Genomic DNA, 63,606 nt, shown 5'->3' on the forward strand with positions numbered 1-63,606 from the left:
CGGCCCCTCGCCCGGCGTACGGGGGGAATGTGGGGGTCTGTGCAATCAGACGGGTCCCTTTTTTTTGGAAATCTGAAGAATATTCACGTACAGTTGCTAAAACACAATCTATGATTTAGCTTTGAAATGCACAAAAGTCTCCACCTGCTTCTAATTAATTGCCTTTTATGCACGCTGCCGTGTATGCATTGAGCTACCAACGCCAACGTTGATGTATAATAAAAGTGTAGTATTACACGGGAGTTTTTAAGGGATATTACAGGCAGAAAGTACTTTGCGTTTTAGGCCCTATTCTGCATATGGTTTGCAAAGGTGGGTCCCAGTTCAATAATTTTTGTTTTTGAGAAAGTGTGTATCTAGGATGTTTTGCAAAATAGAAATATAAAGCCCTGTATTTTCTACCCTATAACTGCTCAATAAAGAACTATCTTCTGGGCATTTATGGCAGTCCAGGATTGGCAGTTTTTCTCTATACCTCTTCTCTGTTTCACAGGTGAGACTCTACAATGGGAAAACACCACCTAGTTTAGCTACTATAAAAATACTCCTCTAAGCATTTCTGCTCAATGGGGAGCAATGGTAATATTTTTAACATCGGGGACCGAGAGAATTTTTGGAGACATTGTCAAACTCAAATTTATTTTGAAGCAAAAATGAAAATCAAAAAGCCGCTAAACTGTTTTGACCATGTTATTCCTTTTCCTGTTGCCACCACTGATGAGTTACTAACGATTTTTAAAGGCCAAATGCTGCAGGTTAGACTAGTCATAATTTTTCTTTTGCTTAATTAAATCTTCAGTTTGTACTTCAATATTAGTGTTGTGTTGAAATTCAGTTTTCACTGAATGAAAAATGGTGCTGCTATTTAGCTACTGATGTCTGTCATGGGAAAATGCAGAGCTGGACATTTAATTGTGATTATCTGATGGGTTTAAATATTAACATCATATTTTCTCCTCTTCTTTTAACATGCTAATTTTATAATTGTTTAATTATAGCAGTTATTATGGACTCCTTCGGCAAACACCAATTCACATGCTAACACCATCACCAAGACTATTTCCATTTATTTCAATGAAAGTAAACTACAGTTCAAGGATGCTGTCTCATGTGAATTATCTTAGAATTCATGTATTGCAAGTATTTACCTGGCACAGGCCATGCAGAGAACTTCGCAGTGCACAGGTGTATCTCACTGAACATTACCAGATAGTTGTTAAATGCCTCTCAGCTGTTGTCTCTGCTGCTCACGTGTGCAGCTGCCTGAAAAGCAGTCCTGAAGATAGATCATATAGAAAGGGCAAATTCCCAAACACTCCGAGATGAAAACTTTAATCTGTAACATATATATATTTACATATTCAAAATGTTTTCAGCTGTATATTTTCTGGCATTGCTGAATTTATGCAACAGCTGTATTTTCCTCTGTCAATACATGTCTAGAAGTCCTTGGTAGAATAAAACCCCATTCATATTCCTTTTGGTTAGTTATATCCTTTGAATACAGTGGTAATGAAGCAGCATTAACAGCTTATTCATTGTGTATGGGATGATTCTTATCCCTTAAGTCTGTAATAAGAACCATAAAAATACATTGACTTCAAGTGTGAGAACTGTTCCTCTTATCCGAAGCTATTCCTCCCCTCCCAAATACACATATATCATGGGGGTGTCTGGGGGGAGGCAATGTCTGTTCATAGAAATGTAAACACAGATTTTACCTGTAGCTACGTTCACAGAAAAAAGTACCAGTCTGCTACAATTTAGCTGCATTCATGAGGGTGCCATTTCATAGGTCTAATATGTAACTACTTCATACAAAATGGGATTATAATTAGCAGATTTCTATAGAAGATCATACACATGATATATTCTTGGCCAGCTTGACATATATGCCCACAGACTTCAGTGAATTGGCACTGTCTCCTAGGATCTAATGTGAAAGAAAAAAGTATCGTAATTCACTTATAGCAAATTAAAGATGTCCTACTCATACCAATGCCAAAGACCCTTGAAAACTTATTTGAAATCTATGCATGGTATCAAAGGCTAGAGAGCCCAAAAGCTTGTATGCTTTTCACAATTGTATTAGCTTATCTAATAAAATGTACTATCTCTTCCTAGAAAACCCATCTGGTTTCTACTGTTAGACTATCTTGTCTCATATATTTCTACTGTTACTAACTTATCTAAACTATTCTAGCTAAATTGACTTCAAACCTATTCTAAAATGTTTAGAAGAAAAATTTAAATAAACACTGGCCTTCCTGGGGTTTCAGACATTTTCAAATATCAGATTATGCAATTGTTTTCCCATTCATCTTCTATCCACAAGCTTCTATCTCTCTGCATGCAATCCCTTAATTATACCAGTCTCTGCAATGTTATTGATCTAAAAAATTTAAAGGAATGACATCGCATGTCTCCACAGAACAGCAACAGGACCCACTTCCTGAAACAACATGTGGGACAAGCCCTTGTACACTGAGCATTAGCAAAGTTAATTTGTAACCAAGATCTTGCTGAAATAAAGAGTTATTGCTCACCTTCAGGTTTAATCCTGGCAGGCATATTTATGGAGGTTCTTGTTTGTAGGCCCCATACAAGGGTAATGTCTCATAAATGTAACTGGGTGGAGAATAAAAGTTTTAAAGATGGACATTCATTGTTATGCAAGTTCAGTATTGCGATTATTCTGTTTGTTTCTTTTTTTAATCAAACAAACAAAACTGGAAAATAGGATGGTTTTACACTTAGATCACATGAGAATGCTGAGGAAGCTCATTAAATGCATTGTGCTGGCAATGGACAAATCTGTAGTGACAATTTCATTCCTACTATACATACTATCCAGTTTCATGAAACAAGACAAAGAAAGATTAAAAAAAACAGAAAAGAAAACATCACCCCCCTTTTCCCTTTACTACATTATTATTAAAAACCCCCATGGACTGAATGTCCTGATCACTGAAGTTCCTTTGTTATAGCCTAATAAAAGGAGTATGAAACTTGGAGACGTGAGATCTGGAGTAATATCCTGGCCACATTCAGATCTACAGCAATACTTCAATTACCTTTCAGGGAAGCTAAAAGTCAATCTTCGTTCCAAACTTGTATGATACTGAAAAGTTATTTGTCTTCCTTATGAATACTTTTCTCATCAGTTAAAATGAAGACAATGATGATGATGTTCAACCTTGTAAAACGGTTTGAAATGCCCTGAGAAAAGTGAACTAACTTTGAAGTTTGGCCATGCTGGTGGGGCAGGGAGGTTGGACCAAATGACCTCCAGAGGTCTCTTCTAGCCAAAATTATTCTGTGGTTCTGAGAAACAGAGATGCTAAATTAAATAAGTATGGAGCCTTGGTGTTTATCTGCACAATAGGGATACCAGTAAATTCTCTGGGTGCCTCAGCATCTCCAAATTGAACTGGCACAGGAAGTAAAAGATCTATAAGTGATCTGTAAGTAAATGTGAAAAGACATTTAGATTTCATACCCATTCAGTCCTTGGCTCCTGGATGGGATTATAAGCAACTGTAGCAATTTTTTCTGAAGGAGGAGCTTACTGTAACTCCTGAAACATAAACCCATGTGTAAAGAATTTTCTGGCATCCTTTCTTTAACAGCAAATGAGTGGGAAAGGGCATGGGAACAACTGCTTAACAGTGTTCTTTGATTGCTGTCCAGATGTTTGGAGAGATCTGATTTTTTGGTCTGCCAGGTAGGTCTGTCTGATTACAATGCAGTGTAGAAGCCTTGAAATCATTTCCATTGGGATATTCACAAAAACTCAGCAATACGCAAAAGTGCTTCAGAAAGGTGGTTTCCAATGGATTGTTACCCTGCAGATACTAGCCCCATCAAGCCACTCTGAAAGCATTCACTTAGAATCCTGTATCAGTTGGAATTTAATTTCTATTGACTCAAAGGTAAATTAAAACATAAATTTGGTGAGTAGGCTAGATAAATAAAAATGAAATTACTTTCCCTATTATTTTACGTAGCTTCTCTCCTTTATGGGATGACAATCAATCCAGTGTCTTAATCCTACAAAGGTTTTATACATGCTCAGCTCCTGCTGGAGTATAGGTGTATGCTGTTTAGCCGAATTTCTCCAGATTACAGGTATCAGGCTTTTGAAGATATAAGCATTTACTTTTATATCAAATTTATGGACAGATCAAACATGCATGCATAGTAGTGTCTTTCATTAATATTATTACAGACTTACATTAAAGTGAACAGTTTACAACAAGTACACAGTGAATTTAGATTTTTCTCTCATCGGAAATAATGCTTTCCTTCAAATAATTTAGCAAAGTTTTGTGGAATTAAAATCATTGAAATGTTAGCTGGCGGGGACCTCTGAAAGTGCTCTTGTCCAACATTGTGCCCACAGCTGGACTAGTGCCAACACTAGATTGAACCAGCCAACGCTTTGTCTAGCTGTGTCCTGAAAACCTCCACGGGCAGAGATTCCAAACCTCCATGGATGATCTGTTCCAATGCTGCACTACATTGCTGATGAGAAACTTTTTCCTAGTGGCCAATCTGATTTCACTGCTAAATTTTTAAATAATTCACTGCAACTAGTTGAGACAGGATCTTTAAGCTGCGGTAAGTTAGACAAGCCATGTGATATGATTTCTGTTACCTAATGAGATGAATATGCAAGTACTTCCTGAACCTTTCAATCTACCTTACCTGTGATTGAAAATTCACTTTGTGTGAAGCTTTATTGCCCCTAGAATCTGCCTAAATAAATTTTCATTGCAATTGGTCACTTTTTCACTAGTCTCAGGTACAATACGAAAATGGAAATTTAATGGAAAATATTATTTCTATGGCATGTTTTTAAGCAAATTGATGTTCAGCCTTAGATTAAAACACTTCTATTACGAACCCATCCTCTCTTTGTCCATTGAAAGGATATAGTAGTTTACAAGTCTGTCAGTGTGACTGCATACACAACAGTAAAAAACTTGCTTTTTAATGATGAGATTTAATATAATGAGTTGTTTGTTACATCAACTATAAAGGAAAAAACCCCACTACCACCATCCTTGCTACCATCACTACCACACTTTAGCAAAAAGAGTAAATACATAAATCGATAACACAATTCACTGCAATAGCTGAAAGCCAAAATGCTGGCTTTCGTTCACTACTATTTAAGTGCAATTAAATAGAATCATTTTATTAATTTATAAGCAATAAAATTTAAAATTACTTTGCATGTTTAAAGTTCAACAGGATAAACTTTATATCCTCTTGTGAAAAGATCAAGTGGTTAACTCCTCATAACAGAAAATGAGAATGATCTGATGTCTACATGAAACATTTAGTTTGGGCCATTTTACACTTTATATTTAAGAGACCAACTCAAAGACTTCCAATCATCGGAATAGCAAGACAGGAAATCCAGTAGTCCTTTAAATTTTTACGAAAGAATTTTTGTATTCACTCCTTCAATGAATTGTTGATATTCAGCCCACCATATTCCCACACATAAATGCATTCACACTGTAGATCTAGAAAGTTCTCAGAAGTTCATTGAAACACAAACATCACTGATGTTTCAAAGTGAGACAGCCAAAGCCATGTGGAACTTTGGATATCCTACTCCAGTCACCTTGGATGCAAACATAAAAAACAATTAGACAACATAAGAAATGTAAATGTCACTATCTACATCAAAAGATCTGCATGCTATACACTACTCTCACTTACTGAGAGTTGATAATCAATTCTGCAATATAGCAGTGATGAAAGAACTGATCATCAAGTGAATACAAAAGACTGTGTACTAGAAGTCCAAATTGCTCAATGAAAAACAACTGTACGAATTACACAATTAATGATGAATTTATGCAAGTTACATTTTCTCAAGCTTTACTGACAACTGGCTGATACTGGCCTCATGAGAATATCTTGGCAGAGATTACTAAGCTCTGGCTTTTTATTCAAATTGTACCACAAGCTCTCAGCTGACTTTAAAAGCCTGATAAAAAATGAGGGTGTGTTCCTATGATACTTCATTCCCATTTGATTTAGCTGCTCTGATATTTAACCTGTTTCTTCATTATAATTTAATTAAACTTACAGATATGCTAATACACATCTTTTTCTCACCACAGTATAAACAGAAGTAAAATATAAATGCAAAACTTAAGCAAAACTTAACCACCTGTCAAAGTACTTAGGCTTTAAAAACATTTCATCGAAGTATTTTGTATAATACACTGATGAATGCAATTATGTGCATCCAAAATAGACATGATAGGAGACCTATCATTCAATTCAAGGTTTCTTGTTCTTTCATCTTGATTATGTTTATTTTGCTCCACTTCACTTCCACCAACAATTACTACATTCTTAGGATCTGACAGGGGGATTTCAAACATGCTCTATGTCCTATTCTATCCAATTACAATGACGGAACAATTTCCCCAAAGAATCAGGCCTCTGATACAACTTCCGTATTTTTGTTTTTACCATCTTTGTCTTGAAAGTACATGATCTTTAAAAAGTTAAGTCTTGTCTGACTCGTTACTACCAGACTCTAGCGGAACCAATATGCCAATTTCTAGGAAGATTAGATGAGTTTATTTTATACTCTACCATTTGCAACTTGGTAAGACAACTATAGTTTTTGCAAAGATATCTCATTTTTTCTGCAGCACCTCTAGATGCAATTGCTTGCATGGAAGACTCTAGTTTACACTGAACTGTATTATATAGTTACAGTTATGTCAGTAGAGTCATCAGATTCTCACTCAAATAAATTTCATTGTTTCTATTCAACAAATCATCTCTTCACTTTAACCTCTGAGCACAGTTGAGCAAATATCCTTCTTCCTTTGGCCTGATGGTGGATTTTATATGCTGTGGAATATACAGTGGAAGTAAGATAGAAGTAGTGTCCTTACTGATACATCTGGCTGATACTAGAGAGTAATATGAATTCCTGAGAAGAAACATTCTCAAAGAAACATACTGCACAGTCAGTAAATGTATTCAAGTAAAAAACAAAAATAGCAAAAAAAAAAAAAGAGGACAGCTCTACCTAGATTCTTCCCTTTGGCATACTGCAGAAATTTTAAATTTAAGATGCCATATGATGCAATTCAGTGCATTTTATCACTTAATAGCCACAGAATTGCTTTATAAACACAGATAATAACTAAGCACAGGGCAAGCAGGTGCAATGAGTTCTGCCCTTTCCCTTCCGAGTAAGTTGGAGTTGCGATAACGTACCGTGACAGAGCTGTTTTATAAGTGCCAGTACTACCACACCTCCTTTCCACAGCCCTCTGCTAACATGACACACCCTTGTTTGACAGGAAACGTCACCTTGTGTTCAGTCATTCCTTGGTTTTCTCAACTATTTCAATCGTAGTGTGACACAGTTAACATGCATTAAGATTTTGCCTTTTCTGCACTGAAATATATGGTGGTGAGGAAAAGGAAAAGAGCCCTGGGGCACACACAAGAGAAAGTTGCCTGACACATCCTGGGAGTGGCTACACAGTTGGTAGAGTGAACGTACTGATAACGCTCTGGGTGAAGTAGATGTCCAGGACGTAACTTTAACTTACCATCTTTCAATCATTCCTTTCCATTCTCTAGTGCTTTGCTTTGTGTGAGCAGGGAGGCAGAGGAGTCTGATCTACTCCTTCATTATTTTTCAGATAGATTAAATCCTAGTATGCACTACAAAGAAACATACCCCCACTGAAGAAATCAGAATAGTTAGGAGTTGGTTGGGTCTGCCACATATGATAAACTGTGCTCTTAAGCTGTAGGTTTCATAATATAACATTTTACATAAATTTCAGGCATACCTTGTTCATCCAGCCTCAGCTATTCATTCTTATCCCACCCTTGGCTCATTGTCTTCTCTGATTCTTCACTATTTGTGGGGCTACACTGTGAATCAGCTTTGAAATATTGATCCAGTTTCAGGAAGCTGGATCCGATTCAGTTAAAACCAAACAGAACACCACATCACCTCATTTTGGTAGAGAATTCCTTAAGACAGATCCATTCCCTCATTTGGTTCAGAGCTGGGTCCCACAAACAGTTATCCTGGCAAAAACAAGACAGAGACTCATGGGAACGGGAAAACAAGAGGGATACTGCTGTTTTACAGTATCATGAATCCATGGCTTCAGGGCACATCAAGCTTTTCTATGGCCAGTTACTACTGAACACCTGCAGCTGTCACTTTAGTCAGGTTGGCTATCACTGTTACAGATGAGTCATGTTGGGTAGCATTTTACACCTACTTTGGATAGATGTAAGACTGTGAAGATCAGGTCTTCTTGTCTCTTCAGATCTCTGGATTACTTTCTATCTATGCAGGAATCCCTGTCTGAGGGTGTATCTACAGTAGGAAAAAAGCGTGCTTTTGCCATGTAGATTCCTGGAAAAGGGAACACTATCTATAAATTAAATTCTTGTTAGCCAGATGAAAGTACCAGCAATTTGCTTTGCCTTGTGTAAGAGCTGAACTTGTGCTGGTCAACTACTGGTAAGAACACATAATTACCCTTGGGGAAGACAAGGCAAAAGGACTCAATAACAAAGGGTGGAGATTTTTTTCACTATTATGGGTTCTGCTCCATATCTCTCAGTGTAAGATGAGCCATTCCGCACAGGGTGATGAAATTTTTAATAAATGATACAGGGCTTTTCCTCTTATTTAACATTATGTTTGTGATAAAATAACACGTAAATTTAATCTCTTTCTCTCACAACACATCTTGCAAAAATGACTAAAAAACATTCCTTTGCATGGTATTGAAAGCACAAGACTTAATCTATCCAACCCTTGTGAACCTGTTGGGTGTAGGGGAACAAGGTGGAGCCCACCAACTTCAATCAAAGATTAACTGCTTTAATCAAAGAGATGTGAACAGCGTGCATTCTCAACTTTTGATTTCCACAAAGCCTGTTTGTTTTACTTAAGGCTAGTTTACTACGCCCCTGTTACCATGGAATTGCTAGGGAGCTAAGCCACACCTTTATGAACATACTTAGCACTTCCTGCTCCTTAAGAGCAGTCTCCTATACTCCAGAGAGATAATTGGAGGTAAAGCATAAACAGCTAGATCTTAAGATCTTGGCTGGCTGGCAAAGCCAGTGCACGTCACCTGTCTTTGTGCTCTTGTTAAATAGTTCACACAAGGTTTTGGGGAAGCATTTACCATGAGATATATTTTTCAAAAGTATTTGATGCTTAGGATCCTGATAATATGTTTCCTACCCTTTCATCGGTTTGAATCCAGCTTTTCCATTGGTGGCTGCATTGTGACTAAAAGAAAATGAATTGGTGGGTTCCTCTCAAATCCCTCTGGGCTGATATATACGCTGTATTAGAGTAATGGTAGGCTGACTGGCAGCTCCAGCAGACAGGATAAGGGTTCATTATACGTAAACAACCCTCTCAGTACTCTGAGGCAGCATCATGGTATAATTGCTAGATCACTCGCATCCTCCTTTTTCTGGTTCATCTGTAATTTAAATTATTATATAAAAATATTTGTCAGTCCTGTCGATGCTCAGTATTTATATGAATCTCAGGAAGTTGTGTGTGCTTGTTTTATTTTGGTTTTGTTTTTTTTTTTAAACATAGTATACTTAAAGAAACAATTTTTAAACATACACATTGAGTACTATAAAAAAATCAAAGCACAGAACTCACTGCTGAAACTTAAGCTGCCTAAAAATGCCTAAAATACACCAAACATTCATATTAGAAACCTTCTTACTGATGAATCATTCCTGTAGTTTCACAGATTTCCCCCTTCACCCCCTCTGATTCCGGATATAAAACCATCTTTTGTTTTATTGCCACTGCATACTGCAAATGGGCTAGTAGTAGAGTTTGTGCAACAGCAAAGAAAATTTAATGTAATACAAAGACTGGGACTTCAGGTTACCACAAAGTATTTCTTACAGGTTTTGTGACATGTTACAAATTATAGTAGCTTCTAAGGCTTGGGTGGATAGTAATGATGATTAATAAGATACAGTTACTAGCACAGCAGTAAGGTGGAGTAGGTGTGAGTAATTGTATTCTGTGGGAACTTAATCAGAATCCTCCAGCTCAGGGGCATGAAAGCATTTTGTAATCACAACAATTAAAAGAAAAGACAGAAAATCAACAGCATTTTAATGCAAGTTTCCTTCAGGATTTCTTTAAAGAGGAAAATATTTACAGGCAGACAACTGTAGAAAATTAAAAATTGGGAGTCAGTTACTTTATTGTTATTTTTGCTCTTCTGAGAATGAAACCTGCAGTACACATTAGAATGATGTAGGCTCAAATGCGATGGGAGAGGATTCATACTTTAAGAATTACAACTTGGTTGCACAGGCCTAAAAGCAGTAGAGGAGACTAACAATGCATTTGAGGATGCATTTTCACTGCTTCAAAGGAACAGCAGTCTCCATAACAGATAGTCACAATATACTATTGGGGGGGGCAGGGGAGAAGGAGGTTGTGAGTATATACATACTGAAACAAAATTAGTGGGTGTAAAATAAGAGCCAGTTTCATTTATTTGTGCAGTTTATCTATAGTAGCAACCAAAGCCCCAGTATGCAAACAGCCTGGGCAACTGGGATGAAGGAATGTACTCCACAGCTCTGCAAAGATTTCATATGAAGCAATACACTTTTACTGGGATTAGTTGCCTTTCTCAAGACTAGGCTCAAAGGGATTTACAAAACCACTATATACGCACACTCAGAGTCAGAGTAACTTCTTCATTGTTGTATGGACAATATGCTGCATAAGATAGACTTTTTCTCTCACATAGAAAAGAAAACATCTCTTTCTTAGAAGAATCCTAAGGGACTGGTTATATGTGGGTTAAGCAGGCAGAATTATACAGTCTCATCTGAAAAAAAAAAAATCATATGATCATTGACAAAAAGTGTTAAGTCTGTTTCAGGAAAAGGGATAATTAAGCCAACAGTTCTGCAAGTCAGGCCCACAGTTCCTCGTTCTTGGGCAACAAATATTCATTGTCAAGTGCTGCTATTTAATATGAAATTTGCTCTTCAGTCTTCGTTTGTCTTTCTACAATACAATCAAGGCTAGATGACACAAAACATTTGTCACATTTCAACAGGGAACTTGGCTTGGCATTGGGCATGATGGTTTGCGCAACGGTTGAGACGGACTGAGGCAAAGGATGTGTATCGGAATGCTCTCAAACTTATAAAGCCTCAGTTGCTGCCTTCATTTTTGATGTAAAACAAAAACTTCAGCATGTATCAAGAAAGATTAGTATGAGAATGAAACATTGAGGAGTTTATTTGATCCACTGTCTCTGAGTGAGACAAAACCCAGTAATTTCAAGAGCATTGTTTATTCACGAAGGAAAATCAGAGCTCAGGGATCTATTTGATTAATTTCTTTAACCCTTTAGAGGATAAAGACATATACGAAGCTAATTCACATACTGTTTGAAACACTTCAGTGACCTCAACATTAAATTTCAAAGAATCAAAATATAACAATTCAGTTTCCTAATCTATTTCCTAGACAAAAATACATCTTATTTCAACCAAGGTAACGTTAATGTTTGGATAGCAAGCTCACCAAAATACTTGATCCCATATTATAGACAGATATGTATGTATATGTACATGTACATATATCCTTTGTCATATATTAATTTTCATTCCTCATCTTTGTGCTCCCTCAGAGTTTTCAAGTTTGAGCCAAAGGCAGACACTTGATCTGTTCCTTTTTAGCATTCCTGGCCTCCTACAATCTTCCTTTAGTTTATATTTTTCTATACTTTCTCTCAAGTATCTGAAAATGCAGAATATTAGCTGAGTATATAGCAACACAGAATGATCAAATGGCTGTAGAGATCACAAGTTTCCCACAATAGTATTACAAGTATAAATTGAATACATGTTATTTAATTCATCATTCAGGACATATAGTCATTACCTGTGTCCCCCTTTCCCCCAATGAAGGGAAGTAACACTTCAAAGAAAAACTGCCTTAACAGGGTGAAATTCACACCTACTACAATGCCATTATACACTTAATATTTTTACATTTGATTTGAAGGTGACTTTCACTTTTCCACCAGCAGTACATAGGACCCTTTTTTAAAACGACTGCCTAGGAGAGACATGCTCCTTCCACATAAATGCTTCTTTACGATACCTTTCCTCCACACCTCCCAGCAATGCCTTCATGGGTAAGCAGCTTCACTCTGAAGTTACTATACCTATGCAACAGTTGCTCCTTGTGTAGCCCTTAATAATTGCTTTGCATCTGGATTATGCTGTTGTCATGCACTCTGCATGAGGCTGCACCTTAAAACCTAATAAAATGAAGTTCATGTCAGTACAGCAAAGACTACTTCTGAACTGCTTGACTCAAAGCAATTTTTTTTTTTTCATATGTTGGTTATGAACTAGAAGTACTACACAGAATGGGTGTATAATCTCTTATCTTTTTTTCTCATTACTCCTTCCTCTGTATACATACATGCCAACACATGGCCACAGTTGCAGTCCATGTGCCTCAATTTTATATCCTTGATATAACAAAAGGTGTGACTAGCAGAATTCTCTGGGAGGGTTCAAAAACTCAGGATATCTGCCCCTACTTAGAAATAGCGTGAAATTATATTTTAGCCACAATTCAAAAGACATCTGCTTGACAAGGCCTTTGGAAGGGGATGAGGATATACTTCCATTGATTAAGAATGTAGAAAAGAACTCTATATATATCAAGTCAACTCCAATGGCAGGCTTTAGTCCAAAGCTGGATCATGACTGAATTTTTCCCAGGCCATACAAAGATCCCAAATGTGATGTAAACCACATTCCTGCAAAAGTTCTCCTATTTCTTACCATTTGCACAGTTTCTCAAGAAGTTTCATTGAGACATGACAGATGTCAGTTGTGAAGGCAGCATTCGGCACAGAGCTAACTTGTTGCATTGAAGTTTCACTATTGCTTCCTGCTAAGCAGACTCAATAGAAGATAAAAGACCCCAATGGACCTTGTAAAAATTCATTTGCTAGTCCTGAATAGTACATGGGTGAATTCCTGTTGAAAGTTAAAACAAGAAAGGAAAAGCTTTATTGCCATTATTTTTACATAAATTAGTTATATTATACTTCCTGGACTCTGGATCCATTCTGAATAAAGAATGCATTGGTAGTGTCATGCTTGATGTACCCTACTCCTTTGCACTATTTGGATGCATTTTATTCCACCATGGTAAGATACGCAGTGAATGCAGGTTTTAAGGTTAGTCGTAATACTTGGCTTCATTTTCATCTTGAAAATTCCAAAATTGTGTCCTTTGCCCATGGCTAAAGGGCAGAATTATACTAATGGAACATAACTGTCATTTAATCTCTGCAAGACCACACACCGGCTTAGGCATGCAGTGAAGTATGCTCTAAAAAGCTGGAATTAGTGTGGGAGTCTAAGTAGACATAATATCACAATGCATTTGTGTTTGGCCATGAAACTATGAACCTCTTACAAGAAATGCTCTGGAAGATGGTAGTGGCACAGTGTCCCATACCAGTGCTCTGCAGTTACTGTCTTACCTTTAAATCAAATGGTAAGTGCTATCAACTGAACCAACATCTCATAATGGATTTTCTCCTATGGACTCATTGAAATAATAATCCACACTAATTTGTATGTTGTTCAGGAAATAACAGAAGGATGTAACATTAAGCTCTACCTAGACTACTTCTACGGCTGGGCCACTGTGCTGATCAAACACCATTCAGATTTGCAACGTCAGTCTTAAATAACTAACTTCACATGAAGAGATTCTTGCTTTTGTTTGTTTTACAAAGCATTATAGAAGAAATCTCTGCTCAACAGTTACACAACATCTTTTGCCTTCTCTTTCTCTTTGCCTCCTTCAGCTTAATTCTTATAATTCTCCTTAATGTCTTGGGAAGATGACAGTCAAATTCTACCCAATGATGAGACTTTTCCCTCAAGTTTTGTGTTCTCTGGACCAATTTGAATTTTTTACCCTGAAGAGTATCAAAACAAGTAGATGTATCTAAAAAATATAGGAGGCATGTTCAAACAGTAATAAGTCTCACACTTCATATGCACTACAAAGAAAACCACAGGATAATAGACACATCCAATTTTAAATATGAAATATGTATGTTTATATACATATAATAATGACATGTGGGAATCAGCTATGAGACTTTCATAATATAGAGGTGATAGACAAAAGAGTCCATGGATATTCTCTCCCTTTCCAAACAGGCATTTTTGTTTATAGCCCACCCAGAATTAGGTCACCTTTGAAAGTGTTCTTAGGCAGTGAATGTGCAATACACCCAAGACAAGAGGACAAACATACTGCTGTTGCAGTTGCACTGCTAGTTTGTCTCAATGAGGCACAAGGAGAAAAGGAATATTTCAACTTGTTAGGAAAAAAAAAGTCTGAGTCTTTTGTCTTGAATTGTGGCTCAAAAAAACTGAGAGAAAAATTTACAGTCCATAGGAGCATTCAGCAGTAGCAGTGTTTGTTAACAGAAACACTACATCACATACGTTAAATGGTAAATGTCCATTTATTTGCTCAGTTTAGTTTTCATCATTACTACATTAACCCTTACAGCCGAATAATATGGTATCTTATGCTTGAACATTTTCTACTATGTAGATCAAGGTAGTCAAGCTATGATCCAGAAGGCAAACACAATTCACAACTTAATTCAGCTCTCATGTGGCCTACAGCCAATCATTTTTCATGTTTTGTGTGAATTGTAACTGGTTTACGCAGAAGTATGTACTAACAGTTGGCCTGCCAAAAGTATTTCAAAGATCTATTCAGCCTCAGAGTAAGCAAAATGTTTCCAGACCTGGTATAGATAAAGTTTACTTTGTGAACAGTTTTGTCAGCAGAGAACAATAATACATCCCATTTACTTGTCAAAGCTTCTACAGCAGGAAGTGCAGCCTTCTTGGGTCTACTGTCAGAAAAGGCAGGTACATGCTATCTCATTTCCTTCAGTCATCTGCTTCAGTTTAAACAGCCAACAAAGACATTTTAGGACATTTGGGATGATTTCACCCATAGAGTACTAGGGAGTATTCATATGGTCCTTTCTGCTGCCAGAACTGCTCAGTAGTTCCGCTGCTCTGAACTGCTCCAGATGACAGGAACAAAAAAAACAGGTTATGTGTGATAGCATATTCAATAGTCTCAGCAGCATTGCTAAGAATGCTAGACTAGAGAAACTGCTGAAATCATAGTAAACTGATACATTGCTCTGCCACTTCTCATCTTAGTGGGCATGGTAAGATTACTGCAAAACTGGCTGAGGATATTTAAGTCTCTGTACATTTTGTTTCATTGCATGGTATTACCAAGGGAAATTTTTTAAAACTTTAATATAGAGATGATACCTATGTCTAAAACTTTAATGGTTTGAATAGTTATCAGACAACAGGCTCACATGACCACCTGCAAGTTTTAAGTGAATTCTGAACTTAAACTCTGGTCAGAAAAATCTTTAATTTGACACTTGCCTTTTCAAGCAAAACTTCTGAACACAATTTTTGAAGTTAAATACTACAGCTAAGCTGGTTTGACAGCTTGCCACTGCCAGAAGTGGGAGGTCCTCCTTGTTTCCCCACTCTTCTCTTTCCCAGCTTCATGTATCCCATCTCTTTGTACCTGCTGTGGTTGTGGTCAGACTCTAGCTGAGCCAATGCAACTTGTTAATTCACCAGTAAAATACCTTTCAGTCACCAGGCTGAGTTTGTTCCACACTGAGTCTGTTACTGCCAGAGCCTATATAAATAGAGGGGCATACAGTCAGGAGTGAGAGTAAAGAGTCTCCCTCTTTCAGCAAACAGTAAGGCTGGCCAAAGGCATGATGCAACATCCCCCTCATTACTTACACACTGTAAAAAGCTGATTTTGTGTTTGTAACCAGGAGTTTAAAACTTGTTTTGGCAAGTAAATTTTTCAGAGAATTTTCAGAAGCCTTGACTCCCTAACTATCCTTTAGCTAAAGTAAGTTGCAGTTTCACAACCTTTTTCTTTTGGGGGGCTGGTTGGGGCTAGAAATGCTGTTTTAACTATAAGCTGCTTTAGCAAGTACTGCTGCCAAGAAGAGTGATCATGATATTATGCCCTTATAGGGTCCTTCAAACAAATAGAATGTTAGTATGAGAGGTGACATAACAACAGACTTCCTTAAGATGTCATAACTAAAATGTTACAGCATACATCCTAGTCAGTTTAGTACAGACCATACTGATCTAAAGACATAACAGTTATTTACTTCAGATGCATATATAGGAGACAAAGCAATAGAATGAGATTAAACAGTAAGCAGCCAAACTCTCCATTGGTTAATGGGTCATGCGCTCATAGCTACTTAGCAGTATTTTAAAATATCCACAGCAACTATTTCAGCTTCCAGGTCTTTCCAATTACTTTTGGAATTTTACATTTTCAAATCTTTTTAGAGTGATAGCTAAAGCACAGATGTAACAGCTGAGGAAAAAGAATAGTACAGCACTACCCTTAAACTTTTTATACCATCGATGTATGAGACAGCAACTGATCTTGGACAAGAATGTCAGTGTTTGTTTCCCAGAATATCACAAAAACCTGATGGTATGAAGGACAGACCTTTTCAGCCTATCAGATGCATGAGCATATGTATTTTCAGTGTTCCCTTTAGGTAGTTCAGAACATGCATCTATAGCAGTATGCACAGACATACTCTTTTGAACTGTTGCTTTCTTTAAGTATAATTTTAGTCTGCACAAAGTGATTCAGGTTTTCAGGAAGGGACTCCAATCTGATGGCTGGAATAGTCAGCTCAGAAACATCCTGTCCCTATTTGTTAACCAGCTTTGCTCATAAATAAATACCATGCAGCCAGCTTTTTTCCTCCCCTTCCCACCTTTTAATAAGAAAAGCAGCCTCAGGCCATTGAGCCTTCCCATCACCTGTTAATCTCCAGGAAACAGCTTCTTTCTCAACTGTTGTTGCTTAACTAATGCAACATTTAACACCTCAGGTGAATCAGCACTGGGGTACTAGTAAGCTTCTGACTCTACTGTCCCTTCAGCTCCACAATACTAAATTTACTGAAAGTGTCAGGACTCAAGATGACCTCCATTTTGGGAAGTCATTCTAGAGCCCACATTTGTCTCTGATGCTTTCTTACCTCTTCTTCCTTTGAATCTGTCTCTAGATTCTGGTAAATGCAATTCATTTCTATGATGTCTATGATGTAGTTCATTCTAGTTATCAGAACTTATAACATCTATATAGTTTTTGTTGTTCTTAGCTGTTTTTGAAGTTTAGGGATTCAGGGTTTAGTCCCTGTATGACCTTACTAAACATCAAAATAAAGTATTCTGTTGGTAGAGCCACTGAAGAGACAGCAGTTCCAGCAAACAGAAACCAGTTTCTCTTTCTCATCTGAGCTTAACAAGAAACTCCAGTGGATGATGGAAACAAGAAGACAGAAAGATCAACGAATTTATTAGGAACGCTTTCCTCAACAACACACATCTATATTTATATATACACACACATACATATATATATTTAAAATGTATATTATATAAATATATATACATGCACTCTTTTCCCCAAACAGTTATTCAGAGGGATGGCCAAGGATGAAATCCCTTGATGTTTTTGCTGGAGTTCTAACTTGTTCCTGTGCATACTTTTTTTTGTTCCCCTCCCCCTCAATTTAATCAAGCAGAATGGCCTATGTGTAATACAAATAGCATCAGTTAGCAAGATCTTGTCTTCAACTGTTAATGCTTATAAGCAGCAAATAAAATGACCCAGAAATCAGAAAAGGAAATCTCCACTTTTTTTTTTTACTTCTATTCTTGTAACTCCTCACTATCTCAACCAGGAAGAACATGTTGTCTTTTAGGCAACTGCTCTAGTAATGTTTTTCTTCAGTCATGCAGATGATCTCATCCACCCTCCTCAAGGGGTGAGGCTGTGGGCTGCGTTTATTGAGCAGCCTCTAGTGGTTCAGCATAGGAGCTACCCTAGGCTATAACTTCATGTGCTGCCGTTGCAGCAGGTACCTGCTCATACCTTGCACAGTGCTGCCCAAGATGCTCTTGACCACATGCTGGCCTATGAACAAGGATGAAGAAAGACAGTAGAAAGATAATAAGCCAGTAACATTGACCTCTGTGCCATAAAAGTTGATTTGATCCTAAAACATTTACCTTCTGGTGATGGCTTACAGGAAATGAATAAAATCAAAGCAAAGAAAGAGGAAATAGAAGAAATTTGTGATACTCTCTCAGATATAGTTAGTCAGATATAGATATAGTTAGATATAGCTAAACAGTATCTGATCCGCATAAGGTGGGCAACAGTGTTGAACAACATCCTGTAGAGAATGAAATCGCATGGGTAGTAACTGACCTCTCAGCTATCTACATTGAGAGGCTGGGTAGTAAATTAGTCCTGTCATTGTTCTTTTACATATTCATCTGCATTGGAGTGGCTGATACTTCCCTGAAGGAAGAATATTGCATATGGGAGTAGGATGAGGCAGCACATAGGAAAGAAGCCGGTACAAGAAATCTTATGTTTCAGATCAGAACATTTATTGCTGCTTCTTAGCGCAAGAACTGCAGCTCTGTGAGCTATTCACATGGTAATCCTTCTTCCTCATTTGATAGATTGCCCATAGAGAACATTGTACTAGAAAGAAGACCAAAACCAAGTACACAGATTTCACAGATAACAATCGTAATCTGATTCTTACCATATAGACTCCACATTTGTTACAACAGTTCGATTTACCTATAATTTTACCCATTCAGGAGATCAAATGTGGCAAGGTACTTCAGAAAGGCTTTTTTATTTTCTGCCTGTACTATATTCACTGTCAGCACCCCAAGAGCACTAGTAGGCCTTAGGTGACCAGACTCAGCTCAGCTGGGGCTTCCATCCACATGGAGTCCATTTCAGCTCAGCCCTGGGCTCCTGAGCCCTTTCCTTAGCCATGCTGCACATGTACCTGTGTCATAGGTAGCTTGTCTCTCTCCAGTGTGATCTCTGGCCCCATCTCCTGCTGCTGCTGATGGGAATAGACCCTGGCTTGTTAACTTGCTTCATCTGGGACTGTTGAAGCATCATGACCCCTGCGCACCTAAGTCAGTTATTGCAGGCCTACCCCTTGCCCAGCAAAGGGGCAGCCTGTGCAGTAGTCATCCATGACTCCAGGGTTGCTGCCCCCTCCCAAACACATGGAGCAGCCCCACTCTTGCTGCTCCTTGACAGGGAGCTCAGGCCAGGAACAGCTTCCCAGGCCTGAGCTGAAATAGGGCTCCTGGACCAATTGGCAAGGGGTGTGGGTAGAGGCCCCAGGTGATGCTGGTCAGAGCAATAAAGGCCTATCAGTGCAGCCAGTACTCTGACACTCTGGAGACAGGTTCTATGTATAACTTACCTTCATTCTGCACTGTTGGTATCTTCCATTTCAAGATAAAATTAAAAAATATTAATGGATTTGCAGTTATAGCCTGGGGGCAATGCTCTTCTTTAAAAATAAATATTATAATAACCAAGCTCTTCAGTTTTGGAAAGCAAGAAACGATCATCTTATGTTAGACATTACCACCGACTTTCTTATTGTTGAAAACAGAAAATATTTACAATGTGGATTAATCTTAATGGTCACAGGTAAAATTAGATTATCAGAAATGTACACTCACCATTTGAATGAAACTTGTCTGAGATATTCTTATCTCAAGCTCTGATGGATGCTGAATTTTTGTAAATAAATTAAACTGTAAAGGGTAAAAAGTATAGAGAAGACAGAATTAGACTCTTCTTGGAGGATGAGTAAAAGGACAGAAGCACAGGCTGCAGCAAAGGACACTCTGATGACATATTAGGAGATGTATTTTTCACCATGAGGTGGTCAAATGTCCAAAGATGGACCCAGAGAGGCTGTGAAATCTCTATGTTTGAGATATTCATATCTTTATTGGACAAGTGCTGTGTAACTTGATTGTACCACAGACCTCTCCACCTATACTATTCTATAATTTTTCTATTATTAAAATCCACAAGAATGATTATATGCAATAATCTCTGAAGAGTGCCACTCAACTAACATTTAATTCAAAGAGAAATTAACATGCATATCTATTTTCCTGAAATATTTTTTTCTTCCAAAATATAATAGAACTGTAATTTATGAGTATAATCTTCTGGATTAGGAATGAAACTGAAACTTGTACTTACAAGGTGCAGGAAAAAAAAAATCTTCAGATGTACAATGGGTGCTGTTCTCTTGTGAGGTAGGAGATTACCAGAATTCATCACCTGGCTCCAGTTGTACCAGTGTAACTGGTTTACCCAGCATTTCTGTTTTTAGTTCATATGTAGCACTGCTCAGGATAATTTTTAGGAGCACTCAGAGTTCAAGAGTAACAATCAATCTGATTATTTCCAGTAGGCTCAAATGACTGGATCATGTTGTCATATGAGAATAAAATTTGTTGAGGAAAGTTAAAGATGACTTCCGCATTTTGTGGTGAAAACATCAGGTTATTTTTCTGTCTTCTCTTCTGTGAGAGAGCCAGGTAAATTTCAGGATAAGTCTTGGAGAACTTCCGTCACAGGCACTCAGACACTGAAATAAATAATAAGCCACAAAAAAAGTTAAAATGAAGGCTTCATAGGGATGAGCTTTCAATGGAAACAACGTATCTTTTACTTTCCTAAACTTTAGTCTTCCTCTTCTAGATATGTCATTGAAGTGTCAAGATACAAGGAATCAAAAGCAGTCACTGACTTTGCTTGTAGTTGAGGCCAACCTTGGAAGCACAAAGTCAGTAACTTTTCTACTTTGGGGAACCTTTTATAAATCTTGGCTTTTGTTTACATGTTTAGAATGTACAAACAAAACAAAAAAACCCAGTTTTTCAGTCTGGGAAGGTAAAGAGGGGGACATCATTAAATATATCAGCTGCTTCAGACCCAAAGTTAATTCTCATGATGAGGCCAGTAAAATTCTTATTTTGTTTCTGTATGTCAAACACGTCATGAGCCACCAATACTCTTTATGCTGTAGAAAGCAATCCTCAGACTCTCTAAATCTCTTGCTACTATAAAAAACCTGCTACTATAAATGTGTTACTATATCATATTTACACTGTGCAATTCTGAGCAAGCTGTATGGGAGAATATATTTTATGTGGGAGTCTTCACCTAAAGTTTCCTTGAACCTCAGTGAAATTACAGAAGGGATTAATACAAATTCCCCTTATCTGACTAGCAAAGGAAACAAACAAGACAATCTGCATATACCCCAGGTACCAATACAGGGATCACTCAGCTTGCCTTTGAGCTTCCTAAACCAGAACTGCATCGTAACTACTTTTACCTTTCTGTCTTACTCCCCTCTTTTCTTACAAAGGATAGTAAGACCTCTTTACCTTTTTCTTCACCGGCCTAAGGACAGAGCTATTTCCTGTACTGGTAGTAGGGGAATAAGCCCTCTGGGTATCCAGCCAGGTGATGGTGCAGTAATCAGAGACAAGGCCATTCAATAGGAAGGCACTGCTGCTCACTGCGTTGATAACAGCACTCTCCAAGCTTGACAGTCATCCATCTCAGCTAATCTCTAGGTTTTAATTGAGCTGTATAGGAAAAAAGGTGATTTCAGATTCTCTGGACAACACTGGTAAGTACAGAAGAACAGAGAGATTCACAATCTGAAGTACTCATCTATGTATCTTTTTTAGTATATAATATTAGTGTAATCAAGTGTGATATTTGGTCCTTTGTTATGGGTAAGAACTGAATTACTTTATAATTACCCTTGTGGCCTTCCTGTTGATGGTTTAGAACTCTGAACCCTGATAGAGCAGCTGTGTGTACACATAGATAGGCCTTCTGTTATGTTAATTGGAATTACATTTATTTATTTGGTCCTGATCTTCTTCTGAGATTCTTCCATATTAAGTCTGTGATGTAAAAAGAAATAAACTATTTATTCTCAGAGTATTATCCAGTATAACTGAGTGTAATATAGATTGCTTTTCAAAATTCCCCATAACCCAGTCTGTATGTTCATCCACACTTCAACAAAGTTAGAAACCGTACTCTTCTGTCTCAGCATATCTTACATTTTGCCTTTTTTCCTGGTTAATCTCTCAACTAAACGTTCATGACACCCCAAAAATGCTGTCCTCCAAATTTTGCTTCTGACAGGAATATTGGTTTCCTCTTTTTTTTTTTAAACTTAATGTCAGAAAATTCAAAGCTGAAAATTCATTACTTGTAGAAAACAATAAAAATGCAAAAGGGACTCTTCTTTTCCCATCATTGGAACTGTCCCCAAGTTTTTATGTGACCCTAAAACCTTATGTTGCACATAACGAGTTTTACATTTAAACATATGGTAAGACTGGAAACCTGGAACACAGTGAGTGTTCTCTCAACTCTGAGGTCTTTCCTCAGCTGCCTCCCTTTGGTTTGGTGAGTTTTGCAAACTCACTGAAAAGGTCTGGAATACATTCTGGAAAGCTGATAAAGCAATTGAGATTCAACTCTGTTACTGATCATGTTCCCTTAAGAATCAGCCATAAACTAGCTGGAAGATGTAACAGGAAAAAATCCTTTAACCATTAAAATTTAAGAGCTGTCAAGAAATCTCAGTTTCATTTCCTCTGCCACTTAATTCTTATATGGAACCTTGGGTAGAGCAGTAAGCATCTGTGCCTCAGTCTTCTCCATCTGAAAAACAGGTTTGGTTTTCTTTCACTAGGACCAGTTTTGTAAGCATGAATAGTAGCTCAGAGAAATGCTCCGAAATTGGCACCTTGATACTGAAAAAACTGGAGAGCCTTTCTTTAGCCATCTCCAGTTTAACAGAGAAATTCTTCTAGCAATGAAAAATCTTTATTAGAAACCAACAATTGAGATAAAACTTCCTATTACTGAAAGATTCCTGCTTAGGATAATAAAATCTTTTTTATTCATAAAAGCAGTACTTACTGGGCAGCAGCAATGTGAGCTAGCCTACAACTCTCCACAGATTTGGTTCAGCCAGTAAAGGCAAGCATAATATTCCGTTTCTGTGCACAAATATGTGATACCTGCTGCAAATCTGCTGTGCAAGATGACTGGCTAATGGTATGCTGACAGTGTCACAGGAGTTACAGACACAGCATCAAACATGACAAGCTTGTCAGGAATGTACTAATCAGAAAATGCTCAGATTCAACACACCTAGACATTAAGAGCTTTTTCCTAGTGACTGCAAGAATATGAAGGAAGTGAAAACAAGAAGGAAAGGACATAAACCACCTTGAAAATGCTGTGCTATTCTTGACACACAATGCTAGTATTCAGAGACACTGAAAATAATTATTTTCTATTCCTTCTCCTAGGACTGCAGCTTTCCTCATGAACACCATATTATAGGGAAGTAGCTACATAGTTTGCTGGATCAAGGAAAGAGCAGCTCGACAAAAATCCAGAGGCAAAGCCTGAACTTGGATTAGACCCTCATATGACAGCAAACACTGATCATCAGAGTGGATCAAAGGGATCTGTGGCAAAACTCATTTAATTTTACCTAGTATATTCCATGATCTTTGTTCTGTCCAAGGATTGTGGATTGCAATAGCTTTGTAACACAACTGACGTTTCTCATCAGCAGGCAAGCCCTCGGGTAGGGACAGAAAAGATTGAGCTGTCTAGATTTTATTTATTACCTCCTCCCCGGCTAGTCAGACAGTTCACTAGTCAAAACTTGTTGGAACTGACTTTTAGGTTTTGATGGTCAGTCTCCTGCAAGTTAAGGTGTCTGCATATTAGCTGCTCTTTATTAGGCTTTTATTGCCTTTCAGTGTATTTCTGTTACCTTGTCATATTTGGAATACTGAATACTCTCATACTACTGAATACTCAATATTATCATGTGAAATGATGTCTTACTAGCCTCTACTCCCATGCTACTGTCTCTTCATAACAGCACGATCTCACCTTTCCATTGCTTTTCATTTCTACAGTCCAGACACAGAGGAAGTTTTACAAAGCAATTACAAGGCACACACTGTTTACAGGATCTGCCTGTGCCACACTGAAATGCGGTCACCCTTGAAGTCAGCTGCCTGAAGGGAGGGAACCAGTAACACAGACATCTTAACATAAAAAGTGGAGAAAACCTTGTCTAATTGAAATTAGAGGGGAGGATTTAGGTAGGAAATGCAATTATCATACTGGAATTTGGCCACGACACCTGGATTGACATTCTTCTTTCACAGGGAATCAGGGATTTTTGATGACTGCAGGCAAGAAAAATCTTGGGGTTGTCTTCTTCCAGAAAGCTTCCACTTTCATCAGAAGACTGATCCAATATTGTCAGAAAGACTTTTTTCTCCAAACTAAAATTTACATGCAAATAGAAAACCAAAACAATTGAGGTTTTTTTCATTAAAATACAAATTGGAAAAAATAAGTCTATGTAATTTGATCAAAGCCATTGTTCAAAAATCTACAAGCCTTCTATCGTTTATTTTTTACTTTGCTTTTACATAAAGTTAAAGTAGTTTACAACAGTTCTTTCTACAAAAATGTTTTAATAAAAAATAAATTTTCACTAAGATTCTTTTAAAATGCTTGTAAGAATTGGTTGGCTTCAACAGAGGTCAACACTTGAAGAAATTTCTATATTTCTTTTATATTACAAGAAAAGAGCCACGGACCGGTCCCCAAGCCTCCATTTCTACAACATCTGGACAGCTCCTGAAAGTTCCCTTTCCAATTAGCAGATTGCTTCATGACTGAAAACTGCTTTAATACCAATCGCTGAAACTTTTGTTTCTCCAGAAAACTACTGTTATATAAGCAGATAACTTGGATATTTACAGTAAGAATGGCCAAGTCAATGATAAAAATGTGGGAAAATCTGACTCAGTTGACTCTGACAGGGTCAGATAAGAGCAAGTATAACCCCCAAATCAGGGGGGTTAATGTAATGTAAATGTAAATGTTGTGGTTGATGGGGAAAGGATGCGTACGGCAGGGGATGGGAGGGATGGAGCTAGCACTATGCTGACAGAGATCATCCTGGTCATCTTAAATTGCTGTGGAACTAGACCCTGACCGAGGATAGCCCAGGCAACCTGAGAGCCCTGGACCCTGGTCCAGGGTAAATAATCACCTCGGGAAGACAGGGATCTCAATCAGTGTCCTATAAAAAACTAAGTAATACACTTTTACAGCACAGTTAATAACATACAAAAGATATTCAACATATGAAAGGCTGAATATATATTAATCATGTAAAAACATAATTATAAAATTAATTATAAGGGCCTTTTAATTGTTGCCATTGTTTATAATTATCAAATTAATTATAAGGGCCTTTTAATTGTTCCCACTGTTTATGTTTACATACGTAAATTTGGCGCCCTAACTTTTTGTTCTATTAACTCGCAAATTTAATATAAAGGACTTCAGGTTTACGCAGAAATTTTGGTTTCTGAAACTTACAAAACCATGATGTCTAATTATTTTGTGATGACAGACTGATATAAATGAATATGACTCAACTTTTAACATCAGTTTTTTCCACTAAAGATTAAGAAAACAGGAGTCAGGCAGCAGGGCTTTGGGCTCAAGGACAGACTTTACATTCTGTTCTGCATTGCTCATGGATGTATGGATCCCCATGTATGGCTGAAGGAATAAGGATCTTCTCTTTTAGTGCCGTATGTAAAATGTCATTATTTACTTAGGAAAAAATATCAGTTATATAAAGTAGAGAGCATTTTTATTTGGGAATTTTCTTTGCTTTGAACATCCCACTAATATTGGTGTTACTCCAGTACTGCGTAAGTGTGACAATGAGAGAATGAAACTCAGCACCACCACAGAATCAGGATTTTCCGTCTAGTTTTCTCTTCTAAACTGAGATAAGCATAATATCATTTATAAGCTCTGACCATTCAAATGTCTTTATGTTACTATCTTTATACCTGCTATTAAATTTATTGCGACCCACACACTTTTTAATGTGAGTATGCAGAACTGGTGTTATTTTCTAATCAAAATACTTCAGGCGTGTTTTTTTCCTATGCCCATATCACAGATCAGTGAGACACCTGAAGTTAACCGAATTACCAGAAGGCAACTAAATAGTCAGAGGGATGCATGAGCTTAGGATGCTGATGAAAATAGTCTTCCTAAGTATATACTTCATTTCTGCTGCAGAGGTTCAGCTGCTGAGGGATCAGCCCCTGACCTGCCATAGTTTCAGAACACCGTGCTATGAACTGCAGTCTAGGTGATCTGAGAGTGGCTTTGCAGTTCTGACTAACAAAGAAGCTAAGCTTGATGTGCATCCTGCCTCTATGTTCTTTGTAGAGGTTCAGCCCAGTTGCTTGTGAAGCAGCTGTGAAGCTTGTGAAGCAGTAGCTGTACTGCTGCAATTTATAATCCAACACACTGAAGATAAATATCACAGATTTTGGTGTTCTTTAACATGGCAGGCTGTAAAATATAGAAAAATATGTCCAAAAACATGCACAAATTCAGCACCGGTCCATGAATGGCTGCAGCATCCCCGAAGACCAGCAAGGTGGAGAGTATGGGTATGAACAACTGCAATCGTACAATGCAAAGTGTCCCTGCTCGTGAATTCACGCTATCAGTCATCCTCTGAGTAGAGTCAGTAACAGATACACAGGTCTAAAGATCTCATGAGCCAGCTGAAGCTAGGCTGGACCAGATCATTAAACCAAGTCCTGAGGCAAAGCTAACAACAGAATCAAGTAATTTTCTTCTCATTTTATGCCCATATGTGCTAGTTTACATGTAAAAACTAGTGATCATCACGGTGAAAAAGTATTTAAAGTATCTACTTAATAATTCCTCTGGCAACCTGAAACTTTAAACTCTCAAAAGCTCCAACCATTTGTTCAGTCTGGTTAGGATTCTGAGAGAAGATTTTTCAACTGATTCTTTTAATTTTCATCCTAAATTGACACAAAGGGAAGGGCCAGCTTCATTGCTAGCCTGGCTAAAACTACTGTTGAAGCAAGCTCTTCCCAGCAGCAATTACTCACTGCAACATGTTTTTACTTACAACCTAAGATCCACCAACCCTGCCCCAAGGGGAGAATAGCTACCCCACCTGTCAGCATGCAAATATGTTTGGTATGTTGAGTCACATTCACTGGAAAGCTTGTGATCCCATTAACAAAAAGATGAAGGTTTCGTCTTACTTTGAGACACATTTTCAAGAGATCAAAACAGTGGACCAAAGAGATACTCTAAAAGTGGGAAACCAAATTTGCAAGATTTTATACTTCTATAAAAGATACAGGGAACGCCTAAAAAAAGCTTCTGAAACCACGATGCAGCCTGAGGCTATTAACTCTCTCTCATCCATAATGCAAAACTGCTTTCGGGTGACACAAGCTTTATGTTTTTAGATCATTTAAAGATGTTCTGAAACAATCTCTCATAAATCCAGAATCAATAAATCATTTCAAAAGTATTATTTGTGCTAAGTTAAAGAATATTTCTGTTGTCATTGCTTTGTTCTTCTTATTTCTTACAAGGTAGGAAGTGCTAAGAAAGTCTGCCATCCAAGATCTGGGAAACAAAATGATTAAATATCTGGACTCTCATGAAACTGTGGGATGCAAATGGGATCATGGAACGGAAAACTGTTCAGTAGTCTTTTCTACAGAGTGGTGTTACCAAGGTTTTGCATCCTTCTAATTTGGGCAATGCAAGAGTGCACGCACCAGAACTATGTGGTCTGGAACAGCAAACAAATCAGCCTGTGTCCTTTTTTTTAGTTAGCAATGTTAAATTTCCCTTTTTAAAATTTTTTTCTTACCCCCAGTAAAACTCCATGTCATCTCCATTCTTCTCCCTTTCTTCCCCAATAAAGATGAGGGGGTACAGCAGTGGAGTAAGATAATGCATGCTGTGACTGCAATTAGTGTTGTTCTTAGCATAATACAGTAATCCTACCTCCCAGCTATGGCAAGGCTTGGTTAGTGTATACATGTAGCCTTCACTATCAAAAGAATACAATGTAATTTAGCTTTATCATACATAGTTTTGATCCTACCCTGGAGACCTAAATAAGAAAGTTATTTTAAAAGGTGTAAAATTACATTCTTAAAGGCTGAATCTGTCTATGGAGGAAATAAAGCATAATCTGTAGTAGTCCAGGCTAGATTTAACTTCCACATCCTTTAAGCTCCGTCTCTCTGCTGATGCAAATCAAAAGGCCAGTTCAGACAGATTTTTTTTTCAGCAAGAACACTTAAGGATAAGCAATATCTACAAAAAAATTTTAGCGACACAAACCAGATTGTAATCTACTTCCTATTTTAAGACTGACTGACAAATTTCCAATTAGAGAAACTTTCTCACTAGCAGTGATTTGTTCTTATGCCTCCTGCCTTTCAAACTGGTGAACTGTTGTTGGTGATGACGATTAAGCACTTGCTTAAACTTGTGAATGGAGTAGGTATAATTTTGAAGGTCACTGAAAAGAAATAATGTGTAGAACTACACCTGAAAATGTGTACTGTCTATTTGCAATTATACCAAGAAAACAAACAGAATGTATCTGTAAGAAAATCAGGCAAGTAGTGTCGCAGTTCTGCTTCTTTTACTATAATTACCTGACTGATGATCTTGATGTCAATTTACCAGTTACATTTATGACTGACCACTCCTGAAATATTTGCTGCTCTCTAGTGGCTTCCATAGAAACAATAAAGCACATTTCTACACTGAAAAAATGTGAAAACAAAAATTTACTTTTCAAATGCTTGAAGGAAGGGACTGTCTTGATATTCTGTGTTTTCTGCAGCAAAATCTATTTAAAGAGTTCCCTGCCCCCAGTCTGAGGTTTGGTACAATGGTTCATACAAATGCTTGTGGGGCTGCATGATGAAACATAACAAGTAACTGATCTGTGTTAAAAATAACCCTTTTTCTTAGGATTAAGGGTTAAGATAACCCCAAGAAAAAGGTTTATTTTTAACACAGGTAATTTCCCTGATCTGCTTAACCATGCAGGCTCACAAACAGTTGTACTATCACCACCAAGGACCACGCACGAGGATAGAGGTACAAGGTGAGCAAATCTTGTAAACTGTCTTTGTCACTGAGAGAAAAAACTGTGCATCCACATTTCTGTGGACTGACTGTGCACAATCAGCTCTTGCTTTGGCAGTAACGAGAACACTACCAAAACTAAAGAGAACGCGAGCAAAACAAATTTATACACTAGTCATACACATATTATGTTTTAAATTGAATATTTCAAAAATGCTGTTAAAATCAAACTGAGGTTCTGCTAACATCTTTCTTTTTTGCCCCACCTCATCCTTCCATTTACAGGCCTCAGTCAGGTTGGTCCTCCACAGTGGTTTTCACCTGTCATCCCAGTATTTCCAGCCAGACGCCAATTTTTGCTGCTTGTTCATTTATTTATGCCCAAACCTGCCTTTCACACTATCCCTTAATCCTAGAAAACCCTGCTCAAATTAATTAGTATTCAACTTAAAATCCACCCTCAAGTCGTGTTTTTACTTTGATGCTTACAGTAAACTGCCAGTTAACAGTGGAGAGGAAGATTGCGTGCAAGAAATTTTGATACCATAAACACTGTTTACTTCCAGCTTCAGGAAGTCTACTAAGTACGCAAATAACTAGACTTGTTGCTCTGTGTTGTTTCTTATTTCTTATTTCTTCCATTAAATTAGTTTGCTAAAGCTCCTGCAATATACTAAATGAAATAAATCTCTGTGCATTGTATTAAGAACATGAGACAGAAAGCTGGCTATTGCTGTTATCTCTTCCGTTTGATACTGTAGTTGTATTAAGTAATATCCACGTGCCAGGAGCAAAGTTGTCTAATTTACATTTATACTCATGGTAGTGCTGTGCACAATTGACTTTTTTTTTTCTTTTTTCGATCCATACTGATTTTAACTAAATTTAGAAGCAAAGTTATTCTTTCCTTAAAGTTGTTAGTGAGGTATAGTAAATTTTACTTTTATCTGCCTTACTTTGGGAAAGGAATTGAAGGACCAAAGCCAGCTCTCTTACTTCAGTCCTCACTCCATATCCCAAGGGAAAAATTCAGTCATCTGTAAAACAGGAAAGGAAATGTAATAGACCAAACTCTATCAGATCTACTCAGCTTCACCATAATAAACTAATCTGATCCTATATTATATTGTACAAGAAAGAAAATCATCAATCCCTGAATTTTATTAGCAGAAACTCAGTTCATTCCTGATTTCTAATATATTTTCTGTGCATACACATACACACACAAGAAAAGGGCTCTTCCTCATCCTGTGAATGTATGCCATTTTTGCATATTTTCAGGGGAATCTATAGACCTGCAGAGTGTAGCATGTTAGCAAATTAAAACTCTTCTGAATGTTAATAGATCAAAACAATTCTTTTAGCACTACTATGTTAATGATTAACAATGAAGCATTACCTATGTATGTACATTGGCCCAGAAAACACTGGCCCAGAAGAGAAGGTAACTCTTTATGGCTTGTTACGTGAATAATACCTTGATAAATAGCTCGTTAGGAGATTCTTTGGAATTCCTGTCTTAGCATGCCAGGAATGTACAGGGTCAATAGACATGAAAGCTTCCATAACTTTTCCAAAAGCACTTGTGTTATGGTCTACTCAGCAATAGGTTGAGACATAGTTTACAGATAACAAACTTTATTATTGCAGTAGTAGCTCACACAGTATTAAAGGACAATTCACAGACAGTCACAAAGCAGATTCATTTTGTAGTTAGAAAGACTATTCAATTTGTGCATGATGTCATGCATGTATGAGGACGAAAGACAAGAAAACAGACATACAAAATACTGAGCAGAATTAATCATCTCTGTGTCATAGTAAAGCCTCTGTTGTCAAATACTGTGTGAGTCTGCTTTCATTTGCAAGTTCAAGTTACGACAGAATGAAAGTTTATGGGATAGTTTTACAAGGCTTAGCAGGACTTGTATTAATGCCTCACTGATACAATAGCTCAAACCCATCTTTTTTATCCCCCTTCCAATGTTTTATATTGTGAGCTCCCTTCTTTTAGCACCAATATGACAAAGGTCCTGTAAAACCTCTCATAGGGAGGACTTGAATAACTGAAAGATGTGGCTAAGGAAACAAGGGAGAGAGGAAACAAGAGGATGGATGTAGGAGAAAAGAAAAGTTTAAAAATCATTATGTATGCTGTAACTGTTGGGAAAGATATATAAAGAGAACATGTTGATACAAAGAACAAGTACACCAAAAGTATCAGTGGAGTAGCATGATGTACACGAGAAAGACAATCTAATGGGAAAAGAGCTGCCATAGAATCAGAAAGTCTTGATTCTATTTCCAAATTACCTACCATGGTTCTAAAAAATCCTAAAGAGGTTACTTAATCTACTACATTTTCTGTCTATAAAATCAGAAAGAATGCTTATCTGATAGGCAACACAGGAATATGAAAATCTGTAAGTAATCTTCAGACCTATTAAGTTTCATGCACTGAAAATGAGATTTACACAATTGCTTCCAAACACATGTTCTCATACAGCCAGCCCTCCATACATTTGTTGAGCAGTGCTGCAGCTTCCCTTTTCTTCCCCCATCTCACTGGAAGACAGACACCTCTCAGTTACAGTCCCAACCCGAAACCCTGCAGCCTACAGTCGCAGCATTTTCCCAAAACATCTGAATTGAGGCACCCATGCTATGTGATCTACAGCATGAGGACATGCTGCTGTTTGTTTGAGGGGGTCTCCTGTTTATGGAGCTACAGATGTAAGATGCTACAGAACTGGAGAAATTAAAATCTCTAGGCTGATGGAAGCATCTTCTGAACCAAATATTTGGCTAGATCCGTAACACCAGGAAAAAGTCAAATCTCTGACTCATCTTATTTGACAGGGGTTAAACAAATGAGTGAACAAGTTTGGCTTGTTGAAAAGTGTTGTCTCTTACTTTTCCTGAGGCTTTTTTCCTATTTGCTAGGATGTCTTGCTCTGTTACAACCTCCTGCATTTTTTTGCTGGAAAAACAAGACTGGAATAGAAAAAAACTATATAATTGGACACACCCCCCCAATTAAATGTATACAGAAAGTAAGCAACTGTAGAGAGAACTATGTTGTCAAATAACCAACAGCATTTAGAGCAGAAAATTCAAACAGATGTAGCCAAAGCAACTGCAGAAGAATGCAAACACTAAGCAATTATATAGCTAGAAGAGGAGCAATAATAAGAACAAAAGAAATATTGTTAATACAAATGATGGAGTGGGAAGAATTATAAACAAAGTCGCACACTGAAAGAAACATCAAAATAAGTATTGAGTGAATGAAAAAAAAAAATTAAAAAAAGCCCCACACCTGGAAATGTAAACAAAAGGAGTACTGAGAAGAGAAAATGTCACCAGAAAAATGACAGAGATGCCAAATAGAAAAGATTAACAATAGAAAAAAGTCAATGAGGACCATAGAATATTTTCCAGCTTGCTCTGGAGCCTGGATTCGGAACAGAGAAGATGAAGGTGGGGTATTTGTACCACATAAAGTTAAACCTTTAGTTTAAGAAGATAAATTGGAAAAGTAATCTTAATTTTTGTATATAGTTGATAGACGAATAAGATCTTCCTCTAAATTGCTTCAGGAGCTACTTACTTCTTTCTACAGGTTAAACAGGGATCCAGAGGGTGACAACTGGCTAAGACAAATTAACAGTTATTGGATGGAGGGCATGCAAGTCCTGTCCTCCCTTTCCAGTTTCTTTTTCTTTTCTCCCACAGCTTTCTTGTGTTGCCTCTGGAGTTTATCTGATTGATCTCAAGGTCAGGCAACTAAACTCACTAACTTGGCAAAAATGTACACCTTTGGAAGGTGGACAAGGACAATTTTTTGCTGTTTTATCAGGTTGAACAACCTGCAGTCAGATGAGTTCCAGAGGCGGCTCAAGGTAAGCAGTGGGATCACGTAGCCAAGAGCAGAGAGGGTTACAGGAGAAAGGCGGAGGGAAGAGAGAAGTCCTTTTTGGCAGCATCAAACTTTTAATTTAATTTAAGACATCTCCTGAAGTCATAGGGAGCCAATTTTGTAACTTAACCACCTTAGTTAAATACCTTAAGTTAGATGGTGAGAACTGTGCTGCTGCCATCATTTATGTACATAGAAGAGGGGCTGTTAGTATTCTTAAGCACTTTTCAAACTTGTATCTTCAGATTCTTATGTTTTTTCTATTCAGGTTAACCAAATCATGCCCCCAAAAGTTTGAGTAAAGTAAAATTAGTAATGTCCTCATTTCCCAAACTCTCCTTTCCTACTTTGCTCCACAGCACTGCTTTTTTATTATAGTACTTGAAGTATTGTATGCTTTCAAAAGGAAGCCGGCATTAGATTTGCACCCTTGTGTTTTTTATTGCAAATCTCATTATGCCTGTTGGGTTTTATTTTTAATCTCAAAACCTTACATTATGCAAATAGATCAGAATTGCATTTTCAAATTTTCATTTTTCAGGGGCGTTCACTGTTTTATTGTTTATAGAGACTTTGGTTATATATTAAAAATTTCCCTGCTTCTTTAATATACCTTATATATACTTTGATATACCTTAGTCAGGAAGGCTTTGTATGGTATTCAGACTAAATTTAGCCAATTTAATACTAATTTTTTTCTATTTCTACTATCCTGGCTGCTTGCACCTATCAAATGAAGTTTGAGCAAAAGGTGAAACAAGGTTTCTGCTGCCTATAGGTACAGATGTACAAACAAGCTACTACAGGGCGTGCTAGGGTGTGAACATGCAGCACATCACATGCTCTGCAGAAGCTGTCTGCAACCTGTTCTTTCTCTAGTTTATTATGTGCCATTACTACACAAAAGCGGACTTTATGATACTTTGTTAGCCAACAGCAACTTGTGTACAATATATACATATTCAGGCTAGATGACCATGCTGGGCCCTTCTTTCTTAATATACAAAATTATTTCCTTCTGGGAGTTACGACTTTTAAATATCTTTAGATAGTAGATGCATCTCATATTTCAAACACATATGCACATGGCAATAGACTACACATGTGAAGAAACTGTTGCAGATATCAGAAGTATCATCAGGCAGAGTAAAATACCTCTTAGGCATTTCTTCCAAAAGAAAAAAATCCTTGGAACTAGCTTTCTGTTTAGGAAGACTTTTAAACTCTGGTTCCTCTGAAAATCTAAATGTTCAGCACATACTTAATTTTAAGCTTGGGAGTGGTCATATTAAAGTCAATGAGAGTAAATAATGCATGCAACAGTTATGCAGGAACAAACTCTTTGCACAATTAGGGATCTTTCTTGCTTTTATAACATATATTTTTGATTGACTTATAACTTTAGTAAAAACAATTTATTTATCCTGTGAAAAAACATGACACACTGTATATGCAATCTCTCCCTATATACAACAGTATACGTGCATGCATACAGATGTGTGCACACAAACGATTATTGTACACTGATTGGTTCCTTGTGTTGATTGAGCAAAAGGTAAAATGACGATTCATTAGCTCATTAAATCTTCTCTAAATATGTATGATCTTCTCCGTAGTCTAGTGAATATGTGAATGTTGTAGGTTATAAAAGAAATAAATGCCAGAGGCAACGAGATAGCCATGTTACATAAAACTGAAAGTTAAGGAGCTGTGTGTCATCCGCAGCATCCGCTCAGTTCAACATACTGAGCAACAGGGTGAAAAATGGAGAGCTGCGAAGACATGAATAATACGTCAGAAATACCAGCTTCCCATTGGATTGTTTTTTCTAAATGCAATGGTTCATGATGGGCAGTCCAACTTGGAGACAATGTTTAAACTCCGGAAGAAAGCTGTCCATGATAAATACCTGAGATAAATACATTGTAGATTGAGAAGGAAATCCATTTTAGATGGATGTATGAGAGATGTAGCCTTCACTTTCTTTGGCTTCTCTGAAGTATAAGTTTCCCAAAATTAAACTGATCTACGAAAAATCTGTCCTGTACTATTGTGCTCATTACATCTAAGTGGAAAATATACAACCAATTTGAAGCGTAATTTTAGAAGTCTGATGTTAAAACAACAAATCATGACACAGCATACCAGAAAACATACTTTCAGAAAGTAAAAATCAGGGATGATACAACAGAGGTCTTTAATATAGTAATAATTTTAAAAATTAAAGCTTGTATTATGAATGAAAAATGCTAGGCTTCAGAGTGCATTTCTAATTTGTTACAAGTCTGAGTCTACAATGTTTTTTTGGTTCTAGTCCAAACCTAGAATAAAAACCACTCCTTTTGTTCTGTGGGTTTCTAAGGCATCTTAAGGTAGCCTCTGGGCTAATTTCTAAAAGGAGGGATTACATGTGGTGGACATAAACAACTATTTATGTATGATCTTCTCTGTAAATGTAAGAAGTAATAACCTGGGATTCCAGTCTGACCTCTGAGACACGTTGAAATCAAATACCTAAAGAGTAGGTGTTCACTCTGAAGACTGTTATTTTTTAGTTTCTGCAAAATGATTTTTCCAGATAAAAATTGCTGTTTGAGATTGCTTTGTGACTCTATATTCCTTGCTTTTGTTTAAAACTTCTTTAGAGACTTTTGCAATAAAAAGCTAAAACTTCTGCTTTAATTGAGATGTGGGAAGCTTCGTCTGTAAAGGCAATTATTTATATACTTAAAGTATACTTTATATATATAACTCTTTGTTCATTCTAAGTATACTCTGAGAAAATGTTAATTTTTAAATTTTAATGTATTATTTTAATGTAACTTTCTCTGTTATCATTTCTCCCTTATTCTCAATCCAGGAAGCCACTTGCAAAACCCTACTAAGTTTAATTCCATACTAGTTTAAGAAGTCTACCTTCCTGAAATACCAATTCTATAAAAAGCCAGCAAAGTCTTTTAATAATAAAATTCTTGAAGTATTTTGCCTACCTGTGCTGTATGTTGCTAATTTTGTTAGACCTATACTTAACTAAGGTAATATATTATTACACTTTTCTAACTCTTAGCCTGACACTTGTTGTGTAGCCTTGGGTACCTCCCTTCACCTTCCGTTTTCCTATCTGTAAACTGGGAGTAATAATAGCACAGACTAGTATCACAAATAGCACAGTCTCTGTCAGTTGCGCAGAGGGTTTTTTGCCTGCATGCAGGTCATCAAGGCAGCACCTGTAATCCATTCTTACCTTTGGCTTGCATTTTGAGGCATGATGGAATTTCTACAGAAATGTTTTATATTAAATACAAAACGGAACTCTTTGTCCAGAATCATCAACCATCTAAGGTTTCTAGGAATATGAATTCTACTCGGAAAAAACCAAACAAAAATCTTCTGAGATACATGTAATTTTGGGGTATTAAAAGGAGTGTCCTCCTGATCCCCAGCTTATATCCTAAGGCAGTAGATAGGGTTACTTCCTATCATTGCCTTAGCTTGTATAACTGGTCATAAAATTAAAGCGTTTTAAAATTCCTGAAACATTATTTCCATGAACACTTGCAGCCCTGGTTTCCATAGGTCAGTTATAAATTTAGTAGAGAAATATTTCTTTACTTTCACTGCCTTTCTTACTATGGCATCCCCCTATTTTCTTGTTGATCAATGGAGTCTCCTCAATTCTGTTAACCACTGCAAAGAGGCAGTTTTCCGTTTCCTGAGCCTCTTTTTATACAGGTTAAGATCATTCTTCCTTAAAGAAAAAAAAAATTTATGCTGTATTCCTATCATGTAATCATTAATTACACATCCAGAGTTAGTGTTTCAACAACAGATTTTAGAGATAGATAATTAACTGTTCAAAGCAGTTCATGATGTTATAGAAAAAGAGATAAATCCTTCAGTTTTCCTGCCATTGGATTTTTTAGTAATTACTATTCCTTTAATAGACCTCTTTGAAGAATTGAATAAATTATAATATTAATCAAAATATGGGAGGTTGCTAGCTTAAGAGGCTAATCTTTTCCTTCTGATTCAGACAGATCAAATTGGGTTTCCCTTTTTTTTGTGGTCCACTTTACAGAAAAATAATGATCTGAGGCACGTTTCCACATCACAGTTACGGCCTATACCAGGGATCAGAGACACCATCGTACTTCTCCTTAAACAGGAATGATGGTGAGCTACTTTGCATGTGGAAAGGGGAAGAAGTAGAAAGAAAAAGAAGTAGTTTGGGCTAAAGCAGCTAAGTTGAAAAGTAAACCTATGTTTATACTTAGCCTGAAAGTATGAAACGTCACTTCCCAAGCTTATCAATGCCACACTCTGTGTGTTTAATTTTGCCTGTAAATGTAGAAAACGAGAAGGGATTTTCTTGGCATACAAAAAGTAGAACATTTGGGTATGTATCTATTCGCTACTGTCTCACTATGCTACTCTGACATGCTGAAAAAGAGCTAGAAATGAGTACACCTGAAATCAAACTCATGCCTGCAGAGGTTGGAGGTTTGGCACAGGGTGAAGCCACGTGGGCAGCTCCCAGGCCTGGGGTGGCAGGGCCCCAGCTCCTTCCAAAATGGTGTTTCCAAGCTGTCGTAAACAATTAGGAACTAAGCAGCTATAATTAGCAGCTATAATAGCAGAAAGGGGCGTTATCTCCCATAATGTAAGGAGGAATGTGTGTGTGAGGAAAGTGTAAAACAGACCATGCTGTCAGGTCAGCTCAGGCTAGAGGCCTCCTCACCTCCTGCAGCTCCCTCACCTATTGGTAAAAAAGGCAGGAAAATGCTCTGTGGGTTCTTAAACAGCTTAATTCCCTTTGATATAGCTTAATACTTGTGGATAACACCAGTAATTTAAAACATTAAAATAACATCACTACCTCTCTGTGAAACTATCAGTGTGCCTAAAACTATTCATGTGTGTAAAATTATATAGCAACAAGGAAACATATACTTCATAGCTAATGCAATATGAATTTCATGTTTGGGAAATGCATCATTATGTTTTTAAACACATACCAAGCATTTTTTCTTTTTTGCTATTGTGCTCAGGATGCTAAATATTTAACTTTATTCAACCAATGGCATTCATCTAAATGAAATAGATCATATCACATGGCCAGTCCAACAGTTACATTGGGCTATTTAATCGTCTGGTTAACTCCAGTCAAAGTTCAGCGATCCAAAGCAGGTGAAATTCTCAGCGCAGGTTGTGATAACATCTTTGTGATCAGAACAGCGTATGCTTTCCTAGCTCCCTCTCTTATAGAATTTCCACGTATTTCCAAAGGTGAAAAGTTAAGACTTAATTTTCTGTATCTCAGAGGAAGCAAAATACCTCCCTGTGTTTCAAACACAGAGAAACTGTGATAAGACTTGAAGACTTTTGGAAAGAAAGAGGGTTAGATGTAGGAAGAAGACTCTGAAGTTCTTATATTAAAATTCTTCTTCAGATGTAATACTAAATTTACAAGGAACGTAAATATCAGTGAAAAAGTGGCAGCCTTGAAATGTTAAAAAGCAAAAACAACATAATTTTTTCTTTGAGGCTCCCCCTCTTTATACAAAGTTGCCCAACTTAAGCCATTACATAAAATGGCAATTGAGGCTTATGGGCATTATTCAATGGATAATTTGCACTATCCTGTTCTTGTTCTTGGGTGTTTTCATTGCTGCTGAGAATCTATCAGGTCCCTGAGTGTACTAATAACCCTTAATGACCCTGATTAGCTCCACCAGAGGTCATCACTCCACAGACCCTGCCTATAGGTCCTGGCGTCCATATAAACTCAGGCCTGGACCTGTTGTTGGAGTGCCTGTTTTGAGTTCTGCCACAGCCATGCTTGTGCTTGGCCATGTACCTTATTGATACAGACCCTGACCTGTGGACTGACTTTCTGGCTTGACCTCAGCCCTGACTAACCACTGTGGTCCTGCCTGGTGATCACTGGGCTGTATCTGATGCTGGGTACTCTCGGTGGACCCGACCCTGACATACTGATTGACTTCTTGGCTTGAACCTTGGACCAGCCCTGTCTGCATAACAACAAACAACAGGAGCCCTGAGTGAACCCACTGAGAAAGAAAATCTTCAATTTTCATGTTACTTCAGTCATCACAGAGCAAAGTAAGGTGTGTAATATAAAATGGCTGGTTTTTAGTGTAATATACAATGCAAGTCTTGAGGTAGAATGGATATTTAAGGAAAGACATAGGTAGGACCCTTCAATTCAGGAGCTCTTCTTCCTAGAAGTGCTTATGAGAAGTTCTTCAGCAAAATCAATTTCTTCTGATTCTGATCTTTTTAAAAGTAGGATTAATCAATTAGTGTAATGCTATTCAATATGACAAATGTAAGTGGATTAAGCCAAGCCTTGTTCATAGACAGACTCTAAAAGCATTGCATACAGAAACTAAACATTGCAATATAGAAAAAGGGAATTTGGAATCAAATCTCTTAGATTCTGTTTTCTGCTTTACTCTTAACACTTCTCCTTTTTTCTCAAAGGCAAAGCTTTTGTGATTTTCTTATCATGGACATCTTTAAGACTGCAAAAATTATTCCTAATTGTATCATAATGAAGTCAAGACCTTTTGAAACCTTCTGAGAGTAATTTTTCAAAATTACCAAGAGCCTAGAAATCAATACTATCACCTGGGATGAGATATGAACTACTCAAGTTCAAGAGTCAGGGTCTAGCTCAACATGCTTATTGATGGTTTTGTTAGGGGAAAAAAAAAAGTCGTTTTCAATATAGGCTTTTCACAAACTGTCATGAGGTAATTATATTCTGTCAAAAATTCTCAGCCTGCCTAATTTATGTAATGTTTAAAATAATGTGGGCTTGGGTTCCTGAAGAGTAAGAAAAGAACCAAGTAGATCACCCTGAAATGAACAGGACTTGGATGCTTAATATACTGTTGTGGATTTTTGTGAACCTTTCTGTCTCAACTACCTGAATCTTAAAATACAGTTCACAACTGAAACAATGAACAAAGTACCTCACCAGTTGTTTCAGCGACTTTGAGAGTATTGTAATTAGGCCTAACTTTTCTAAATGGAAGAGCCACATGGTGGCAGGAGAGAACAAGGCATGTAAAAAGAATGCTATGCTAAATGCTTCCTTCAGTTTTAACTACATAATGCTGCCTTCTACAGCGTAGCTGAAGACTCGTGGCTATATTTTTAAATCTAACGGACACGAACATAATTCTTTAGTTACAATGTTTAAAAAAGTCCATGAATTCTAAGTTTCTGATCCTACTCACCAAGTTCAATAGGGAATTATACAGTGAATGTTAATATTGCAACAACTGTTGAAATTATGATATGGAATTTGCAACATGTTTTTAGATTGTCTACACTGCCACATCTTACCGTAGCATGAGGTGTCAATGACTAGAAGTGATCTTCACATAGCTATTTTCCTATTGTCACTTTTATGGTGACGTTATCAGGTTAATGACAGGCCATAAATGGTGCTTCATTATGTAACGTGCTACATCATGAACAGGTCTGCCATACAAAAATGAAAAGTCAGATTTTTCACTTTAAGATCTACTAAGAGCAGTCCAAACTACTAATCCTCTGATTTAAGACCATCTCTGGACATACAGTTCACTTTATGGACATCCATAATTATGATACACTAATGTTTCTAGATGTCTCATTACAGTTAGCACTATTTTCTAGTTAATAGCCAATGGAAATAGTGATGCACTTAGTTGTACACACTGTCAGTACTTACACATTTGCAGCCAAAACTGGAGTGTAACCAGTTACCTTTATAATCAAGATGCAGTTCAGGTAGCTGATTTCTATTAAATTAAGTGGATTTTGCAGTTGTAGCAGATGTATAATCTTCCCAACTTAAGAGTTGTGACTGTTTAACCTGTACTGAAAGACTTTATAGCACACTCTCCATTAATTACACCACTTAAATCACTGCCTTCACACATTCCACAAAAATAATTTTCTTCTAATCTGAGATTTTTTTCCAACTTAAATCAATCTAGTTTAAAATATTGAATCCTTACTAAGAACCACCAGCATGACTTTTAAAATAATTGAGTTAAGGGGAAAGAAGACATGAAGGAATCAAATAGCATACGATTCTATTATCTCCATACCTATCAGTGGAAGAATTTTCTTAGTACTGTAAACAGTGTTGTAAAGTTTCTGAAATCCTAGTGGCCATCATCATAGCCCTGGTCACACCCAACTCTTAATGCTAACAGGAGCAGCACAAGCTACTCACACTCTCAGAAGACAGGGTTATGTCTCTCTAAACTGTGTTTTATTGGATTTTTTTCTTTAACCTATTAACTACCAGTGGAGATCTAGCCGAGGAGTTTTCTAATAAAGAACTGTTTAGTGATTAACTGATCTGACAAGAAAGCATTTACAAAAACCTGAAACTGCCTTGCAACAGAACAGTTCTCACTTCCTTCTTTGTTCTCTCTGTATATTCAGCTTTCATAGCTGAACTTCTCAATTTCATTCTGAGGCCATATTTTTCTTAATAATCTTAACTGACTTATTTCTCACTTGCTTTTCCACTCCAATAAAATATAAATTTTTCCTTACTCCTTCCCTTTTCCCTATACATGCAGAAAAAGGAGTAATACAAGAGTTGTAGGATATAAAACTAGAGAAAAACTTCACCATTGTTAATATTTTCTAATTCTGCATCTTCTGAAATATTTATTATGGATCAGACTCTTGCTTGAATGTGAAAGAATTTGCATGCCTATGTAGTCTCCATGCCATCTGTTAGCTTCCAGGTTCTTTTACTCCTTTCACCCAAGTCCTGCATGCAAATCTTTCTTTTAATCCTGTTAATAGTAATCCTAAGAGTTCCATAACTGCAGTCTTAACTGTCTTTAAAATGTCTCTTAACTTTTGCTCTACTTCTTCCTAGACAATGTTCTGCTGATTTTGTTAAAGAAAAAAAAAAAAATTCTTTAGTATAATGCAGTTACACTAAAGAAAGTTATACTGTTTCTGCCTGCAAACAAGGACCTCTGTGATTTCCCTTGTGTTACTTCTTAAATTACAAGCTGCCTCTAAATATCCACAAAGCTCCACTGTTTTAATCCAGACCTCTGTAATAACTATTTTACCATGATGCTTACAGAAAACTTTTGATGTCAGCAGAACAACAAAAGGTGTAAGACTGATACTTTTTCTTTGTGTTCTTTTTTGTCCTTCTTGTATATTGGCTATCCATGAACTAAAAATACTTTAGGCTCTCCTTCAATCCTGTTAATACAGCATGAATCCACTTTATGCAGCAAGATCCTACTACAGGAAATGTGATAAATTTCTGATGTATACCCATGGAATGTTCACAGCAAGTTTCAGGCTGGGCAAGACTTTAATGTTAGAGATTCATGTTAGAAGATTATTAATTTTTACAAACATGAGAAATTAAAACCATCTGGTCACCTCCTAGTACTCAGTGTTCTAAGCAGTGTTGCATTGATTCCACATAATGTTCCCTGTACTTCAGTGTAATCTGAGGTGATTTGACTCAGGTGACTGAAGTGGCCCTCTCTTAGCTAAGCCTTCTTCCTTGCTGTGTCATGAGAAATAGCTGGACACTGAAACCACAGAGACAGACTTCATAAACAAGGACGGAAGAGTTAGGAAGTAAGAAAAATAAGAGGAACTCAAATGAGAAGAAATCTCATTTTTCTCGGAAAGGTCCAAGTGTCTCAAGAGTTACTAGTAAGACTGCTTTCACCTCCAAGTCACTGCTTTGAACTAGCTTGAACAATCAAGGAAAGTCTTTGCTTTCTATCAATCTTCCAATATAATCTACAAGATGGATATGTAATGTAGTCAACAAGAAGCATGAAGTATCACTATCGTAAGATGCAGCACTTTGGACCAAATCTATGCTAGGACTTAGGTTTGGCTGGGATTCAGTACTTTAGAGGACGAGAATAGCCACCGTTCCTTGGCTGAATGGGCCTACTGGAATCCCTGTAGTTTTGTGATAGAGCACATTAGTATAGATGAAATGGTAAATCTTGCTACGTCGATAGGCCTGATGTACACCTTTTAAAGGAAGAAGCAGTCAACCATGTCATCAGCTTATACTTCTACATTGACTCATATGGACTCAGTTACATCATGGCTGTGTTGCCAAAAATATTAAATTAGTGGGGTTTCTATCTGTGCATATTGACGTTTACAAGAATTAACTCTATTTCCTCTGTAGAAAAGTGAAATCAGTTAAGGTTGTTGTTTTAGCATCTTTTACCGCTCCTCAAACAGCCTTCAAAAGAAACATAGTTCTTAAAGATAACTGACTACTGGAGGCAGCCGTCCAAGGCCATTAATATGAACATAAGAGGACGATTCTAGCTCCTTGATGGACTGCATGTTTTACAAGTACATCAGTACTGCAATTGTAAGTAAAAAGTAGTGGAGAAAATGTGAGAACTGAATATTGAGGCAGAAAATTCATGCTATCTACTGTCAAAGCACAGAAATAGAATATAGCTAATGTGCTGCTTTTTGGTCTGTGGACCATAAGAAACATTCTCATTGTTCAGTTAAATTAGTTTAGGTCTCTATACTAAGTACTGTAATTTCAGTGGAAGAGCAGCACCTGGTAGTAAATGATTCTGAATCCTCAGAGTAACAGCTTTCAATTCAAAACTGCCTTAACTAATCACTTCATTATTCCCTAGAATGTATTTACCGATCTGTGAGTGTTACTAGTTCCCTTTTTAAGACTCCTGGATGCTGGGCAGGATGCAGCCTGAGCAGCAAAGTTCACTTGGTTCTGAGTGACAGGATAAAAATAAAAGAAAAAAGGTCTGATTCATTATTCCTTACCCATTGATTTAAACAAACAAACAAAAACCAAACACCACTGCAGTAGGCAGTATTGCACAGACTATATATCTGGCCACTGATCCCTTTATAGTCTGTCCTGGGTTAGGCTGGGCATAAAACACTTAATATGCAGTCAATGCTCCCAAAAGACTTGTTGAATAGCAAATGCCACAAAAAGACTGCTTCATTCATGAGATAGATGATACATACACAGAGGTGGTTAGGGATTTAACCCAATTCCTAATAAGAAGATGGATTATAGCTATAGGGCACAGATAAAAAGGAAAATTCTGGTCAGGTAGCTTGTACTGAAGTTTGTCTGGGTCTTTTCCCAACCTGTAAGTTGTGAAATGCTTGGCTCCTTGTGGCCGAGAACTCCAGTTCAGTTGCAGTGCTCATGTGCTTATTATCTCCTCATCTGTTCTGTGTTGTTGTTGAATAGTGAGTGACTCCTATCTCAAGAACATATTGGGAAATACAGCTTCACTTTTTGTATGCAATAGATAACTAAAGTTGCTGCTTTTATTGTGAGATAATGCCACATTGCTATATTGAATATACTAATAGCAATTAAAGAGCTATTAGTGGGGTGAAAAAAGTGATAGGTGGATGGGGTAAAGTCTAAGGGATTTCATCTGCTGCTTACTCTTTGCTGCAAACAAGGTCTTGCTAAAGTTTTATTTACTTTAATTTCAGTGAAGGAGTCCTATTGATGGAAAGCCCACTGTGGTGTGGACTCTTCTCCTATTGGGTAGAAAAAATGACTTTTTCATAACAAGCAGGAATAACAAATACATATGCAAAGTTTATAGAAATATTCTTCCATTAACAGGTAAGGATTTTACTTCCCTGTGTTTATTTCAGTTTATAAACTAAATTAATACAACTCAAATATCCTTGGTTGTTACATAATCAGATTTTGAAAATTAAGTTCTAGTTAGTATTGTAATTTCTTTGTAAAGAGGAGTAACATAGCTATTTACCAGCTGTCCATAACAATGTACAGGAAATTACAGTATGTTTCTTAGTAACCAGTAGTTATCTTGATCTTATTACAAATCATTGACTTAAAAATAAGCAAGGGTAAGCATAAAAAATGTTAGGCACAACTGAAATAAAAAAGCTTCAAAAGTAAACACTTGATGCCATGCAGTTTTTCCACAGTGAGTTTGCACACATTCACAAAACTACAATAAGGTCCTTGCAAGCACTAGATTTATTGCTTTCTTGTGGCAAAGTCCACTCTATTCTACAAGAGAAGAAAAAATAATGTTTTTATTTGCAGGGTGAAGTTCTTATGATATTAGACACTTGGTACTGCTACCATAATTTTCTTACATGTAAAAATAGTATCAAGGATCTCTTCTTCCCTCCTACCAGAGCCTGATCCAGTTCCTCCATAATTTAATAGACATCTTGGAATTTGAGGATACTCATAGTATGTATATTCAATATATCAATAGCTTAATTGCCACTGAAGTATGCAATGTATTTGACATCAAATATAGCATGAAGTCTGTAACTGTTTGCCATACAATACAGAATTCTTGTACCTTCTTTCTTCTGAAAAGGCATGTCACACTTCACATTTTACTTGTTAAAACCTACTAACACAAGATAATTCATAAATGAGCTTGACTGTGTAAACAACCTTTATTACTTTCAAACCTAAATAAAGCAATGAATAGAAATAGCTTTATATTTTCCATCTACCCAAAAGAATTTTATGTGTCGTTAATATACTTTAAAGCCATTCTTACCCATATCAAGAATTTAAATATGTTCTCTTAAAACTTTAGATTATATAAGGATTTTTGAGCATCTACAATTTTTTCTGAAGGAAAACTTAGTTTTAAACTTTCAAAGTTTCTGTTTTCCACATACAGTCCTTTTCTGTTTTCTGTACACAGACTTTCTAGGAATCACAAATAATTTTAATGGAAAGTAAAAATGCTGTATTCCTTACACTTTGAGCTTCTGGCCACCTTGCTGAGGTTCTCAGCACCAGTGAAATACTGCTAGTTTCATGACGTGGATACTAACTTAGGAACTGAACTAGGTCAATGCCAATTCTTTATAACACACAAAACTCTAATAACTTTTACCTGTCTCTAGTTTTACCTGGATTGCTTAGTAAACGAAACAGAGAGTATGAGGAGAAAGGACTACTAAAGAAATGACACAGAATCACATTATTCATCAAGCCTATGTTCCTTGTTAGAGATTTTCTGTGCTTAGTAAAGTATCTTCTTGTTTGGTTACAACCAAACCTTTTTTCTTGTCTTCCTCTGTTACAGTCTGACTCATCTGTTCAAACAGCTTTGATATCTTGGCAAATCTTAGGTGATTCTGAAATCTTCGTGCAGCAAAAGCATAAAGTAGAGGGTTAATACAGCTACTGATGAATACAAGTGCTCCAGAGATGTACACTCCCCTGTCTACAATTTCATCCAGTGCCAAAGACATTTCCTCATTAGAGAGTTCTATCTGAATTGAAATAATATCTAGGATGTTAAAGAGGTGATGAGGGAACCAGCATAGAATGAATGCCACCACAATGCTGGCAATGAGCCGTTCCGATCGCCGCTTAGATGGGTAAGTCATTCTGCTTATTCTTCTTGCAACACACATGTAACAAGTGCATATAATTAAAAAAGGGATCACAAAACCCGCAAGAGTCTCTAGCAAAAGGTATGAGACTTTCTGTCTATTAGAAGAGTAGTTGCGACATGTGCATAGTAGTCCACCGTTCATTTCTTCTGTTTCTTGAAATGGAATGACAGAAATGCCAAAAGTAATAGACAGGAACCAAATGAGGAACATGATTAAAGAAATCTTTTCTTTTGTTTTGTATCTTTGAATTGTGAAAGGGTAAAACACAGACATTAACCGCTCCAAGCTCAGTGCTGTAATTAGAAATATACTAGCATACATGCTGCAGTAAATAATGAAAACCAGTATTTTGCAGAAGATGACTCCAAAAACCCATGAGTCAGCAAAGGAGTAAATCCAAATTGGTAAAGTAATCAGCACAAGGACATCTGCAATGGCCAGGTTCAAAATCAGCAGAACTGAAGGAGATACTTGCTTCATTTTTCTACAAACAGTCCAGATGACGATGCAATTTCCAGGGGTCCCAATAATAAATGACAGGCTCAGTATTATGCAGACTACTGACCTCACAATATTCCATGTCGAGTGGATACTGTTTTCCTCAGCTTGACTCATTCTGGAAATTCTTCAGTTCTTCTCAGTTGCCAATATCCTCGTTGCTTTGCACTCTGCTTTTATTCTGAAGGTGTTCGTGAACTACTCGGAAGTTCTCTGATATTCTGTAGACTAATATGGCGTATGAGTTCACATCCTAATGCTCACTCTTACAAACATCTGACCACATATGGCAGTTCCTGTTGTTTAGGAAGACAGTGTGCATTTTTGCGTACAAAGCAAAAATAAAAATACAATGCAGCACCTGACTTTGCTTTTAGTTATACATCCATCATCCTTCAGCAGATTTTAAAGCATGTCAGTGGTCTTTCAAAAGTGTCCCTATTTAAAGAGGCTTGCTACTTTGTTAAAGTTACTGATCTAATCAACAGCTATGAGGAGAAAGAAACCCTCTTTATGCTATTCTACTCTTGTTTGTATGAATAACTCAACATTTTATTTTATAAAAGCCAAAAAAAGAGGCGTGGCAGATAAACCACAAATGTGCATTATATGTTTGACATGAAATTCCATTCCAAAGCATAAAAAGCTGTGCTTACTGCCTTCATGTCATCTTTTTTAATTCAGCAGAAAACAGTCAATCATGCTTTAGAAATACGCTGGCATAAAGGAAATCAACATTAGTCCTATAGTGAGACTGTACTGGTACAATAAAGTGGGTGGGAGTTGTATTTCTAATGCTCTGGGAAATTGCAGTTCTTTAGCCAAATAATAACCATCAGAATAGTCTGGATATAGGGTTATAGGAGGAAATGCTCTGTGTCAAAGAGAAAATTTATTATTACGTTGTCCTCGTGCTGTGCCAGCAATAGGCTGTGACTTTATCTCCTAGGAAACTTGGTAGTCAGTGCAGTATTCAAATCCTGTGTGAATCCTAAGTTCTTCAGTGTCTAGCCAAAGAATATGAAAATATTTTGTTATCCTGATGACAAAACATCATCTTTTGAAGTTCATTTCTAAAATGTTAAAGGAGGAACTAAAACAGCAGCACGAACAGAAATGTTCAAGAGTCACAGAAGTGAAACTGGAAGGGTGTTTTCCATAAAAAAGATGCACAGAAAAAAGGACTTACGCATAGCTCGCTCTCTTAAATTTAAGACTATGATACAGATTATTTCCCTAAGTGTTGAGGTAGAATTTTACAAACCTGGCAAATGTAGTGCATAATAAGTTGAAAAGTACCTTTCACCATGGAAAAAGGATTGCAACACCACCACCCCCAAATCAGCTTAGCTGTTTTTGATCTCATAAGAGTATAATGAGATCAAAAGCAAATCCAGAATAATTCCACTGAAATCAAGTATTATATCTTCAAAATACTATTTGTGTAATAAAGATTTTAATTTGGATTTAATATGATACATGATTCCAGTTCCTTTTATTTTTAACTACATTTAATACAGATTGGGTACGGGAAAAACCCAAACCAGTTGTTTGTACTCTAAAGGGAATTTCTGAAAACCACTTGTGAAAATCAACTAATGAAAGGAAGTGCTGGGCAATGTCTCTTCTTCTAATGAAATCACCTTTATATACATCATTATTTCTCCAGGAGTAACTTTGGAAGGGCTTTTTATTAATTTATTGCCAGTGGCATATCTAGATTGAACTAAGTTGCAAAAAAGGGGGGGGGGGGGGAACCCAAACAAAAAAAAACCCAAAAATTCAGGGAGAGATGCCCAGTACCTCTTGTCACCCGATGCTACAGGGTACAGGGACAGGCAGGTTCTTTTAGGTAAAGTCTGAATCTAGATTATGATTACTGTATCACATGCTGATTATTAAGAATTTGACCTGATCTGCAGAGGGCCCAGGTGACTAAAAGCCTAGGTAACTAAAGACTTTAGATAGTAAGAACGCTATACTGATTACTAGAAATTCTGTTTAACTGGAAGCTATGATAATTGCTAAAAATTCTGTGTAACAACAAGCTATCCTAACTGCTAGAAATTGTAGATAACAATAAGCTACACTGATAATTAATTTTTTAATGTAATAATAAAGTTCTAATGGTAACTACAACCCTGTGGCAGCCCTCATTCTACTAAGGATCCCTAAAAGAACCTGTATGTGCCTGTAGCATTGGGTGACACCTCTGTAAGATTTTCCTCTTTAAAACTTTACTTTTGATGGCAAGGAGCAGTTGTCTGTACAACTATTGGTATCAGCATTAGTATAGTTCTAAACCAGTGCTGTATGGATCTCGTTGAACTTCTGAAGCACCTGTCCTTACATTTTTCACAAACATGTTTCTCCACTTCAGTCGAAGTTTGCTTGCCAGATGGCCTCTGCCTCTGGCTGTATCTTTCATTTAAACAAGAAAACCAACGAATCTCAGAATTGCAGCAACAGCCTGGGATTTCTGTTTCAAAAAAGATCCCAGACAGGTGTTGAAATGCTACGAGTTCCTTGAGTAAGACTCTGAAGACAGGCTATTAGACTGAATATCACAGATATTAGAGTTAATAGCTAGCGAGCATGTTTCTGAAGAGCTCTGTGTGACTGTTGGATCACTATGAAAACTTCAGACTGTTTGTAAGCTGTCTTTAATATTCTCTAAAAGTATCTGTCAAATTTACACTAGTAGTACAGAAACTTTATGGGAAATTTAACAAATATTTCCATTAACAAGGGGAGCAGTGTAGTATGTTCAATAACATGCTAAACACAACAGTGGCTGAACAACTCAGTATCTTACTCATTTTAGTGACCAAATGTGGGTGGGGCTTTTAATGTACGAACACGCAGTTGGACTTCTGACCATGTAAGCTCTTGTCTAATTCTGTTAACAGCACTGAAATTAGGATGCATTTCTGTGTTTAAAAAAAAAAAAAGTCTAAATCTGTGAAGTTTTTTGTGTGCATGCATATTATATGTAGTGCAACAATTCAGTCATTAACACAGGAAACTTTCTGTTAAATCTGTTACCTTTAGATTGGCAAATAACTTCTGAAAACTTTCCAAGCTCAAGAAGTCTATGCTACTGCTAAGAAACATTTTGAATAGAATTTGCTTTGGCTTAAATATTAGGGGGGTGTTTCATTCATCCTTCAAATTATTTATTTTTCTTTGTATGCATGCATGAGCTTCCCTCTGGTGGATAGTCTGTAATTTACACTACCATTGAGCATTTTCAGACAGCTGTGTTTGGACCACTAAATGTAAATCATAATGGATATTTCCAGCTTTTGCATATTTATTCTGAGAATCAGAATTTCACTTCAAGATGCTGAGAGTCTTTGAGCTAACAGCCTCTGCTCAAAGTGCATCCACCCCTCCATGCAGTAAGAGCATGCCTGTAACAATTTACAGAGTAGCTGATGCATGGGAAATCTGTATTGCGTAACTTGTATGAATAGCTGTTACCAAGAAGACTTTTTAAAACCTCTCATAATTTTTGCCTTAAGAAGGATCCCCTGGATGTTTGTCTAGTAAGTGATTGTAGAATAATGATCACCAAGTATCATGTATCTGCTGGGACGCTGGAAACTGATGTTAGTAACTTTGCCTGCTAATGCCGAAGGGAGGAAGTTACTAGTCTAAACCTCGCAGTTCTTCATCCATTGAAACAAGGTAGTATTTGCAGGATTGGCATAGCTGCCTTACAACAAACTCAGTTCAATGGTTCCTATTAATGACAGTGTGAAAGCGGCACACTTTGCCTTGATCAGAGAATTATGGCTAGTTTATAGCTGATCTAAATGTTGCTTTCTTGATTACAGGAGGACTCTTATATAAATGGGATCTCATGGTGGTGCACAGCAGCTAATGTCTCTGCTCTGCAACTACTGCAAAGGAAAGTGCAGTGTAGGAAAAGACACGTGCCAGACATTTCTAAGCTCTTGCACACTGTTTGTGACAGCAGCCCATGAGGTAGCAAGTACAAATGAGAACACTCTCAGTGCTTCTTTATCACCAGAGAAAACAACTTAGTGAAGAGCTACCCCAGGATCAGTTCCAGAACGTAATAAAAGATGTGTGCTTTGCACTATAAATAGAAAGTTTGAAATATTCTGTGCCGTGTGCATTGTTGTTAATCAGTCTTCTAATAATATTACAAAATTATATCCCTTACCCAGCTCACTAGCCAATAATGATAGTTTTATACGACTGGGCAGAGAGAAGATTTCCTGTTTGTTACGTTCAGGGAAAACTGCTTTAGAACTTGTGATAGGAGGAGTGCTTACAAGGCACCTGTTGCATGTGCATCAATACATGCTTACATACTGGTACCTTTCTTACCACAGACAATCAGAAGACGTTTCCAGCAGTTGTGAAACTATTCAAATATATTGTGAAATATTTCCCTTGTACAGACATGCCAGGTGCATGAGAGTAGTGGTGTTAATTAAGGTAGTGGAGAACTATATTTATAATTGACTATAAGCCAGAATATGAATAACAATTATGCAGAGATTATGGAAAAACTTAAAAATATATTTTCTCAACATTATTATGAATGTATATAGTTTTAATTTCCTGTTATTCACAGTACAAGCTTTCAAACAGTAAATATACAGATTTGTTACAATTTAAGGTGAGACTTCGGCCTGTTCTAAATCCACTATCACTAAGTTGCTATTTGTATGTACACAGACTGTTGCTAGCCAAAATCCTTATCTACGCAAGCATATCTGGCACCACAATTGCTACTGGGTAAATCATACTCTTCCTTTTGAGTAATAAATTACTGATGACAAATACTGCTTGGATGATTTGCTGGCAAAAGTTACTTGATTTTTCTTTATTGTTTAGCTAAACCTACTGCCATTCCTACCTCGTTTGCTGGGATTGCGTGTAAATATTACATTATTATAGGATCAACGTCTCTTTTTGTTATTCAGCAGTGTAATGAAAGAAAGTCTTTAGCAGTGCATCTCTTAGTGAAGGACCTGTGATTAAAAAAAAACAAACCCATACTTTGCTGCACATGTGCTGCAGCAACGGATCGTTGCTGCTGTTTTGCACGTAAACCAGGCATACACTATTTCCTATAGCATACTCTTATGTAAAAGGTTCTGTCCATGTAGTTATATATTTCCAACACAGGGAGGCACTGGCGAACCATCTATAGGTTTTTTGGCTAAGACTGCAGGCCATGGAGGTGTAGCTTTTCTCTGCTCGTGGTGCACGGCGTTCAGGGCTGAGACCCATAGAGCTGATTCTTTTGCATAAGAAGGTTAGATGACTGTGACTTAAATTTCAATATTGTTTCTAACTTGTCGATAACTTTATAGATAAAAATCACAATGTCTTTTCTGTCTTGCAGATCGTGTTATTTTCTAAATACTTGTATTTCTACCGCTCTTAGTTGTGTTTTGATATATGTCCATTTCCAGTGTTACATTCTGCTGTAACTAATACAATAAAGGCAGTTCCCTCTGCAACAAAAATAACTTGGAATCTGATTTAATCTTCTATGCCTCTGAACTAACAAAGTTTGGAAAGTTTGGCAATGATACTAACAATTGTTCCTTCAGTGTAGTTTCCGTTGCTGTGTTCTTGTAGTCTCTTTGAAAAGCAGATCAAATTGCAATCTCTCATGTTGTGAAACAACCCTGCTCAGCAGATTTGAGCAGCTTCCAAGCCTTATTTAATTCATTTAATACACAAGCATTGAGCCACCCACTAGCTTGTGCCCTAGTGTGACATGAAGTTTTGGTTTTGTGGCCTTACATCAGGAGACTGGTTAACTGTGCTGAAAGTAGAAAGATTGTACTAATTTTATGAGGAATACAAGGATTTTCTCCTGCTCTGTAGCAGCCACCATAGGTGTGTTAGCTAAAGAAACTTGTAGAGGAACGCTTACCCCCTCAGTCACTTAGTAATTAGCCTACCTGGTATGTTCTGCACAGCTAGAAAAGCTAGCAGTGTTGTACTGGGCTGCTATCCAGAATGATCTTGTCCAAGCATTCTTAATCTGAAATAAAAAGTAGTCAAGATTGATTCTGAGGTGCCACACACAGCTACAGTAACAGCTATTTACTAAATGCATACATAATGTATTGTATGGAAAAAGTGTAAGATACGCAATCTTCAGGCACAGGTAATGTTCTATCATTCTGTGATGTGATCTATTGCTTCCGTAGAACTTTTATTTAGTATTAGAAATGGCTGTGAATAAAGATGACTCCTCCATTAAATGAAGCAAGTGTTTTCACTGGCAGAAAGTGCTCGCACCATTTTCTTAGTTAAAAATCTAATTATTTATGGATTTTAATAGAATGTAAGGCTAATAGACTCTAAAGTCATCCGATCTCATATTATTCTTACATTTGACTCTTAAGACTAATAACATAATCTGGGTTTAGGCATTCTTATTTCTTATGTTCTAGTGTTGAGTCAGACCAAAAAGTCCTTTTAGCCAAGTATCTTGTCTCTGATGGCAGCCAAAAGCAGGTGCCTAGGGAAGAATATAAGAACAAGCCACGTGTGACTATACTTGCCCAACATATGCTCTGGCATTTAGCCAATTACAGCTGAGGAGTTTCCTGAGCCAGGTGTGGTTTCTGTGTATTTAATAAAGCTTTGTGGACACTTCTCTGTAGACTTCCTAAGTCTATCCTTGAACTCATGTAAACTTTTAGCATTGCAGTTTTGATACATGCTGTGTGAAGAACCACCTCCATTTGTTTGTTTGCTGGCCTCCTCTTAGCTTCACCTGGCTCCTCACAGCTCAGATGTTGGAAGAAACAGTGAATGGTTGATCCCTGTTCATCCTTTCCACAGTCCTTATTTGATTAAACCCTACATCTGTCAGTCATTTCTTATTTCCAGACTGAAGAGGTCCTGCATACATGATCAATTCCTATATAAAAACCACTCTACGCTTTTCATCATCCCTGTTGCCTTTCTCCTGTCATTCAGTTCTTTTATATTCTCTTTGAGACAGAGGAACAGACTAGTTATGATGTTCAAAAGTTCAATCAAACTGCAGTATGCTGCAGAAGGAGAATGAAAGAAACCAAGTTACACAGAGGTCTAAGATCCCTCATCTCAAGTCTGTTTGTTTCATCCTGCTACAGTGTAAAAAGGGAGGATAGCTTGGCTGTCTATACTTAAACTGCTGTCAAAAACGTCCCTATTTTTTTGAAAATTAGGGATTAGTTCAGTTTACATTCAAACCACAAAAATAATAATCAGCTTTTTTTCCCCTCAATGCGAGTCTGTGCTCTAGCACTTAGAAGACTTTGTTCCAAAGGTCACTGTGTCATTATTCCTTCATTTACTCCAGATGCTTCACAATCATAGAAATCCTCATGTGATGCAATTACCTTGTAATCCTTAAACCATAGGTTGTCCTCTGTCAGGTAGAACTTTGTATCTCTGTTTGCTGTGTGTCCTATTCTGTGCTTAAACCGTTAAAAGTCAAGTATCACTTAAATATGCCATTATTTGTTAGTGTATGCAAGGCAGTTTTAATTGCGTATGTTATTTTTTCTTGGTAGCTTTGTGTCTTGCTACACCTATCTGTGTAGGAAGCATTTAGTCCTCAACGGTATTGGATAGTATCTCTTTAACATCTGTTCTTCCCCTACAGAGCAAATGTGTGACCACTTTTTTCGTGATTGCTGTTTTCCTGTCTTTTGAGTTGCTACGTATTAACCATGTCGTGTGGTATCCGACCACAGTATTACTGAAACTGTTGCTATAGCTCTGCTGCCTTGGTTCCCCTCTGTATTAGCTGGATGTACTTTATGTTGGTGTAGCAAAATGTTTGCTATGTGCAATATATCCTGATAAAGAGTGCTGGTTTTCAGCACATTTTGGGGTCTGTTACCGAGTGAAAAACAGACTACATAGTAGGGAAAACAGCTGCTGCTGAGTATCAGTTGATCAGATTATTAGGAGTCCCCCGCATGACAAATCACAGATCCAGTCACAAACTTTATCCAAGTTCTAGTTCTCTGATTCAGGTTTTGGACAATGTTAGGCTGAATCTATAGTTTAAGAGGTTTGTGAGGGTAGTGTTTCTCATCATGGAATGCTATCTTCTATACAAGGTTATACAGATATCAAGAAGACAACTTTAAAGCATATAAAACCAGACATTTGTTGAGGCGGGTCCAGAGGAGGGCCACAAAAATGATCAGGAGGATGGAACGTCTCTCCTGTGAACAAAGGCTGAGGGAGTTGAGGTTGTTCAGTCTGGAGAAGAGAAGGTTTTGGGGAGACCTTATTGCAGCCTATCAGTACTTAAATGGGGCTTATAAGAAAGATGGTGGCAAACTTTTTAGCAGGACAAGGGGGAATGGTTTTAAACTGGAAGAGGGAAGATTTAGATGAGATATAAGAGAGAAATTTTTTACAATGAGGGTGGTGAAACACTGGCACAGGTTGAGAGGTGATAGATGCCCCATCCCTGGAAACATTCAAGGTCAGGTTGGACGGGGCTCTGAGCAACCTGATTTAGTTGAAGATGTCCCTGCCCACGGCAGGGGGGTTGGACCAGATGACCTTCAAAGATCCCTTCCAACCCAAACTATTCTATGATTCTATGATTTAAACAGAACTTAAATTTTGAAAATTGTTAGCCTATGTTATCTGAGAACAGTCATTTTCGTAAGCACAACAGAAAAAATCAGTACTGTCTAGTAGCTTGCCAAAAGGAGGAAATATCCAATAAAACAGAGTAAGATAGAAGCTTTGAGAGAATTGTTTTCTCCAGCTAATCAAGGCATCTTTGCAGCCCACAAACATAGCAAAACTGTTTTCACAAGTTATGTTAGGGTAAGGTCCAAGTAGAAGAGTTGAAATTGCCTCAGAATGGTATATCCTTTAACAGGAAATCATGAGACCAATTTATCTGCCAAATGAAAGCTCATATATTTCTTGCTTTCAGCAGAAAATATGTTTTTATGTCACATGATGGCAGTACTCATTTTCTACCACTTCTTCGGCTTGTAATCTGAGCAGCTTCACCTCCAGCTGCCAAACACGGATAGCCACATGATTTTCACCATACCATGAAGACACTCTTAAGAGTGTTATTCTGGTAACATATTGGCAATTTACATGGTAGCAATATTTAAAGCATCTCAAGCTGTTTATAGCATATTAATTTAAAAAAAAACAGCTGTTCCACTAAATCCATTTTCTCAAAGTACTATGTCCAGGCAGCCTTTGGCAAGCTTCTCCTTTCTAGCAAGTGCAAAAATGTCTCTAAAATATCATTTTGCAGTTTAAAACATGACAGGTTAGTTCACTGCCCCCTGTTCAAAATGCCCTTCAGTCAGTGTTAATTCCAGAAATGGCTTAAATGAAATGGTGGAATTTTATTAGAATTGTCATTTTATATTCTCCTTGTATTATTTGCCCAATAGAACTATCAGAATAACTGTCCTGATCTAAGTTTGATCCTAGCTATGATTTGAACAAAAGGATTAGAATAATGACCTTCAAAAGTCCCCTCCAATCTTAATGTCCCTGTAAGTATATTTTTGCACTGACATGTTTGACACAGCCTGACACAATGCTACTCACGATGCTGGTGATTAAACCCATGATTAACCATTCCCAACTGCCTGTGTCCCTCAGCCTAGAAGGGAACTATGTTCCTACAGGAATCATCAAGCAATACTTTTTAACTTAACATGCCCAATGGATGGGTTAGTAAGTGTCTGTGCACAATTTAGATGCATTTGTAGGCTATCTATCTCTTTCTTTGGAAAGTGGTATCAGCCAAACAGCAGATCAGGCATTTATTTTTACATGCACTGACAGTCAAAACTCAGATCTGAACAATTCATTTTGTTAAGCTTGTTAATTTGGTTTGGTTTTTTTATGTTAATGTCCATTAATGGTCTACGTACATTACATCTCCACATCTAAGACGACTGTTTGCTTTACAGATGCATCTTTTAGTGGGATTGCGTATATGTTTCAGATCCAAAGAACCATAATTATAAAATGAAGGAAAAAAAAAAAATCCTTACATATCCCTTAAACTCAGTTAAACTCTCATCAGTGCATTTTTTAATGCACCCACTAAAGAGGAACTCTCAGATTGTTTCTTACAGGCTGAAGTGAAGTCTCTCAACAAATATGATCAGAGTCAGATGTTTTTCCATCCTTCGGTGTTTGAACAATTTAGCACTGAAAATGAGTGAGTGAAACCTTAATGAGACTAGATAAAAACCAACATTCCCCTCAATAAATTACTAAATGACTGATATCAGTTTCAGTTCTTCTGGACACAATCGTGTTTCCAGAAATGGATTCACTTTTGTCAGTAATCAGTTGGATCTAGCAGTAGCAGTGCTGTGTCTTTTTAGAAGTAACTTTGAGCTAGCTAGCAAATTTCCTAAGCCCTGTATTTCTCAGCAACTTCCCTGACACCCTGCCCAACTGGGATACCAAACAAGGTGTGACACTGGATGAAATTGCTTATTAAATAGAAGAATAGTGGTCTCCTTGCCTTTTCATTATATGTGGGCTAGAATCCTGAAATGCTGCTGTTTGACTCATGCCACACGACAAACAAGATTTCTTGTCCTTTCTTTGACAAGTATGTTACTGTGCCCTTGCCACTCTTACAGTCTTGTAAGGCATGTTAGCCTTACAGTAACAGCACGCTGAATTCTGCTTTTTCTTTAAATCTTCTCTTCACCTGAAAAGTATCTTGCCTGCAGATCAAAACCACCTGGTTAGCTTTCTACCTTAGAGGGCACAAACAGTTTCTCTGCACAGCAAAAAATGTCAGGTTCTACCACTCACACAACATGCTGGGAAGCTGTTGTAATTTATAGGAATTTGTGCAAGACATAAGCTGTCCCTGAGGGTTCAACCTACGCAGTTTTCATCACAACATAGATTACATTTTCAACTCTTTTCCTCATATATTCATCCTACACAAAATTGTATTTCCCCTTTCCATCTTCCTGTGCTGCCTTCTATTATTTTTTTTAATTCCGTATTTTGCCTAGCTTCAATTTCAAAATTCTTCAGTGGTCCAACCCAGAACACCAACTCTGAGTAAATCTTAAGTAAAACTCCCACTACCTCAAAACTCAGCATTCTTGCTAAGCATTTCTCACTCCCAGATTCTAACAAAATTTTCTTTGACTGAGCAGCAATTCTGCAATTCAGCCTGTTAGTCACTAGATCCTTACAATTTGCTATAAAGCTTTATTTATTATGTGGATGGTTTACAAGCATGAATTGATTTGCTTTAGCAAAATGTGAGCCAAAAGAGTAATATGATCTCTCTTATATGGATTAAAGGTTTGAAGATAGGAGAGATGACAATGATAGGATCTATTAATTGTGGATATCCTACCTGGCAAATGGCTAGGCTCTGATGTTCTAGGTTGATATTCATGTAAGCCTGCATTTCTGCACTCCCACTAATCCATTGCCCTCTTCCCTTCTTTCTGGTCCTGTTCTGCACTGTAACCAAATTCAGCCTGAAAGAGACTGAGGAACTGATTTCAAGTCTTGTTTACTTTCCTAATGCTAGTGAGCATGGGGAACAATATGGAAGTGAATGTGAAGTGCTGAGGAAGCAAGAAGGGAAAGGAAGGGAAAGTATCTTTGCAGCCCTCGTTCAAATGCATATCAGATTGTGTTCTGGGACTATGCTACTGCGCTTATATGCAAGTACAGTTTGAGTTTAACAAGTGTTTAACAAGTGCAGTGACTTTCTAAGAAGTCTGCCAATCTGTCCAACAGTGGATTTAAAAAAACCATTTTTGCTAAAGGTAAGAAATCAATACCCTCTTCAGGCAGCCCAGAATTGGAACTCTCCTCTGGCTAGTTTAACAAAACTGGGCTATAAATTGAACTGAATGTCTGGTATATTTATGGAATCTTCTATATTTAAAGTTTTACTCTGAAGAAATATTATTACGTAACCCAGTGTTGCTATTTTTTTAAAAAAAAAAGCCTCCTTCCAATGCACACTCAGCTCTTAAGAAAAATACATGTTTATGACTGTCCACCTCTCAGGTCAGCTGCAACATGTGAGTATTATTACAGGTCAGTCACAACTGTACTAAAACCAAAATACATTGTACAGGTGTGACTGCCTTCAACTGGGTCTCAACCCATTCTTGAGAAGGAAGGGATTAAACTTGCTTTTTGCCTCCTGAGTTGAGTTTTAAGGGGTGATATTTGTTTAAAAAAACCCCAACAAACAATTATCTTGATCTGTAGACAGTGAAGAAAGATCATATTGGTGTTGTATGATTTTATTTTAGTGCTGCTTTTTCAAAATAAAGTCATGCTTAAACAATGGCTAGGATTCCTACTGATGTAGGAAAACTTGGAAGGGTAAATCTGTTGTGTCAAGGAGCACTGGAAATCTTTGTGGTACAGATAGAAGAATTATTGGGGGGCGGGGGGGGTAGCGAAATTCCCAGCTTCTTTAAAAAAAATCTGTATTCTCTAATGAAGCTTAAAACTGAACAAGTGTGCTGTTCTGAACGTGAACTTTATGGAATCTGACTACTTGTGGCAAACTAAAACAAAATGTATCACTCTAATCTTCCTAAGTTTCTTATACCTGTGTATATGTTAGTTTTTATCAATGCCATAGGCTTATGTAGGTTTCTGTGTAGGCCTGACTTCTTCTCACTAGTTGATTCGTTCCTGGCCTTGGGCACCAGTTCAAAATTGTGCATATGAACAGAACTTAGTTAAAGCTGAATACTTGGGCTGGTCTGTGATGTTTGGGGGTTGGAAGGAAAGAAATGTCACAGATCTGTATTATAATATTTTCCAAAGACAAAGAATTTTTGGGAATGAAGAAGAGATGTCATACTGATGTCTACAGGAAAAAATGAAATGGGTAGCAGATGCTGTCTATACACTCAGTAACAAGGAAGATGATTCAAGCAAATCACTGCAAATTGACCCACATATTATTTTTTGTATACATGGTAATAAGCATCTTATTAATTCTTTTACCTCCGTTCTTGTCTAAGAGGTTTCTGCAAGTGTCCGTATTTCACTATTCTCATTTTCATGGGTCTCAGGGATAATTTGTATTGGTGCAAATTCAAATGCAAAAATTAGGATGGCTGGTAAAATCTTGTAAGGTGTAAAGACAGCACGTTTCTGAAAGGTATGACTGATGATGATTGTGTTAACATATTCTGAACTTGTTAAATTCCTGAATGAAACACAGTAACAATGGGGAAAGTGCTGACGTGGGCTTCTGCCTACAGTGTAGATCTGTGCTAACATTTTGGTTGTCTTCACATCTTTCTTGGAAACTTTTTCTGTTTTTCTACTAGTGCATCTAGCTCAGCACAATCGTGTTTGGGGTATTTGAGCCAATACAAACACTACTTAAATGGCAAGGATCAGAAGCAAACAGAGAATTCTGTTCGATCAGATAATAGATGTTTAAGAAATATTAGATTTCTGGAAAGGATTGTTCCTTTTAAATAACCAGTGTGCAAACTCATATCCAATTCAAGGTTTTTGTCAAGTTGCCAGTGCAAGCCCTCAAGGAGTCTTAAACAAAGATAATGCTACTGATATTCTAGTTTCTGGTGTTTAATATAGTTTATTTTTGGAGGGTTTTTTAGAAAGATGTAAAGACTATTTTCTTAGAAGACTGATTATGCACATTAAAAAATTCTCTACAGTGGTAACAAACAGGCCTCTGCAGTATGGATAATGATTTTTTTCACCTCATATATAAGTGAAAAAGGTGCAGTACTGCTTTTATCAGTAGTTTCAACTGTAACAACTCCCTTTTTCATTTCTAGTCAGCTTTGGATACAAAATGTGAAGGAAGCAGCATATAGCATGTACTTGGTATAATAATAAGCTTACTGGCATTTTATTGGCACTTCAGACTTGTGGTTGGTTCTGTTACTCCTTGAATTTGCCTTGGATGATGACTAGTAGAATTCTGTCATGTGGCTACACATGATCACATTCCCATCTACAAATGCTCTGCTGTCAAGTCGTTCTTTGTGGAGAAAGAGCTGGATTGCCCTTCTAACAAAACAGCACTTAGAAATAGTTACACTGACTTGATTAATAGCAAGGTATCATCAACTGTAAAACAATGCTAAGGGACTCTTCAGAGTGTTGTGGTTCCTGTGTTTGTTGGTGCAAGTGACAATAGAGCCAGGCACTCAATGTGAAAACAGACATTTGCTGTGCATATTTAAACAGCCTTACAAAGGCAAGGAGCTTAATTTACTTTGTTTTTGAATGACCCTGATCTCCCAAAAGGAGACAACAAAAGAAATAATTAACATAGACTACTTGATTCATCAGCTGAAAGACAGTTATCTAAAGAGCCTGGGCTTGCAGAGCAGGAGGAATAGCAATTATGTGCTTAGCAGACTTTCCCTGGAGAAGAATAAGATGGAAAGATTTTTAGAGAAGTGTGAAGATACTCCCAGCTGCCAGAACAGCACAGAGATTTGTAAAAGAAATATTAAGATTGGTTTGAATTGAGTATGGAAATGTCTGTATGTGATACCATGAGTAGAATCAACAAGGCAAGGATTACAAAAATGACATATATGTGATAATCAAGGACACAAATAAGAGGAATCAACTGTTAAATGCTGACAAATGCAGTGTTTACATCAAGATCAAAAGGCCTGTGCTCTGAGATGCCTACAGCAGAAATGCCTTATCAGCGGAAGACCTGCCTTCTGGTAACAGGAAGATGGCAACAAGTTTACAGCGTCATACAGGCCATTCTTCTTTCTGTTAGCTCAGCAGCAAGAAAGACAACAGGCAGTGAGCTTGCCCAAAATTTACAGAGGGTGAAATAAAAGACTGAGACAAAAAAACCCACATCACAGTAACTCACTCCTAAAAGGCATAGAACCTCGTGTCATAGCACAAGTGATCCTGGCCTGAGTATTTGGACATGTGCATTTTGGGGCTTTTGAGTACAGGGGTATGAGAGAATGACTGTGACTGAAATAAGTTTTTTTGAAAATATTGTTTTACTCTTCCATAAGGTCTTTTGCTGCATTTGGTAACATTTAACTCCTACACCAGGATCAATGTTGCAATCAGTTTTACAGTCATACCTGCACACCCTGTAGTTTGTTTTAATAGGAGGTCATTTCAAGTCAACACTTGCATGGTGACTAAGCACCTGTCTTTGGGACAGGCCTTTGGGTTTGTTGAATGTTGACACCTTCCCACTCTTGTAAATACACAAGGTGTGGCAGCTGCCTTGAAAAAGGCAAGTCTACATTTAGACTTAGTCTTAGCTTCCTTGAGTAACTTGTTGCATTTTCTTCCTTGTGTCTTATTTCAGAAGAAGGAGGATGTGTCCTCCTCCTTCCATGTCAACGCCACGCCACCCCCATCGCTTTTCTAAACTCCTGTCAACAGGCTGTGTATGTTTTACCAGATTCTACCTTCATGGATAGACCTTTTTGACATGTCTTTCTGCAGGAATTACAAATGTTGTTGAATACTGAACTCAGTGAGGCGAGAACAGCTTCAGTTTTATACCTTATAGTGCGTACAGCTGGTAGAAGTTACCAAGTCAATGAAAAGTAGTTTTCTACTTCTATCTGTCTCACTCCCGTGTCTTCATTTGTGATATTGTTCATGCTAGTGTATTAACTGCTCAAGGTAGGAATATTTCTGAAAATTAGTAGACACACCGAGGGATGTAGAAGCTGTGAAGCAGACACTGTAGTGTCCTTGTTGCAAAGTAACCCTAATCAGAAATAGCTTTACCCTGAGCATGAATTGATAATACCTGGCTCAGAACGTACGTGTCCACAGCAATAGATATACGAGTGAACCAAGGAAACCTTGTCTTGCCCATCAGCACAATCATGACTGATCATGAGATGTGATTACACTGGTTCCAAGTACCATTTTTTTTCTCTGTTTAGTTTCTGCTTCTGTGGATACCCTTCTTCCTCTCCCTCCACAACCAAACACCCACCAAACAACGTGTACATCACACTGAGCACATAAGTCCTATTAACTGGTGAGGCTTATATCGCTCCTGGTTTTAAATTACTGTAATTACAAGTCTACCCGTTCTTGTTATGTGTATAAAGGTCTAATGATTTTCTTTTAGTATTGCCAAATGCCTGACCTCAATGATACTCTGTACCAATTTGCTGTCACATTAGTCAGACGTTGCCTGAAGTACAGCTATGTCCATAAGCTTTTGTATCGGATGCCCAGTCCCTTGACTGTGTCATGCTAAAATTCCCAGCTCTGCTAAGCATTTTTGTTTTTCCTTAAACCATTTTGACCACACCCCTTATGCGCTACCTATTTTTATGCATAAGTTTTGCAGCAAACGCCCCTTACTTCACTTCTAGAACTCTTCACGATCGCACAACTGTAGATGTAGTGAGACAAACGTGCTCCTCCCGCAGCACGCCTCCCTCCCTAACTGCCAGCCCGGACCGGAGACCTCAGCCCGGACCTGCGGGGTGGGGTGCCCTACCTGTCGACTCTGCCTCACACGGGCCGGGCCGGGGCCGCGGCAGCCGGGGGCCTCTGA

General features: G+C 37.4%; 1 protein-coding gene across 1 annotated transcript; it reads right to left on the reverse strand.

The window, feature by feature from the left end:
• Positions 1 to 46,136: 46,136 nt before the first annotated feature.
• Positions 46,137 to 47,147, reverse strand: LOC104070170 (leukotriene B4 receptor 1-like). Its single transcript, XM_009577321.1, has one exon. It carries the CDS (start codon positions 47,145 to 47,147, stop codon positions 46,137 to 46,139), a length of 1,011 nt encoding a protein of 336 aa, XP_009575616.1.
• Positions 47,148 to 63,606: the final 16,459 nt, after the last annotated feature.

This window comes from Fulmarus glacialis, unplaced genomic scaffold (genome assembly GCF_000690835.1).
Source record: "Fulmarus glacialis isolate BGI_N327 unplaced genomic scaffold, ASM69083v1 scaffold2945, whole genome shotgun sequence".
Classification (NCBI taxonomy): domain Eukaryota; kingdom Metazoa; phylum Chordata; class Aves; order Procellariiformes; family Procellariidae; genus Fulmarus; species Fulmarus glacialis.

Bases quoted from the DNA above. Each gene is read 5' to 3' on its own strand.
- LOC104070170 (XM_009577321.1), bottom strand. From the start codon at position 47,147: ATGAGTCAAGCTGAGGAAAACAGTATCCACTCGACATGGAATATTGTG.